Source organism: Protomyctophum bolini (genome assembly GCF_963924005.1).
Source record: "Protomyctophum bolini genome assembly, chromosome: 10".
Classification (NCBI taxonomy): domain Eukaryota; kingdom Metazoa; phylum Chordata; class Actinopteri; order Myctophiformes; family Myctophidae; genus Protomyctophum; species Protomyctophum bolini.
The window spans coordinates 32,924,015-32,996,103 of record NC_137871.1 but is presented as its reverse complement, the minus strand read 5'-3'; the positions used below and the strand labels follow the sequence as shown (position 1 = coordinate 32,996,103).

Genomic DNA, 72,089 nt, shown 5'->3' with positions numbered 1-72,089 from the left:
CTTGCCAATTATTTGGGGGCCTACTTGCAATATCTTCACTGGCCATCAGTGGGCTCCAGCCTACAGGTTCACAAACACTGCTCTACACCAAATCTCTCTTCCGAAAATAGCTACATTTCACTGAACTTTGTTCCCAGACTAGTGCCGCCAGGGTTCAAGTAGTTAAATGTCACTGAGGAGGAGTGGATTAGTTAAATTTGCCATGTCACCAGCACCAGAGGAGATGTGTTGGCAGCAAGATGCTGCGCCGCCCAAACAAACGAGGGAATAAGAATGAATGAATTCTTCTGATCTTGCCTATTCATTGGTCGAACATCATGTGGCGTCTTGAACAATGCCACCATTTTGAGACTGAAACACGCCTGGGAAGAATCAAGAATGACTTTGTTTTGTTTTTCTTTTCTTCACAAAGTAAATTCATTGAAAGGTCCAGTCGAAGGAATACCTTCGGTCTGTGACACATTTTGTTTTTATCACTATACTATATGTTGACTGGAGCAGGGGTTCTCAACCTGGGGGTCAGCGCAACTGAATGACTGGGAAATTTAGAGTTTACATAGTGCATGCATTAACTTTCCTTAATGATTATATCTGGTTTCAGTATTTACTTTTGATGTATTGTATTAACCTTGTAGCGGTCAATTTGTATTGGTGGTGGGGAGGGTGCGGAGGTCGAGACATGGCCAAAGTACTTTTGGCGGTCCCCAGCCAAAAACGTTGAGAACCCCTGGACTACCGCAGAGCTTTATATTCACATAAAAAATACTAGTGACTAGTATTTCCCTCTACACATCTCTTCGCCGAAGATAGCCAATCTACAAACTCACAACATGCTGCGTCAGAATGAATTGTGAACTTGCATGTCTGCTATTTTCGGCCCTAAGAATACACTAGGATTCAAGTGCTTTTAGGATCATTATTAGAGGTATAAGGGAATTTAGCTTGGTTTACATTTGTTTCTTGTACTATAATACTTTTGTGTCAACAGTCCTCAACAGGCTCCCTACATTTTCTGTTACTACCTAAAGTTAAAATAATAAACAAAAAAGAAAAAGCAGTAATATTTCAGCAAGTAATAACTGTCATAACCCTTTGCCCACAATATAATGACTAAACTGGTCTAATACAATTAAGTGGGTTCGTTCCAGGAATCAAGTATTACTGTAAGACATATTGAAACAAACGCCCCTTTTGCTGTACTTCAGCTCCGACTGCAATTAGATTATGTAAACCCACATTTTTCAATTCCAAATAAGAAGTTCTCTCTCCTATCCAGCATATTATTTTGTATAGGACCCTGTTGTTCACTTTTCTACCTACAACCGACTCATGCTGCATGTTCCACGGGCAAGTAAACGCTTGTGTCAATAGAACAAATGGAATAACAAAATGGAATCATCAATTTTGACTACACTACATTTATACTTAGTAGCTCATATACCTAGACAAGTGCAGAGGGTGCGGTATGCAAGAGTACTGTAGTATACGTAAATCTCCTGTTGTCGGACTTCATTCTAATCCCTGTACTTTACTACGTGCTTACTCTTTTGTATCATTTGTTACTCATAGCTGTATGTCTTTATCTATCCTGTGATTCATATCTGTGGTGCTGCCATGACAACTGAACTCGCCTTCTGTGGGACGAATAAAAGGTCTATATAATAAAGAATGAATGTATGAATTACAAAGATAACGATGGATGGATAAACAACTTTACAAACCGCATAAATAAGCATATTCAAAACGAGCTAATATACAGTACATCATGCTCCCATGGACGTGACCAGTTGATTAGTTTCATGTGTAAAGGAAGTGCCAATCTCAGCAAGCGGAACACCTCTCTCCTTTTTCTGCGGGGCTCTTGGGCTTGGTCACAGTGAACTTAGACTTGAGAGAATGGTCCGCAAACAGCTGATTGATCTCGTTCTGCTTGTAGGAGGACAACCTCTGCGTTATCCACGCCACTTTTGACTCTTCATCGGAGGGGTGGAGGCAGCGTATGCAGGCCCTGCCTATAAGGTACGCCACCTCGGCCAGGTTGAGCAGCACGCACAGTCCAGAGGCTGCCAGCATGAACACCGTGAATATGGTCTTTTCTGTGGGTCTGGAGACAAAACAGTCCACCGTGTTGGGACACGGGTACGACTCGCACTTCACCAGACGCACCATCTTGAAGGTGGGGTAGATCAAGTAGAAGATGTAGAGGAAAACCACCTCGAAGACGATCCGGAAGACGATGCTGATCATGTAGGTCCACCACAGGGCTCCGGTGACCTGGTACTTCTGGTTCTTGATGCGCTCGATGTCCTTGGGGCTGCCGCGGCCCGACCTCTTCAGGATCTTCTTCTCGATGTGGCGCCGGTGGGCCACGTGCATGGCCACCAGCAGAGCGGGGGTGGACACCAGGATGAGCTGCAGTGCCCACAGGCGGATGTGGGAGATGGGGAAGAACTGGTCGTAGCAGACGCTGTTGCAGCCCGGCTGCTGGGTGTTGCAGGTGAACTGGGACTTCTCATCTCCCCACACGCTCTCAGCGGCCACCACCAGCACCAGGATGCGGAAGATGAAGATGACGGAGAGCCAGACGCGTCCGATACCAGTGGAATGCCTGTTTACGCCGCTGACCAAGGCATAAAAGGACCCCCAGTTCATTTTCGATTCCAGCTCTGGAAGAGTAAACGTTAAATGCTGTGAGGGTGGAAGCCAAACCTACATATGCCATCCTGAGAGAGATGGCTATTATTGTGGCATGGGTTAACAACAAATGTATTTAGTGCTAACACAAACAAACCTAATATATAGCCTTTCTTAAAAGCACACATCACTGATATGAAGTTGTAATGCGCTGAATAGTTTTAATGTTATTGCCATTGCTGAACTCCAACATACTACCACTATAATGAAGATAATTATTCAAAGTCTACCTTTACAACATCATTTTGGAAGCGGTTTGCCGAGGTCAGCCGGCGGCATAAGCGGCATAAGTGGCGCCAGGTCCAAAGTTGACCATCTTCAGATATCGCCCGGACATGAAGCTGGCTTGGCCACGTAGCAAAATCTACCGAGAATTGCCAGGTCACTCGTTGGCGGTATAAAAACCTGGGCGATGGCCTGCCGCCGTGCACCGTCATAGCACGTAACAGATCGAAGCCAATTGCAAAACATTTGACGCACACGTGATCCACCAGCCCCTTATTAATACAATACTCCCAATCTGACCTAGGGTTCAGTCACAGACAGACCGACAGACTGTCAAATTCTCCAAGGCGCTGCCAAGAACTCCATCTCATTGGGGGACATTTTTCCCCCGAACAAGTCTGAGACTGTATTGTTTATGAGAACGATTACAAACGTGCTCTTATTTGCTTATGACAAATAAATACAAATTATTACTCATGCCAAGAGATATTTCTAAAATGTCTAATATGAAATGATTTGGTTTCTGGTAAATGCTTTGCCAAGTGTACATCATCATTTAACACAGCAGCCTAGAAACTATCCTTGTATGGCTGGGGTAGATCACTCACATCAAATCTTGTGCACTGAATGTTAGTCCAAAACAACACACATTTGATGAAGGTAATATAATGAGAGCATTTATTTTACCTTCGGCTGTGGTGGTACACAAAAATGTGTACAAAAGGGGTGAAAATGAATAAAAATATTGTGCTTTTTAGCCAACGAAAAGGCTGGATTGAGAATACCATGCGTTTGGAAAATGCTAATCATACCTCCGCCACTAGCCAGTGCCCTGCACCGTTAGCGGTCACATGCTCTTATATAAACTATTTGCATACAATGGCACCCTTTATGGGGCTGCAACAAGACCCTTTAGAATTCAGATCAAACGCCTCGATATCCGCCCACCCCGGGCCAAAGAAAGAATCTGTGTGGACACAAAAGGACCCAGCCTTGCCACATTATTTATTGTGCTTAGCGGGGCAGCTCGGGGAGTGGAGGGTGTTTTTGACCTGGTCCACTATCACACAGACAGTGGCGGAAGTAGTCGTCGGATGATGTTGTTTTCCTAGAAGAAAATACTCGCATTGGCGTCAAAATATTAAATACCAAAAGTAATCATTATGAATAGCCTCCCCCCACCCCCACAGTGGTGGAAGTAGTCGTCGGATGATGTCGTTTTCCTTTACTTATCATAGAAGAAAATACTCGCATTGGCATCAAAATATTAAATACCAAAATTAATCATTATGAATAGCCTCTCCCCAACCCCCAAAAAATATCAAATCTACAAGCTTCGTAGATTGACTATTTTTGTCAAAGTATAAAATAGGGCGTTAATGTATGTTGTGTGTCGTTTGGAGACACTTGTCCTGGACATACAGGCCTCCTCAGACTTTGCTCAGATCTGTATGAATCATGTATGTTTTTGTAATATTTAAAGTAACTTAAAATAATTGTAGTGGAGTAAGGAAGTACAATATTTGCCTCAGAGAGGTGTAGAAGTATAAAGTATCGGAAAATGGAAACAATTAAAATAAAAGTACCTGAAATTTGTACTTAGTTACTTTCCACACCTGTCACAGATGACAGCCAGTCAGAGGTTTTGCAGAACTGCTGGGTTATTTGAAGCACTTCTGGAAGGAAATTAAAAGCAGAAGAGGTTTTTTGAACAATGACTAATTTTGTAATTTTACATAGATTTCATGCCACAGGGCAGGCAAATAATTGCACTAAAATAAATGTAATGGTTTTTAATACAGGCAACTTTTCTCATTCACTACTTTGAATAGCTTTTTGTTCTTGAGCAGATTATATCAAAGGAAAGATATTCAGCAGCATTTGGAGAGCTCAACAAACTCTCATAGTAAATCCAAAGGCCTTTTGGCTGACAAGGCTTGCGTTTTATCACATAACGCCATAAGCTCAGCTCTTCAAATATCTGGACATTCACTGGAGAAAGAGGACAGGTTTACGGAGCATAGCTTTGCATGGTTAAATTAACCACCACCATATAATAGTGTGGAAAATGGACATGTGCCCCTGCTGGGGAGGCATACTTTGCTGGCTCTGAAACCACCTGCCTGAGGTTACTCACTAAAACCAGTGGTGTAAAAAGTACTCGCCATTAAATATCAATACTACAATGTAGATTGTAGAAACTGTAAAAGTCCAGAAGTAAAAAAGTACAAAAGTATTGGCATCAAAATGTACTTATCTTAAAATAAATGCACCACGTCTCTGTGTGTGTATGTCTGTAATCCACGTAACGTGAGAACCGTTGGCCCCACCGACTTAAAATTTGACACACGTGTTCATCATCACACGGAGTGCAGTGCCAGGCCTTGAGTCGGTTGGATACACTGTTGTCCAGAACCGCCACAAAAAGCTCTGGTCAGGCTCTGCCAGTGGACCACCTCAGCCAATTGATTGCCATGGTGACACCTGCCATTCTATTATTTAACCAGTCCACATTTCAGTCAGTTTGCACTCTTCAGACACAGGCGGACGGACAGATAGAGATCTCCATTGTGAGCACAAAAGGGACACATGACAACGGGTATTGCATAGTAGGTCCCATCATTCCCAATTATACCGGTGGCTGAAAGTAAAATGTACTCATTATGCAGAATGTCCCGTTTCAAGTTTTCAAATGTATGAAAATAGCAGATTTACAAGATCACATCGGCTATTTTCAAATGGCCAAAATATGCATGCGGTTGAAGTGGTTAATGTATGTTTTGTAATAATAAAAATCTACAAAGTAACTAAAGTTTTCATATAGGCCTAATATATTTTGCCTAAAAGTATTTGAAATACTTTAACTCATAATTGTACTTAATAAGCACAGTACTTAAGTACAGTAAATGCAATTGGTTACTTTTCACCATCATTTAAAAGTATCTCTAAAAGGATTTCAAATGTTCAATGCAAACCTCTACTTGTAACAAAGGCCTTTCCATAATAGCATTTTATTCCCTCATGTTTTATTGTATTTTTCCATCCTCAATTGCAACTTTCTGTTGTGCCGTATAAATAAACCCCTCTCGTATAAAATACATCCTTCGTCGGCAAACACTAGATTGCTTGCTAATGAGCAAAGCAAAGTGTGTGGTCACGTGGAGATTGTGAGAATGATGGATGAAAGCACACACACTTGCCCCCCCAGACCTCAGTGTACACAGCCGTACTCCTACTGCTGTCAGTTATCTCACTCTGTTCTAAGCTCTCTATACAAAAAAAAGAAAAAAAATGACAGTAGGAAGAGAATAAATGTAGGGAAAGAAGGTACAGCCGGCGTTTGTTGCATGACCTACTGTAGTTTGGCGTGCCATGGCCATTCGACCTTCGACAAGGCAGTGGGAGGACTTGGGTGGCCTGGCAATTCTCTGAATGAAATAAACCTAATTTTGCATTCTTCCTTCAGCATGCACTATTCATTCAGCAATCGACTGAGACTTGACTTTCAATAACATGCACTTTATTTTTAAGTATATCCTGGCAAAACAAATTAGTATACAAATATATATATACACACACACACTTTAACAAAACGGTATGGGTTAGAACTTTACCAAAACTAAAATAAAGCAAACCAAATCAAAGGTATGGGTTAGAACTTTACCAAAACTAAAATAAAGCAAACCAAATCAACAGTAATCAAAATTACTCAATACAAAAGTGAACAGCACATCATCCTAAAACAGAAAAGAAAAAGTAAAGCAGTCTTAACTAAATTAATATCCATTCGCACAGCAGACAATTTTACATTCAGATACTCTGATAATTATCATTGTCAAGGTATACTAAACAGTAAACATCAATATAAACTTCTCACAAAATGTTCGGAAACATAATTATGGTCAACTATTTCCCCTCTTCAATAATACCAATTGGTTTTGTATTTTACATCATTTTTTAACATTGATTAGTCACCGTTACGAGGTATAACCTTTAAGGATTGTGCAATCGTGGAATGACTAGCACCCCCCTCCCAAAACAATTGCCAAAATCTCCCAATGGGCTTCTGTTGGTATTGGGGAAAAATAATCGATCATGGTTAAATTGTGAGGAGTTTATACAGTATATATTAATGCTGGGTGGAAACTTGTTGAGAAGACTGTACTGCTCATCTCTGACCAAGTTCAACTCTCAGAATAAAAAAAAGAACCAGGAGATAAAGCCTTTGCCTATTCCAGAGTGAACTTACACACAAAGAATGTTCCAGAGGAAAGTGCCAATGCCACTGATGCCTTTGCGTGTGTGTATCAATCACAGCAAATGTGTCAAAATGGCAGTTTTGATACATTTTACTGTGACATCATCATTGCATCATTCCTCTAAGGATGATTCCGTGATGACAATGTATTAGGAGTTTAAAATATGGTGTAAGCGATTGGATCATCCTCATTGAATACAAAACGCTATGTGCTGGGTCCACAATTACCGTTACAAATTTTAATACACAAAACACACACATGCAAAGTAGATGCCGTTCGCTACTCAACTTTGTGCTGCTTCAATCAATTGCCTTCAACTTGAGATCTAAACCAGCCTGAACATTATTGATTTCTCAGAGCGCTGCAAAAAAGCCAAGTACAACAGCAGCTCGTCCACATCTGACCTTTAATTAAAATCCCATCGTGCTTTTGCTTGTAAACTGATGTCATATGAATGAATCTGGTCACGATCAAAGTCAGATGATCAATACCAGGCTTTTTAAAATATGAATGAGTCATAAACGTTCTCTGTGGTTAAATCCGATATGTCAGGACTGCCATACGGGGGTTTTGGATTAGACTTAGGCGCGGACTCTTGTTTCAGACAATTGAGACAAAACAGGCTTACATTGATCCAACGAGGAGGTTTCTACAGTAACAATTTACAAAAGAACAGGCCACTTCAGTTAGACCGGCTTCCTACTTCTTCTGAGCACAGAATGAGATGAGGTATTCCTGCCAGGCAGAATCTTGTTTTTTCATTTTAAACGTACCTAAACAAAGAAAAGCAAGATTCTGGATGAGATGGCAAGTTCTGCATCAGGCATAGGAAAGACTATACTGCCACCTAGACACTTGAATATGAAACGTGCAGCTGTGAAAGCTACCTACCTCTTTTCTTCATGCCGTTGAATTGTTTCAGTTTGTCATGTTTTGCGTGTCCATTCTGGGTCAGCCTCACAGACAGCGACGCACCTCTCCTGAAGTGAACAGAAAACAGTGGAATTAGTGATGATGTTGTGGTTACACAGGACATTTGCATTTAAGGAATCAAATCAGCATGTTCCTGAGAATGCATGTGCCAGACCAGTAACCACAAAGTAATTAATTCAGAATAAATTGTGTCATCATATTTAATTAGACTCTTATCAGTGCAGAGCATTTTTATCGGACAAGCAGTAAAATAAATTATTAAAAAGGTTTAGAGCCCGACAACATTGCGATGTATATGCTGAAACTATATTGTTCAGGGGGCTGCCCGCTTGGTTGGTTCGACCTCCTGATATTCCGGCCACTGTCAAAACAGCTTTTTCAGAGCGCATTAAAGCAGCCGTCTTGTGCGGAGATATCAGAACCGCTCAAAGCTGCTTTTTCAGAGCGCATTCGGACCAATGCCATGTTACCATTGTTCAAGCCCAACACGTATAATAAATGTCATTTGCATAACGACAGCAGGCATAATAATAATAAAATGGAATGCATATCTCCAGTGATGAGACATGTCTCCCGAACACACGGCCAAAATCTGCGGGTGATATTATCAAGTTCCATTTGCACGTCATTAATCATTCCTTTTCATCTGGAGCTAACAACTGCATGCCGGGGAATGCATTTAATGTGTTTCAGACTAAAAAAAACAAGTACCTCGTGGTTCCGATCTTTCCCCTATCCAAGAACAACTCTGCCATCACTCTGGTCCCCTGCGGGTACAGCCTGGCATAGAGGGTCTTGTTGTCCACTATGGCTCTAAACCAGTCCACTGCTTCCTCCGACCAGTACCTCCCATCCACCGGAGTCACCTGGGGGTGAGGATACAGACGTAAAGTACCTTGTCATCCTGTGCTAATTTGTTTCCTTTATCACCTGACTAAAGATAAGGCTATGACTAATTGTATTTCTGAAGGCCAATTATCCTGGCTAAACAAACTCTCAGAGCGGGAAACATATTAACCCCTTACCTTCCACGAATACTGCCGTTTTAGAACAGAAGGGAAAATAAGTGTTATTACATCTTGGAAGACGTGTTTTCTTCATTATTATTTCTTTAAGGAATTTCTTAGATTTGTTTTAACATTTATTTTACCTTTTTTTTTATGTACAAAATACATTTTTTTAAATTTAGGACGAAGAGTCGTGAACTCGAGTCGTGAACCATACAAAGCGTTTGGGAAACCGTGCTCTCGTCTAAAACAGCTCACTCCTTTTGTATATTTCCTTTACATAGAAAGTTATTTTAAACTGCCTCCCCCTGGCCAGTCGGGGCGCCTGATGGAGGGGAAAGGAACTGGTTGGAATAACGTGTTCCTTCCACACGCTACGTCCAACCAGGGAAACTCCCCCCTGTCAGGTGTAAAGGAGCAACTTGGACACTCAGGCATGAAGGGAGCATGAGTTAAGTCCGTTGCTCTCCCCAGGTTGGCGGAGGGTGTGTAGAGCCCAGGATCACAGTAGATGATTGGCACAGGGGTGAAAATGGGTTACAAAATCGTGGGATAAAAAAAAATATATATAAAAAAATATATATATATTTTTTTAGTTTTCCACCTCTTATGCAACCACTTACGTTTGCCAACGAGACCTGCACAGCCTGGAGGGGAAGGAGCAGCAGTTCAGGGGTCAGTTCTCTGATGTTCCTCAGAGAAACGCAGCAAGTGTCTCCATAGTCCAGCCTCTTCACCTCTACCTCAATGTCTGGAGTGGCATCCATGACATCGCTGTCGGTGGTTCTCCCTTAAATACATGAGTTAGAGAGAAAGAGAGAACACTATCAGTTGGGCAGATAACACAAGGAGTGTGTTAATGGTACCAGAGATTAGCTGGTCACACACACACACGTGTGTGTGTGTGTGTGTGTGTGTGTGTGTGTGTGTGTGTGTGTGTGTGTGTGTGTGTGTGTGCCCCTTCTGCCTGGTGAAGACAATAACTTAAATCCATCGGTTTTCAATTGCAAAATGAAAACCTAGCTGTGTACACATGTGATCTTAAGTAGCTGCAGGCACTACGAGTGACATTACTACCATCTAGGGGTAAGCATTTGCTAAATCAATATCACACAATGAGAAATGGCCTCACCTCCTCTCATGCCACATATCTTTGTGACACGGGCCCTGCACCATTGTTCCTGCTTTGGGAGCCAACCCAGTACCAGAGTTCCAATATCTGGAATGCAGTTTCGCTCCACAAATGAACTAGTGGTTTTCCAGTCACTGCAAAATGAAAGTAATAGGACCTTAGTGTCATGTGGAATAGATTAATAAATAATGTACAGTCAATTGGAACAATTAAGCAGAGTTATACAAAATGTAGTCCAAAAAAGCAGCGTAGGGCTATAAAAGTGAGAGAATTCTGTATGACGACGCACACAAAAATAATTCAGGCATGGTAAAAGTCACATAAATTGCGGCAACAAAGTATAAAACATACACAAAATGAGAATGTCTTTCTAATGACTCACTCCGAGATATGGGCCTTCAGACACGTGACGGCATCTGCATGCTGGACATGGAACTTTCCTGGGCTGGCGATATGAGACACCACAACCTCCATCTCGTCCAACTTCTTGATCGAGAAGGCTGGAATGCTGACGTGGTTGACGACGCTTGCGACAACAGAACTCTTCTCGTTCGGAGGTTCTTCTGCTGGCTTGAGGCCAACGGTATAACCTTCACTTTGGTTGTCATCAGTCGTATCGCTTTCGGACGTGCTGGCTTCGGACGAGTCTGTAGTGATGTCTCCGACATCCCACAGCTCTGTCTTTGTGGCGTTCACGTAGGTGTAGGTCATTGCACCGCTGGAATCGACTCGCTTCAGTTGGAAAACCGGTGCTTGGTTTTCCACGTCTCCAATCATCTTCCTCTTTAGGGCCAGATCGTAGCTGTACCGTCGATTCTGTACTTTCATGACAGGTGAAGCTGGCCGGCTCAGGACTGAGGGGTGCTCACCAGCGTTGCTCCTCCACTCTATAAAAGTGACCTCCAACGTACCCTTGTTCCTGGCACTCAGGAAGTGCTTCAGCTGAGATGGGGTCTGTTTCTGGTGTTGCACATGGACAGCCCTGTCAAGTAACATTTCCCTGGGGTTTGGGTTACTGATCTTTGGATTTAAAGGTTGAACAGTTGGTACAGACACCTCCCGACAGTGAGCCTTGGTTGGCGACTCAACCGATGAATCCTTTTCAAAACCATATATCTCTTTGCCTTTTAAGTGACAGGGAGAAGTGACAGTCTCAACAACAGTGTCATGGCTAGATGAAATGCTGCAGATCACATCATTATCACCCTGGGCGGCTTTACTTGGGGGGATTTGCGGCTGTTTGACTTGTTGCGACAGCACCTTCTCTGTTTTGGTTATGGGGCTGGCCAATAGGGAATTCTCAATCTTCAGCACATCTGATGTCATCGACCCTGCTCCAACTCCATCTTCAGAGCGTTGAATAGTACGAGACTGTGCTGCTAAAAATAAAGGGTATGGTAGAGAGGCAGAGAGAGAGAGTACTTAATACTGAATCCATACCATAATAGACAATATCATGGCTACACAATTATTATGCAACGCAAGTGTGTTATATTATCTAATCATCTGAGGTTTCAGTGAATTCAGGTTTTCTGTGCTACCCAAAACTACACCAGGTAATCTTAATAATAACTAGTTATATCCATCATGATTTGCCCGTCGCACGGTCCTGCCTCCCTTGATTACCTGTTGCTAGCCTGTCAAACCATCACCTTCACCAATGTTGTCAACCATTTCGGTGAGTGAGGGAAAACAATGTTGGAGAGTGGGTGCACATGTGTGCGTTGCTGCTGGGGTCTTTTTGTGTTACAGTACAGAGCTACGTGAAATTCGCCCTCTACATTTATTTAGTTCTCATCGTAAACATTAGGAGCTGTGCATGCATGCTTTAAAGCTTGTCCCTCCACAGACATGGTTTTCTATGCCATTCTTCTGACAGGAGTGATGTAAGTGCCTGGAGAGCATATTTTTATCTTATCGTATGCACAGTCACAGTGCAGGGCTTGTGGGACTGCACTGATCTTTTGTGTGATCTGGTTATTGGTTGTTCTCATCTTCTCTGGTGCAGAGAAAGATCGAGAGAGGGCGGGGATTGTTGTTGATCTTCATGGATTAAAGTGTTAGTGAGGTCTTCCACTCTGTTTAATCCATATCCCACATATCTCTTGTGTTTTTGGCTTCAGAAAATCCCCCTCTAAACTTTGAGAGCATCTGCTGTTGACTTGAACATTACGTATCAGTTTTCAGGCAGAAACCTTGTATCTCCATGGCAGGCCCGGACAGTTGGCTCAACCGTCTGGGCACCTAGGCTGCTGAGCCCTCCCTGTGGCGTTTCCAATACCCTCCTGCTGTGCATCTGTGTGACTGACTCCCACAAATGGGCTGTGCCCCAAAACTGGCTGACTCCTCACTGCCCAGGTTGTGTTCAGGCATTAGGGAATATCATAGCACCTTCATACAACAAATAAACCACAATTCAAATCGGCTACAACAATCATTATCACACGATTCACAAAACACGTATTACAGTCACATTTATAGCATTACTCATGACCTTTTTGAGTGGTGCAACCACTCCAAAGAACAGCTTTGTCTGTGTTCATGTATGTGACGTTCACCTATGCATGTGTGAGCATCATATAATGATTACCAGTAGGGGCGCTGTTGCCTGCTAATGAGAGAGAGAGAGAGAGAGGAGGGGGGGGGGGGGGGGGGGTTGCACCACTCGGTTCACACGGGTGTGATTTTTTAACTTACGTTGTATTAGGTCTTTAAAGAAGCCCAACAGCTTGTCCAGGGCTCGGCATTTGGTGTCCAGTGACACGACAAGGTCATCATGGTTGAGGTCTTTGGAGAGCGGACATGATTCTAGGAAACCTTGGACGTAGTTGCTGGCCTGAAATGTTTTACACAGGGCCATTGTTATCGTTATTAATGTTACAAAAGAAAATGTGAGGGCTAAATAAGTAAATATGCCTCATGCCTCCTACAAATTCTAGTACTTGTTATAGACATTAATAGTATTCAGTAAAACTTATTTAAGCTTGAGAGGTACTGAGGTTACCCCCCTTCCCCCAAAGCAAACAAACATTAAACTCTGTCCATGTCAATGGCGTTTTTAATGTTAAAGGAAAAACAAACATTAAACCTGTATATAGAAGGGGCTAGCGCCCTCAAAAAAGTATGAAAACAGCAGCACACAATGAGAAAAATCACACTCGTGCTCTTAATATCATACATCACATTATATCAGCTAATCAAACACACAAGTATTCCGGCCAATAACTTTTGGCATCTTCACTTTTCTGCCCTCATTTTTAAGGGGCGCTAGCCCCTCCTATATACAGGTTTAATGTTTATTTTTAGTTCAATGTTTGTTTTAAAAACACCATTGACAATGAAGGGAAAATGTACGTCATCTTGTCCCTAACACACACAACATTAAATCCCATTAATAATAAATAAACAATAGTTTGTTTTGACAGTTTGTTTTACATCATCATTACATCACCTAATCATAGCAACATGAGTACAATGCCTACAACTACAATGCCTCCATGCAGCTAGACAGATAAAGGATAGGTGGGCACTATAATAATAATGCATTTTATTTATAAAGCACTTTACATTCTTTCGAATCTCAGATTGCTACAGGGTTTAAAAGCATTGCATTAAAAACAGCATAGGCAAACAATTTCATGGGACCCAGGCACCTAGGCTAGGCTCAACTATTAAAGGGTCAAGTTAAAACTAGGCAAAATAAAGAGGCCAGGTGTAGCTAATCAATTGTGATTCGTGAGGCGTCAATAAACTGCGCTTCAGGTACACCTCAACTGTGGCTGCACCCAGGGCATCTGGACAGCTCCACGTAAAATTGGCTATTAATTAGTTAGCTAAACGGTAAAAACCTGGTTCTAGTTTTAATTTGAACCCACCTGGCTGGTGAAGTCTCTCAGCTCTTGCTCCAGTGCGCTGCGGGCGTTATCCAACATGACGACTTTGTAAACCACCAGACATTTCGCCGCCATGTTGGACATCATGTTTGGGCCGTTGTTGTTGTAGTAGGGTTGCTGTGGTCTGGTCGCCATCATCATCATCATGGTGCTGTGGTACAGGACTCTGGTGGAGCCGTGGAAAACGTCGCCACGCGGGTTCTTCCTCACCTCAGTTTAGAAGGGTTTTAGCAGTCACGCCCGTTGATGAAGCTGCTTCGCACAGGTGCTTCTGTCTCTATTAATGCACGTGTGACTGAACCACGGCACACGCACAAGAGACTGACACGTGGTGGTATCCTCAAACTGGACACCCGGAAGAATTCTGGTTCTATCTCTCTGCAAAGATATGAGTCTTTGAAACGCAATGCAATGACTGATCACACAATTTCTTTACTGGGACCCTGAAGAAGACGAGCACGTGTTTCTCTTCTATATTGGGTGGAATAGTGCACTTGAAAGAATTCTGGTTGTGTTCTGGTCCTTCAGCCCGGAGAACTGTCCACTTGAAAGAATTCTGGTTGTGTTCTGGTCCTTCAGCCCGGAGAAGTTCTCGACCTGCCTGCTGCAGCACAAGTTGCACAACACGTTCTGTTTCAGTCGGAACTGAACTCGACTCACCTTGGCGTTTTCTCTTCAAACACGGTGTGTGGAAGAACTGAGGTAAAATTAACCTGATAATTTTTTTCTTCTTGGGGTTTTATGGCGGTTGGCGACCGTGTGCTGTCGTCGCTGAGTGATTCTTCTTGTTTTACGGTGGCCTGGCATCCAGCCTTATGTCTTTATGTGATAATCTGTAAATGCTGGTGCGTTCACATGGGCGGATGAAATGATGCAAAGACGCGTTGTGTTATGAGTTGATTTGGAGCAGCTATGCATCATTGCGTCTTTGCAACGTCATTGTCGCTGGCTTCCGTTGAAAATGAATGGTACCCTGCATCGTTTCATCTGCCAACGTCCCAACTCCTTGGCACGTACGTGTTTCCTATTATAGTAAATATGATCAGGGCTACAACTTTTTAATTGGGGCCGCCACGCCACACCTATTAATGCAGTTGTGTCCGAGGCCTTGTAAATGTATTCATGTTTCTGTTTCAAGCCACATGGATTAGGGACTTGGAGGTGCGTACAAATACATGTCATGTGAACAAAATGTGTTCACATGCTGTGATTTGTTCAACAAATCACAGTGAACAGTGAACAAAAAGTAATTTATCCGAAGCCAATAGAATACATACAAAACAATAAGAATAAACAAATCAAACACAATGTTGTGGACAAATTGCTGCTGCAATAAATCAGAAAAAATACTTTTTTCTCTGGCCAAGATGGCACACTGGCTTCCTCACATGTTGGTTGAAATGATTTAATCATTTGTCCCATACTCTTCATTGGTGCTTAATGAAGCATAAGTATCATGGTTCTAGTTGATGGAAAGGGGCTGGGGCAGGGGGGCCACACACATACAAAGACCCTATGTGGATCCCCCCCCCCCACCACCACCACCTGTTTTAATGCTTGAAGTGTGTATTTTCTGATTCTGCCAGGTACCAGCCTGGAAAAATTTCCCAGGGGGTTAAATGGGTATCATTAAGATTCAAGCACATCTTGACTCTATTTCAGGACAAAAACTGCAAAAAATGAGCAGAAAATCTACAGTAGGCCTATATATAATGGGGTCCATGTATGTGTTTTCTTTTTTTAACAGGATCCCTGGTAACTGGCTGGAAAAAAGTCCTAAGGGGTTCATTTTAACCCTTTACACCTATCCCAAACATCCGCACCCTAAAATAAAAAGGGGATTAAATCGACTAGTTCGATTAACTGTTGGACCACTACTCTTTCAATGTCTGCAGGACAGGTGTCTCAGGCACTGATACAGCAGCCCAGCTAGCCCCTTTCGGGACACTCTGTTACCTTTTCTGAAGTTTGGACGCCATAGGGTCCCTGATCGCTTATTCCACTCTCCATCAGACAATGGAAACGTGTGCGAAACGGCCAACAGCCAGCCATCCAGAATGCTGTGTGGATCAACAGGGAGTCCAGCCAGTTGGGTTTGACTTCACAAACGACACCCACCCAGTGGTCAGTACCGGCACTGACGATAGCTGCTTTCCAGGATGAAAACATTGTAGCAGAGGACGAGTACGTCTATTAAGTTACCGCAGAGCTTAAACACCTGCCGACCAGAAGGGTCTTACCCGGTGTGCACGCCACATGAAAACAGTGCCAGAAATGGGTCTACAGGCCGGGCAACCCCTGTCATCATTCTCATCACCTTCATCCACACTTCGCCTTTGCCACCTTCCTGGAAGAGATAAAGATGTGGATGAAACGGCTCCAAAAACTGTCTGAAGCCATTCTAGTCGGCACCACACACCAGGTTCAATCATCTCCCATAACAAGCAGCACCTTTTTTTGGCCGGGCCATTCCCCTCTCATCAGTCATAACCACTCTGGGCGTAATAATGGAGCCTCACCTGAACTTTAAGAACGTTAAACGTCTGTGTAAAACCTCCTCCTTCCTCAGAGATATTGTCCCACACTCACTGGAGTCCCATCCACGCCTTTGTCTCCTCCAGGCTGGGTAACTGCAATGCACTTCTCATCGGTATCCCACTAACAAGAACCTTCAAAGGCTTCAGTACATCCAGAACACAAACTCACAGAGCTTGTAGATCGGCTATTTTTGGTGAAGACGTGGTGTAGATGGGACAAAAAAAAGTACAGAGCTAATCCAGGTTCAGTTTAAAAAGTCTAGACTCCAGAAGGTTTAGGATGGCGGTTAACCCATCCTAGCTACTGTGTATTTTCAGAGCAGTGGGGTTAGGGGTTAAGCGTCTTGCTCGGGAACACTTCGACACACAGACTGGGGCCAGGCCAGTGCACGAACCGGCAGGGACCATCTGTTTCCCAGGCGGTCGGTTTCTCTCCCATTCAACTGTGGCTGCCCTAGAAAGAAGGGAACCAGATGGAGACTCTCCTCACCACACTGGGCGACTCTTAACAATTGGGCATCGGAGCCTCCTGGCCTCGGGGAAGCGAAGGAGGTGCAGTCTCAGCATCCCAGGACTTTGTGTTTGTTGAGTGAGTTAATGCAGTGGTTCTCACACTGTTTGATGTCATGGACACACTGTCATGGGGCAACCTGTGCCCTGTAGACATTAATGAGGAACTTTTCATACACACACTGTACAACTGCCTCCCAATGCAGGCTGGGAACGAGGTTTATTATGACTGAAAGGGTTTTTAAATGTTTATTGTTGGGAAGTGGAATTATTTGTGGGGTCACCTGTTTCTCCTCTGCAGTGCTGGCAATCATGTTGATTGTAAACTGTAGCAGAGGAGAGGTGTTTGCTTAATCTCTTGTTTGTATCATGTTTTGGCTTTCTGTGAATGAATTGGCGCCTTATGTATGATAAGTACTACCCCGTGGACAGCACAGTGTCAACATGCATTCTTCCTAAGCAGTCTCCCTGAGCAGTGAGCACACACCAGAAGATAATTTAGAATAGCCTATTTTCTACATATCTTTCCTCCATAATTTAGTCATTAATGGGTTCAAAGTAAAAATCCTCCTCCTCTCTACTTTCAAGCGATGCTGAATTACAGGAAGTAATCGTGTTCTCCTTCTCCAATAATTATGATATATTCTCGGATTGTGTCACTGAGAGTTTGATATTCTTTATAGCACGGTGGACTTAGCCCGGCTTTTCTTAATTTGTTTTTGAAGTCTATAAACACCAGTCATCATTATCCCTGTCGACAGAGCCCAACATATCTTCAGTAATGTGGTGACACTGAGGGGTCTTTACTGTAGGGAAGCCTATTGTCCCCCTGTGACCTACAGGCCCTGAAACACAAACTTGTCACCCAAGGGGAGAGCTACCAGGGCCTTTGTAGAAGATTTTCCCTGATGTGATTAATACTGATTATAGTTTCTTGGTTTGTTTGATTTCTTTAGCTATCAAGTGTTTATGCAGTTCTGTTATTTATATAATATTATTTATATAATATAACTATTTATTTTTGCCCAGGACTGCCATGCACTGTCTGTGAAAATGAACTGGCACTTTGTAGAGGTAAATACAAAAACCTGCAGAAACCTGTCAGGCAATATAATAATTATTATAATACTTTATTTATATAGCACCTTTTTTGACAAAGTCATAAAGTTTTGAACAACATAAAAACAAGAGTGAATCATAATATATAACAGTTACAACAACTAAGGCTGTCGTTTAGAGCTTTAACAGTTAACAGTAAAATCTTAAAATCAATTCTAAAAGTTACTGGCAGCCAGTGCAGTGTGGCACTGTTTGCCTCAGGGATGCGCTTACATTGTTGTTTTTTTATTGTTGCATAACTGTTGTTAATTTGCTACAGAAGATGTGTTGGACTCATTCATGTGTTATAGTTTGTTACATCATGTATTTTATGTGTACAATTTGGTATAGGAATCATGGCTAACATTGATAGTTGATAGTTGTGTAATGCGCACCCTCCTTTTGTATAAGAGTCAGTTGGTTGGAGACATTGTTAAGTGTGTAATACAAATAAAAATTCCATCAAAAGTCGTTCTCATGACAGCTCCTAAACAAAACAACAAAGTTTATTATTTGGCAAACCTTATTTATGCATTATAATTCCATCAACGGCTAAATGAAACCTTTGGGCTGACAACCTAGTTTATGTGCATGTTTGAGTTGCATGGCTCAGCATCGTTGACTTTGACCATTGATCATCAAGTTGCACCAGATCCAATATTAAATGAACCGCTTGCACCCTAGTGTTCCTGTTCTGGGGCAGACATTAGAAAAAAATATATAATCTACAAGCCCAAAATGTGAGTTTGTAGACCGTTTATTTTCAGTGAAGATATTTGTATTGGAGGGAATACAGTAGTGGTCCGACTAGTATAGAGCTCTGGGCCAGGGGGTCCCCCTGTCAAGTACACCTTGTGTTGTGATTTGATGATGACGCAGGTTATATCGAGTCATTTTGGACGGAGTGACAGACAGCCTCAATTCAGATGGCTCTATTAAAAGCTGACTAATAGATAGCCTAGTACCTTTATCCAAGGCACCCATTCACACACCTATGGCAGTGGAAACCATGCAAGGCATCAACCAGCACATCAGGAGCAATTCGGGGTTCAGTGTCTTGCTCAAGGACACTTCGACACTAAGGGCCGATTCATACTTTTATTTTACCGCTGTAGTGCCGAAATGATTTCGGCATGTCAGAAACTTTCAGTAGCACCGAAGAGCCGACTTTAGGACGGTACCCGTCCCCTCGAACCTCAAATGACGTCACATTGTAGGCTCTACAGACCCGAACCGACTTTTATTCGGCTCTAAAATAAGAGTATGAATCGCACCTAATTCTGGGGAAGCCCGGATTCAAACTGGCAACCTTGCGGTTGCCATCCGGCCACTCTACCCCTGAGCCACCGCCACCCCTGTGTATTAAACCTAAATTTAGACCTAAAAGTCTGTTATCAATCAGCCGTGCACTGCTTCTAACTTCACTAACAACTAGATGGCAGCACAGTTTGTTGTTTCAACATTGTTTAGGATTGTTTATGACATAACGGGATGAGTTGCTTGTTTTTGTTCTATTGCTTATGCTTTCTGTCCCACATTCCTTGCAGCTGAGCAAGTGAATGGATGGGTTTTTACCTATATCATCATGCATTGTGTAAAGAGACAAAGACACTAACATCATTAAACCTGGGCATGCTCAAAATGTGAACAAAATAAATTCAAATAATGTAAACAACCCCCCCCCATGCTTACACATGATACTGTATGAGATTTCTATTAATATGTTGGATTCATGTTGATGTGTATTTCAGACATTTAACCACTTACCGTAAATCCTAAATACTTGACGTTTGGCCTTGTCCATGTTCTGCTCTTTTCCCCCCCTCTACATAAAAATAAAATAGCAGATCTTCAAGCTCACAATGTGTCGCCTTGCAACATTATTTTTTAAAGCTTGTAGATTGACGCCCTAGAGGTCCCGGACCCCATGTTGAAGACCCATGATATAGGGCTTAAGTCGTTAGGGGGAAGTTATCTGTAATGTTATGTCATGCCTGTGCCATTGAAACTGCCTTATAGGCTTGCAAGTTGCCATAGGCTTGGTTAAAAGGAATTAATGTCCATCCAACTCATTCCAATTACAGGGTCTCCAAAGAGTCCTTGGATTGCTATTTTTTGGCACTGCCTCACCGTGCCAGGAGTGGATGATTTGCACGCCTGCTGCCTGCCTTCCTTGATGTGGACTTCAACCCTGATTCTGTTACCCATTATCACCATGGTAAGCAGTATACCATTCATAAAAAGTTGATAGGACAGACAAACCTAAAATAAAAACAGTCAAAGCGATACTGTCACAGTCACATGTATCGTTTGCCTTGTTGAACTGTTTTGCATTTTCTTTATTATTGAACATTTTGATTTGGTGACAGCTATGTAAGGTTGGGCTTTGCAAGAGCCCAGAACTTCCCAGGCACAGAGAGTTCTGGGTAGGCCTATGTTCTGTTCGAGGTAGTTGTAGACTGTTATAGTATTCCAATACTTTTGTACTTTTACTCAAGTAAATTTTTAATTCCAGACTTTTACTTGTAACGGACTATTTCTACATTGCACTATTGATAATTTTACTTGAGCAGTAAAACATTTGAGTACTTTTCCCACCACTGACAAAATGTGATACTGTAGTGCCAGTGGGTGGGAGCTTTTATCACTGGCATGCTGACAGGGCTCAGTGCCTGCGCAACAGCCTGACAGACACGGATAATGTGCAAACCTTTGTATGTCAATGGCTTTACTTACATGGAAAAGTGAAAAAGAAAATCAACCTAATTCTTCTTTCGGCCTCTGAAAATGTGTGTGCCACATGAACAATAACAAAGATGGAATTGCTGAGCCTGCGCAGCTGATTATCACATACTATAGGCCAATTTCTTTATTCTTTGGAGGAATGCATGGTGGGGTGGGTACTTTGATTTATCTTCTGCTTCTCTGGTGCCTGTTGCAATATGGCATCACGATTAGAGTGGAGGGGGGAAAAAAGTTAAAGCATGTGGGACAAGTTTTTCACATTTGGCAAGTTTGGCACATTAACCGTGATCAAAGTCAGCCAAACGCCAGGGAATGATTCAGCGAGGGCTGCAGGTGTCTGAAGCTAGATTTACATGTATCCACTGGGGACACGGAGAGAGAGAGAGGAAAATGAGATGGTTTCGTGGTAATCGGGATGGGAAGTTGGCAGTGAGGATTAATCTGAAACCATGCATGTCCTCTACTGAAATGCTACTTGTTGTGCGCAATATGGCCATGTTCCAGTCTTACAAGGGAACTGATTTGACTTTAGAGATGTGGTTTAAAGACGTGCAAGGAGAGCAGTGTGCTTTTGTAATGGAAACTTTAACCACTTGAACTTTAGGGCTTGTAGGCCCCCCCTCCAGTTTCCCTCTACACCTGCACATCTTATGCTACTGTGTTGCGAGTTGCGAGCTTCGTCCCCCAGAATAGCGATTGCTATATGGTTCATGTGGTGGTTTATTCTTCTTTGTGGTGTCTGTCCCAAGTGGAACTATAGGAGGCAAGAAAACATGAAACAGAGAGAGAAGTGCTGAAGCAGCGAAGAGTCGACGGAAGTCGTGTGATTTTTGCTGACAAGAGAGCAGCTCAAACAGTAAGCGGCTTCATCTGGATTAAACAAGGCATCTTGGCGAATAGATTGCAATGGTAACAAGCTGCTGTGGAAGATTAGAGGAAGAGAGACAGGAGGGGACATCTTAGTATATTAAAAGATGCAACGGCATAGGAGAATTGTCCTTGCGTGTATTGTACATGGACGCTTGGGCATGTCCAAGAAACGCGTTAAGAAACACGTTATTATTTAAAACCATTACAATTTAAGTTGGTTTGTAATATCGCCTGTCTATTTGCACTATTTACTTCTAAAGGAACCGGCAGCTAGTAACGCAAGCATGCCAAATGACATAAAACACCATGAAGAATGAATGAATGATGCATTCCTATGGTGTTACTGCTAATACTATCCGTGTTCTTTTCTTTGAGTGCTCTTTGCTCCAACATGTCAAGCTGCTACTTGATCTAGTAAATCTTGTGGGTCGGGCGAGGAGGAAACTTCCTTGAGTATAACTTGCATGAAATCGATTGTGTGTGTGTGTGTGTGTGTGTGTGTGGGGGTGGGTGTGTGACCTCTGACATTTAGGCTTAATGCTGAAGACAACACCTGAACCCTGGATGGCATAATATTAAGTATTAGAGTTGGAGTAATAGTTTCATAGCAGTCTTTTGCATCATTTTAACCACTTGTCTTAAGCCCTATTCGACAATGTTCAAGAATAGCCAATCAACAAGCTCACAACTTGTAGAGAAGTTTATTTTGTATGTTTTTGAACATGTATTATTTGAACTTGTTTTGTTTTCTCTAAAGCGTCTTTGATTACTTAGAAAAGCGCTATATAAGTCTTGTGCATTTTTTTTTTAAATATGCCCAAACTAGGTTGGCCAGCCCAAGCACATGGCAAATTGAGGCAGTTCTGTGTGCATAATGTACTAATCAGTGGTTCTCAAAATTCCAAGTCGAGGACCTCCAAATTAATTTGGATGCAGACCCCCCATCAGAAAACATTTGGTGCCAGGGACTCTCATACATTTGTATTGCTAAAATGTTTCAACATTTTCAAAAATGTTCAATATTAGTTTTTTGCAAATAGCAGATCTACGAAGCTCATCGTAATGCAGTGTGACATGTTGTACGGTATAATGTAGTTTTACAGTGGTTGAACGGCTGTTGATGCTATATTAAATAATTCCTGGGGATCCAGACCCCACTTTGAGAACCTCTGCCCCGCTAGCCTGGGCACCATTTCATTTGGGGTATATGATCCGGTCGCGGTCGGGAGCGGATGATATCGTTACGTCATGTTGTAGTATTGTTTTGTAGTCGACAGGCAGGAACAATCAAACGGAACTTCCTTTTCCCTCAAACCGATATTTCTCAATAAAAGCTGCAGGTTACGAGAGCTTTTATTGTTATTCTTCCGGTTTGAGGGAAAAGGAAGTTCCGTTTGATTGTTGTTGTTTGAGGTGGAAAGTCTGGTGAGGCGAGGTTACTGACCCACAGAGGCAGCTCTGTGTAAATGTACCATTCAACACAGTGTTTCTGTTCCCTACAATACCTCTAGTGGCAGGAAGCTGTACTGCTTACCCACATACTAATAAAAGGTTACCGTTTCATTGGGGTATTCGGTTTCATAGTGTAAAGTAGCTAAGTACATTTACTCAAGTACTGTACTATAACTGTACTGCCATTTGAAAATAGCCGATCTACAAGCTCACAGTGTGAAACAGCACATCTGCCCAATGAGTAGCCTACTTTCTACTTTTGGTACTTCAAGTAGATTTTGATACCAATATTTTTGTACTTTTACCCAAGTAAAAACAGAGTATTTCTACATTGCAGAATTGATACTTTTACTTAAAACATTTGAGTACTTTTTCCACCACTGGTCATCATGTTGCCATAATTTGCAGCAGGCTTTCCCATTCACACCGATATCTGTTGCTTCTCAGTATGTTACGGTTGTTACCCAAGATAACTTATGGCTGGAAAGTCTGCCCCGGGGTCTCCTCCCAGTGGGACGTGCCTCGAGGACCTCCCTAGGGAGACAACTGAGAGGCATCCTAACCAGATGCCCGAACCACCTAAGGCTTTCTAGGCAAAGAAGCAGCGACTCTACTCCGAGTCTTGTAAGAGATTATAGTGTCTTCTTTGGCACGAGATTAATTTAGTAACCCATTCTCATCTGTCACCAGAACAAACTGCATTAATTTGTCCTTGCACCCATTTATCATATGCTCCCTTTTGTTATTCATTTGGTAGAAATTCATGAAGTAGAATTTTAATAATAAAGTATAATCATGAGCTATAAATATAATCTAGTAAATACATATCCAAAATGTAATCTTAAAAATGCCCAGACAGGCCAGGGACAGTGGAGAGGGTTGTGGGTGCATTAATAAATGCGTGTCTGTCGTATTTGAAAAAGGTACAAAAAAACAAAAAGAAAACGTTACAGAAACATTGAACAAAAAAAGAAATATTGGGGAGAAAAACAAAAGAAACTTAACAACTTTACAATTCCCCAATTAGAAAATAGTGGCAAATCCATCTTGCTTGATAATTATGTTGACTGGTTAAATTAAATTAAACTTAAAGGAGAATTCCATACTAAAAGGCTTTCTTACCTTTCTTTGTAGTTGTTACGTCCCCATCAAAGAGGTCCAGGTGTTATTTTGTGCAAAAGCTCCTTATTGGCTATTTCCCCTACCATAAGCCCTAAATGAATTGCATTGAATTGAATGGGATGTATGGGGTGTTGTGCTAATTCGCTTATTTCCATCGAAATAAGTAGTAAAGTGTGCCGCTTGGGTTATTATTTACATTATGAAGAGAGGATATATACAAAGAAATTATAATTTTGAGCGATGGAAATAAGAAAATTAGCACAACACCCCATACATCCCATTCAATTCAATGCAATTCATTTAGGGCTTATGGTAGGGGAAATAGCCAATAAGGAGCTTTTGCACAAAATAACACCTGGACCTCTTTGATGGGGACGTAACAACTACAAAGAAAGGTAAGAAAGCCTTTTAGTATGGAATTCTCCTTTAAACTTGGTCTTTTAACTGCACCAATATTGTATACCGTACTCTACTTCTTAAAAATGTGTACCATGGCTTCAGGAAATGATTCACACTCGTTTCAAGAGCTGAAGGATGCCATTTTCACTACATTTCTTTAAAGATGGAGTGCTGTGATTTCAGACAGTACTTCATTAGACCCCTTGTTATTATGTGCAATGATGTCTTCCCTTTGTATTTAGGGTTCCTTCTTAGAGGCTGAAACCTTGACAGTCAAACGTGCCAATGAAAAATATAGTGATCACAATATCGTTTTTTGTTTTCCATATCTATGGAGAGAATAATACACTTATATTAAATATTGGACATATCACACGATAAAGGATTTTTGGTGGCACAACCCTTCTCTGATAAATATGATTAGCATTGTAAATACTACACTTACAAATATGACAATTATAGTTGCTTGCCCGATGCTGATTTCTTGGGACTTTGTATGAAACAGGCAGTATATGGCAGGCTCTTTCAAATAGTCCGTCAGAAGAACGTTTTTGATGCTTGCAATGCATTCAGCTCCACCAATGTCAGGCACTTTAGTCTCCAACTCGTTCAGGATCATCAACCATTGTGAATCACAGCAGTTGAAATAATTCCCGCTAATATACATGACGTCAAGGTGTGCAGATATGTCTCTAGTCAATGAATGATTTAAAGACCTAAAGGCATTATTCCTTATGTCCAGTTCTCGTAGAGGAGAACAGCTTAAGCTGCCGGGCACGGCGTCCAGGCAGTTGTTGGAGATGTTTAGATGAGTTAGCACTGGCAGGCAGGGCAACGATAGGCTATTCGTGTTGGTTTCACTAATACTGAGGGATTCTAGAGTCCTCTGCAAGCCCTCTAGTGCACCCACTTGCATGAACATGTCTGGATTTCCTGCAAGGTTAAGGGAAACCAAAGGATTCTTCTCAAAAGTATCTGGGTAGAGAGTCTTTATGCCATTTTCTTTAAGGTTGAGATGTTTAAGAGTCTTCATTTGTCCAAATGCAACGCAAGACACGTTTGACGATGTCATGATTTGTTGTGCTGAATCGGATGGTCCTAAATGGTCCGTGGGGGCGCACGGTTTCACAAAATTCTCCTGCAGATTGAACGTTTCTAGGTTTGTAAGGGCCTCGAGAAAGAGGGGAGAAATGTGTACAAGTCCATTGTTTTGCAGGGTGAACTTCCTGAGGGAAGAGAAGGAAGGCTGCTGATGGCATTCCAACAGCCTAGTCTTTGTAATATTATAGCTGATGGTTTGCAGACAGTTATGACTGAAATTCAGGGTTTCCAATGATGTGAGAAGACTGAGAGTTTCCATCGGGAAATATCTGAAGTTGTTGTTGCTTAGGTCAATGTAGACCAATGGCATGAGCCTCCAGTTGGAGTATATGTTCTCGTTTTCGACCGCGTTGTCCTCGTCACGTGTTATCTCTTTATACAGAGAGCTGGCGTCAGAGACAAGTGTTGCCTCCTCTGAATGAGAGGCGCCAACCATATTATTCTGTAAATAAAGATACCTCAAACGATTTATCTTTGGAACAATTGGGAAATAAAGGAGTTTGTTATGACTCAGGTCTAGGGTTTCAAGCCTGTACTGCTTGTGGTCCTCCTGTGTGACAAAAAACTCAATTGAGTTTTGACTGAGATTCAAGTATTTGACCCGATATAATTTAAAATCGCAGATATGGGCAAGATTGTTTCTGGCCAAGTTTAACGACTCTAATTTCCATAGTGGTTCAAATGTCCCTTGTTCTATGTGGGTTATAAGATTATTATCGATGCTAATGGTTCTCAAACATTTGCTGTCTTGGAACAAGTTGCGTGTTAGCCTTGTTAAACCATTGCCCGCAAGTTTGAGCTGAACAAGTGAGGATTTGTTTTGAAGGTAAAGTTCCGCTGCGTCGTCGTCCAAACCGTTCATAGATATATCCAACGTCTTCAGCCTGCTGATGGATTGGAGGGCTTTGCTGTTACTGCCAAGGTTGTTGTTTAGAGCATTTCTGGCCAGATTTAACTCTTCAAGCCGAGCCAGGTTTACGAAAGCCCCTTCGGAGATGAAATCCAGCTGGTTGTAGCTTACGTCCAGGCGCTGCAGGTGTGGCAAACCAAGTGTGTGCAACTGTGTGATGAAGTTATTGGACATATCCAGTCTCCTAAGCCTCGCGTCCAGATTATCAGGAACAGAATAGAGGTCCTGTTTCTTCCAAGATTGTTCCTACAATAAGAGAAATTAGTGAAAGTTATAAGTCTCCCACAAGTCTAAAGAACCCACAAGCAGCGAGTCTGCTATGAGTCTCTCTCTCAAAGCGGGGTCCCCACTGAGTGGGGTCCCCAACAAAAATAATGAACAGCACAGTAATACATATATATAGATGTCGATCCCAATTTCAGAGAGTTCACCAATATCTGATGTTTTGACTGTTATTTTGTAAAATAAAAAAAATAAAGTTAAATTATGTATGTTAATTTTCAATATATGAAAATAACTTGACTTGAAACGACCAAGCAAACCAGTAAATATAACATTGTGTGTGTGTGTGTGTGTGTGTGTGTGTGTGTGTGTGTGTGTGTGTGTGTGTGTGTGTGTGTGTGTGTGTGTGTGTGTGTGTGTGTGTGTGTGTGTGTGTGTGTGTGTGTGTGTGTGTGTGTGTGTGTGTGTGTGGGGCGCCTACCTGTGGATTGTAGTACAGTGTTCCAGAGACACGCATCGCATGGCCAAATGTCCAGAGGAGTAGTAGGATATGATGGCAGGCCATTGTCTTTCTGCTGCTGTTGCTACTGTACACCGTTCTACTGTAGTCTGGTGTGACTGTCAGAGCTCACATGGACACACATAAACATACACACCCATTTATAGTTGCGCTAAAAAACAAAAAAAACAGCTGTGGACATCAGATAGGCTTTGTGAACACTGTGTTATTAACACAATAAACAAAACATAAGCACAACAGACAACACTATGGAGCATTATTTATAAAGTAGTTTCTGGGTAATAAATAGGCCTACTGTCTTTAAATCAATCAAGCAGTGTTCATTTGGACAGCAAATCGTTCTGAATAACACTCTATTTAGTTTTAGTCCTATTTTAGTCATCTGAAATTGATTAGTCTTAGTCGGCTATCAAAATCTTAGAAAAAAGATTAACAATAAAAACTACGATTTTGATAGTCAATCAAATGAACGCAAGTCACTTTAACATAATGAATTAGAATTACCCTGTTTTCTATCTTCTTTAATTTGAGCACATCCTAACATTTGGAATTGACTAAGGGGCTGTCATATCCAGTGGAAAACACCACCTCCAAGCGATTATTATAATGTTTGTTCCTGCTATAGTCTTGGGAAAACGGAAACCCTTTTTTCTAAAATAGACGAGGAACAAATAAACAGAGTAGTGTGGAGGTGGACGGAAGCCCCCCCGGCAAGGTATAAAGGGATGTGATGAATGAGGTGACAGAGCACACAAACACACACTAGGCCTACTGGCCTTGTGTGACACAAACAGACGTACAGGTGGTCTGGTGCAGTGGTTCCCAAACGTTTACCCCTCAATTTGTTTTGAAAATCTTTTGAAATAATAATGTAAACTACATTTCCTACTAGGAAACAAAAGTGTATTTACGCGTGACCCATACAAACTAGTCCGTGCCCCACAAATGGGTGTTTGGGAACTAGTGGTATGTCTGTACACGTGGCAAATTTTGTATTTTCTGTTTTACACACCATGTTCCTATTTTGATCATTAGACCTAATTACTGAAAGTCAATCTCCAGGTTTTGGAACATGTATGACACTACTAGTGGTTCTCAAACATTTTATTTGCAAGGACCTTACTCTGAGAGTGTACAGATGGAACCAAATGGACCCGTAATGGTCCATTTGGCTCCATTTGTACACTCCACAGTTACAGACCCGTTATGGTCATTCAGGACTAGCTCATTATGTGTTTCTGGTAATATATATTTTTAAATAAACTTTATTCAAAGAGTATGAGCATGACATCATTGTTTTTATATTTTCTCCCACAACTCCCTTCCCAATCCTCCCCATCCACCCACCACCTTCCCCACGAGGCCAGACATACAAACAACGTATATGAGTACATAACTAAGATACAAAGAAAGTTTCACAATGTTATGTTCACAGAAATAAATAATAAACAACTTAAAAGGGGGGTAAAATAAGAGGAGAAAAATAAACGGTAAAACAAACAAAAAAAGAAAATAATTAAAAAATATACATACATAAAATCACACCCGTGTGAAGTGAGGCACGCTAATATATTAAAGTCTAACTTATGGTGATTAGGTGACAATGGTGATTTATGTAAAACAAACTGTGCCAACACAAACATTAAACGCCAACAACAAAGAGACAATATGAAGTAAACGACACATTATGACGTACATTTTCCCTTTATTGTCAATGTGTTTACTAAACAAAAAACTTTTAACTAAAGACAAACATCAGTCAAGGATAAAAGTTCTCGGTCCCCAATATCATAATTCCTTTCAGCCGTGGAAAGCCGACGTGAATAGTAGGAGCAGGGGTGAAGTTGCCCATCAGATGGGGAATGTTGGGAGAGCACGGCCCTGACACCGGAGTCCGACGCATCGACCTCCACGGTAAATTGAAGGTCAGGGTTGGGATGGATTAGGACAGGAGCGGAGGTAAAGCGGGACTTGAGGTCGGTAAAGGCGTTAGCCGCTTTGGTAGACCAGGCAAAGGGGATGGAAGTAGAAGTTAGCGAGGTCAGTGGATGAGCGATGATGCTGTAGTCCTTGATGAAACGACGGTAGAAATTGGCGAAGCCCAAGAATCGTTGGAGGTCCTTCCTGGTGGCGAGAACCGGCCAGTCAGTCACTGCGGAAACCTTAGCGGAATCCATCTGCAGCTCGTGGCCGTTCACGGTGAACCCAAGAAAGGACATGGTGTCCTTATGAAACTCACATTTCTCGGCCTTGGCGAAAAACTTGTTATCCAACAGGCGTTGTAGAACTTTCTGGACGTGGGTGATATGCTCAGCCCGGGAGGAGGGCTGAATGTCGTCTAGGTAGACAAAGACAAAGCATGTCGCGAAGCACGTCATTGAGCAAGGCCTGGAAGACGGCTGGAGCATTTGTCAGGCCGAAGGGCATGACGAGATACTCAAAATGGCCCATGGGGGTGTTGAAAGATGTCTTCCACTCGTCACCCTCCTTAATGCGAACCAGATGATAAGCGTTTCTGAGATCGAGTTTAGAAAATATGGTGGCAGAGTGCAGGGGGGTGAATGCTGAATCGATAAGAGGCAATGGGTACTTGTTCTTGATGGTAATTGTTATTAAGTCCCCTGTAGTCAATGCAGGGCCTTAAGCTGCCGTCCTTTTCACCTCGTCGGAAAATACTGTTAAGGTTTTGCCTTTTAGATCGAAGGTTGGAGTTTGACAGGTTATTCTGGTCTGTCTTGACTAATTAAGGATTTGAACCAAGTCGTGGAGTTAAGGAGGTAGATTTAGAATTGAGGTACTTTTGTTTATTATAGTTTTACTATAGTTTATTTTCCGACACATATATATATATATATATATATATATATATATTATGGCCTTTACACAATCTAAATATCGGAATAGAAGAGTAGGGAAGAGCAGGGCGACAAAATACAAGTACAACCACCCCTATTGTATGTTATATTGTATCACCACTCTACAGATTGGACAAAAAATGCATTTCACTCATTAACAAAAAGTGACATACTGTAGTGTTGCTCTAATGTGGAGTGACATGTTAACATGTTAACACACAGCTCTTACAATGACGTTTAATAGCACCGTGGCTGTCTTTACAGAATGGATGGATTGTCACAGGAATTCAGCAAGGATCAGCCTCTTTCTTTCTTCGGCTAGATGACAGGCTTTCACTTTTGTCTTCCCTATCAGCGTCCTAACAGCCAGCACGTTGTTGGGTTCTCACATCCTGCAGCATGCAAGCTGCGTCCTTATCGCACGCGTTCATATTTCCTCAGCCAGTCAGTTGAGCAGCATGACACCGAAGAAGGTCGTGTCTGCGTCCGTGCAGATCAGCGTATATCGCTGGCCCAGTTAGGAACCAGCAGTTCAAGCCCATCCTGTTGTTGTTGTTTCACTGTCCCTGTGACCCGGGATAGGTGTCATTTAGACTCGGGGCATATAAGCTTAGGCATAGCTGTCACGACATACAGTACAGTACAGTACAGTACAGTACAGAGACACCATTTAATGGAGCTTTGACAGGGCTGTGCTGGTAGTGGACCACATAACTCATTGTTGATATAAAAATATTCCATTTTGTTTTGTTGTTTACACATACTGTTAGTCCTGCATTGAAGCTTTTGAACCTTATGTGACAATTTACCCAGCCATTTGTTGTCTGGTGATAGCTACATTTTGACAGAACGTACATGATCTGTTAAACTCACTTTGAGCCAATATAGATGTATTGCATCTCAGAATCTAAATATTTAATGGCTAATGGGCCTGATTGATTTAATTATTTAACAGTTTGCAAGGACAGCCCAGCTGTGCCTGTACAGTACAGTACAGTACAGTACAATAAGTACAGTACAATACAATGCCTGCTAAAAGGATGAAACCAAGAAAAGTCAGTTCTGACAGGAGACCTGCATTGCATGTCCTTTGCTGTCTCTCTCTACTATCCTATAAAGAGGGTATGTGCATGCTTGAAGTGAATGGCACATTGAGTGGCAAAGAAACATGCAAAGTGAGTTTAACATTGTTTAATGTTGTTTAATGCAATCAGATAGGACTTTTCTGTGTGGATGTATGGGCTGCAGAGGCCAGAAAGTAGTTTTTTGCCACTAGTAGGCGTTCCTGCATAACTTCCTGGTTTGATGATGATGTCACGCGCATATAGAGTTACTATAGAGTCTATAGTAAGTAAACCAACAGCTTGATATACAGTATAGTGCTGTTACACTACTGCAGTGTAACAGCCATTGGCACCATTATTTTGTCTGGGGCATCTCTTGTAGGCAGTGCAGGAGCTCTCATCCCCGCTGACTCACTGGAACTCCACAAACTACATGGCCCATAATGTTGCCGGGGCTTTGGAACACGACCTGTGAATTAAGTGGAACATTGGCAGCCTAGTCAGAACATATTTGCTCTAATATCAATTAAGTTATGCTCAAGAGTCAGGCAGTGGGGGCGACACAGTACTTGTCCAAACACATGTAATATCCATCTTCTTGGACAACAATTTTGTTTTCCTTCAGTGGAATGGCCTGTCCATTCTGGACTGCAATGGGCCAAGGGATCACTGTTACATTTCCTATGGGAAAGGGTAAAATTTCACTTAGTCAAATTAATGACAGACATTTCCACACCAAAGCCAAAAGTCTTCAATTTAACTTTACCTCTTACATATGGTTGTTTGTTAGTATTGGCCGACAGCTGCAGAAAGGACAGCGGAGCTGGTAACGGGTGAAAATAAACATACAATTATAGTAATGACATATTTGGCCTCACCTCCAGATTAGATTTAAGCCGATGTACACGTTCTCATGATCTGACTCTCGACTGACAAAACCAACCTCTAGAACCACCCGGTTCCCGTTTAGCCATCCCGAGGGAGGATTTAAGAGAGCCCTTTTGAATGTGCTGGAAAGCACTTGGCCTTACGTCCTGAGAGAACACAACGTTTGGGAGAAAATGTATTATTGCACGGCTATCCGAGTAGGACTTGATAACAGCACAAATCTCAGTAGTGCAGTGTCCAACATGACTCCATCCCAGCTTAACTTGCGACATACCTCCCTCCTCGCCTTAGACATCTTGGCCGCTCTCCCATCACTCATGAGTCCCTCAGAGCACGGCTGATTAAGTTGGTGAATTATGTCCCGTCTGAGTGCTCCAAAATCACTCTGTAAAACACTTACTCTATACACCAGGGAAAAGCTGAGACAAAACACCAAGGCACTTACTGATAAGAAAATGTAGTAAAGCATTTTGACACTTGAAGAGTGGGTGTCCTCGAGTTACTGAAAAGGGTGAAGTCAGAGTCATCAGTTCTCCCCCGGAAACTCAAAATGTTGAGTTTCAAAATGGGATTCTTAATGAGAAACTATCTCCTCGAGAGTCCTCTCTCTGTATCGCAACATGGAACTCATTTAGATTGTATGAAGATTACAGCCAAATTTGCAGCGCATTGTGAAACTCTCAGTCCAACTTAAAAGCCACATTTTAATATAGACAAAGGCTTTATTCAAAAGAACATCATTTGTTCTTGTCAGTACTCGTGCCAACAGAGTCCAATATGAAAGCACAGTTGTAACCTTTTAAAATCAATACCACCAGCTGTGAAAACGCCAGAAACAGACACATGCCGTCAGACAGAAAATGAAACACTTTAATTCATCAATCAAATCCATTTACAAAAGTATATCCCATTTTATATACAATATATACAGTTGACATATAAACATAACTATCATTTTTCAACATGGATTCATTCATACGGTAACTAAACAATAGCATTGTAACAAAACATATCACTCTGATATTCTGCAGGGATGCTGTAGTGCAAATGTGCGCAAAAACATAGTGCTGTTGTCATGTGAAAACCTTATAACTCCAATGTTGACGGATTTGTTGACGTAATCTTGTTCCATATGTCGTGAGTCATTTTTCCAGGAAGCCTTGAAACCCCATTCATTCTCGTTGCTAATTTTTCTACTAGGCAAGTTCTACAATCTGACGGTACAAATGTTTATTATTATCTGAATATATGTTTCTTTAGTTTTTATTTTGGAGATACAAGGTTAACATTCGACAGCACTTAAGGTACGTTAATATAAAAGTATCTGTCAGCGCAGTGTCCTTCCTTGATATAAAGGGAGATGTCTATGTGTTGAAACACAATCGTAGCTATAAATAAGAACTCTTATTTTTTCAATGATGAGAGCTTGTTAAAAGCTTGTCGTTATTTCTCACGGAACCATCATCATGGGAAGAGCTTCTATTGTCCTTGTTCCAAATGTTCTCTTTTCTCCCAAAAAGACGGAACCGAGAGAGGGCGAACCCCAACCCCCCCCCCCACAGACCCAACAGGGTCTCAAAGGGCATCGTAACGTTGTGAGCAATAGTTTTCGCTAGAATGTCGCTTTTCTAAACAAAATCTAACCGTTATTAATCCTTGCAACAGCTACAAGGAGGGAGGGGGGGAAACTTCATTTGGACTGAATCTGCCCTCGCGAGCAACGTCTATGGGAGCAGTCTGTTCGTGCACTGCTTCACAACGTCTATGGGAGCAGTCTGTTCGTGCACTGCTTCGAGCACTTTTTAATTTCAGTTTATCGTACAAAATGTAACCAAACAGACCCTTACGGGTCCATTTGGTTACATTGTGTACGTTCTCGAAGTGGCAGACATATAAAGGGTCCATTTAGCTGAGGACCACCCCCAGGAAACTCCGCAAGGACGGGGACGTGCAGAGAGTGTTACAGAGGCAGGGGCTGAAATTCCGTAACGGGCACTTTTGGACAAACCTAGTGAAAATAGCGGATCTGCAAGCTCACAACGTGTCGTGTTGCCACACGTTGAGAGCTTCTGGATCAGCTATTTTTGGGGCACGACCCCACACTCTTTATCTACTGGAGAGGCAGCGTACGACATGTATTTCTAAAGAAATGATTTCAGCGCAAAACGGTGCGTTCCAGTTCAGGAGAGGTCGGGGGAAAAAAACCAATTCTCCTGAACGCTGCCTTCGGGTATGGCATAGAAAGGAGCGGCATTTGCATTTCTTTCTTCCACCATAGTAAATGCTGCATTCATGGTCTGGAGAGGGCAGTTTTTTTACAGACGGGTAGAAAGGGCAGGGGCTCAAGCCCCCTTTGGTGTCTTATGTGTGCACGTGCCTGCTCAAGGACACTGTAGTAGGGGCTAGACACCCCCGCCCCTCCACGTTGAGAACCAGCGCTGTAGTGTGGTGGGTCTTCTTTTTTTCTTTTTTTTTGGCAAAAGACGCGTAGTTATCAGTGGTGTCCAGCAGAGGGTGCCTCTCCAAGCCGGACGCTCCCCAGGAAGGTGGTGTGGTTGGTCATGCTGATGAGGGTGTCGTCGTACACCATGCGTATGGAGATGCGCTGGCCGGCGCGCAGCAGGCTCACCCCAGCCGTGTAGCAGGTGTTGAACTTGCGCTGGCCCGTCTCGATGCTGCAGGTGCAGCGCAGGAACGGCGTCGAGTCCACCATCACCTCGTAGCTGGCGATGTCAGTGAAGTTGAGGTAGTATACCTGGGGAACGAGAGGGCAGGAAGACATAAAATACAATAAGACCCGTGAACGGGTAATAGGACAAGTTCATATTGATGGTTTTACCGCTCGGTTTGAAATTTATAGGGATCGTGCGGTGGAATGTGGCCCAGTGGTTTGAGTTATGAATGTTAAAGTTTCGGCCAAGAGAGGGGCTGGGAAACAGAGATTTATTAAGTTATTTATTAATTCATGATTTAAATACCTCATGTTAAACATCATAACGGTTCATGGTCAGACATTAAAAAAAAGCAAAGAAAGAAAAAGAGAAGCTTTGTGTGACCGAACGGCTGAACTTAACAGCCAGAATGGCTGACTGAGGGCTGTAAAACGCTGGTGTCTCAACACTCAGCTCTGAACACCTCTGAGGGTCCCAAAGGGATGCGTATGCGTATGGGGTCCCAGAGATAACAAATTCTGTTAGTCTGTGGCCTAACTCATATCAAACTGGGTGGAGGGGGGGTCCTAGGAATTCTAAAGGTAGGGAGTCACAGCTGTAATATATAAGAGTTAGGTCCAGGACCGTACTCACTTCTACCTGACTATATATGAAGTAGACCCCGTCAAGAAGCACCTCCAGCTCTCCGGAGCGAGAGTGCATCTTAAAGACGCGGTGGTGGATGGACACCGTCTTCCAGTTCCTCAGCACGCCCTCCGAGAGGTCTAGGAGACAGGACAGGAAACGAGAGGCTGCTGTTAAAAGAAAGAACACTTTGATAGTTCTATGTTCTGATAGTGATCATCATTGCTGTAGGGTGTTGGTTAAAATTGGAACTGATGACACAACATTGGAACTGGAACACTATTACGATTGGAGCTGATTAATGGGTACTCTCTCCCGACGAAATTTAATTGGCAACCCCCCTGAAAATGTATTTTCTGTTGACTAAATAGCTGGAGGGATGGGAGACCCCTTTGAATGAATAAACACATAATGATTATATTTTTTATTTTAACACCCCCCCCCCCCCTGTTTTAACTATTACTTATATCACTAACGCTACCTTTAATGCTGCAATTAGCCATTGAACTGATGAATCTATTAATCTACCGGTTATTATTAATTCATTATTAATTTAGATTGAAGAGTTGAGTTTAACACAGTCATCGTGGAATTGCTTAATATGTTTATGTTACATTCTAAAATAATATTTAATAGTAGTAAGATTAACATATCTGTGCTGTGGGGAAGAAACCACCTAACTCCAAAATGTTCATTTTTCAGGAAATGAAGAAAACCATATATTGAAAACAAAGCAATACTGCCTCATCAAACTAAGTTGGGGTTGTGACTTTATATATTTACTTCCATGAGACTGGGAGAGGTGGTGGACTTAGTTGCTTTAGCAGACAGTTTGAGGGTCCAATGGAGTTAAGAGGTTTTGTCCGAAGCACCTGTTACTACTTTCCATTGGTTCAATAGTTTTGAACGATGTAAATGGTGTTCAATAGCACTGATGATATGATTGATATGAAAAAAGTATAACTTCCGTCTTATATGGAACAAAGACAAGCATTCACATTTGTGTTAAGTTAGCTTAGTTAGTTAGCTTTTACACAATACTAGCCCTAAACAGTTCAACTACAGTATGCACATTTTCACTCCTACTTTAAAGGAGCACAATTTCCAACCTTCATATAATTGGTCCAAACTAATGTTTATTATCCCAGGATGTTTGTAACTCATTATTTTTCACCCAGTGTCAATTGTCTAGTAGTGTAATTAATCCTGGGTACTCCCTCTGCCAGCCTGGGGAGAGCAATGGACTAACCTTATGCTTAAGATGGCACAATTTCCATCTAGTCAATCTCTGTCTCATTGGTGGGCTCTGGACTGAATTGGCTGAAATCTGCCTACCTTTGACATCATCAATGGTAATAGAAACTCAAGTGTTTCTCTTCCTGAAAAGTTAGCGTGCTGAATAGCCATTGAAAAGCCAAACCTAACCTGCCTACCAACGATGTCACTGGTAGGCAGGTTTCTGAACTGTCCACAGCCCTCCTCTGAGACACAGAACGAGTAGACAGAAATGGTGCCATCTTATAATGAGCATTAGTAGTGCAGACCAAGTATACAAAGATAGGCTGAAAATGGGTGAAGTGGTCTTTTAATAAAGAGCCGGGCATATATGCTAACAGTAGCCGAACATATAAAAAGATAAACAGAGATTACATTAATGAATTTAACATATATTCTGTCCTTACCTTCCCTTACTTGGATGGTGGTTTCCTGTCCTTGTAAATGAACCACTGCGGGCTGTGAAAAAACAATAAATAAGATCAAACACAATCGGTGATGAAACAATGATGAGTAATAAATGATCACAATTCCATTCAATTAGGGACATTCCACATGGGATACAGTTTGTGTTTAAAGATATGACGTACTATACCTGGAATTCCTTTGTTTTGACAACCCCTAAGAAGAGAGGGAGAGAGAGAGAGAGATCGTCATATCGTAGCCAACAACAGAAAAAGGAAGAGATGACAGTTGAAACAAAACAGCCAGTGACATAGTATAAAGCCCTGATCACTGCATTCCCACACAATGTTTGACATCTTGCACCGAAATCACTTAATGCGATGACAATGAGTTCATTGATTCTGGCAGCTTGACCCCTCTTGTAGTGTGGGAAGGGGAAGACTTTTTCTTGTGCAAGATTGCGTGCTGAAATCTCTGACTGTTTCTAAAACCAAGTCCAAACCGCTCTCAGTCAGTGGATTATTCACCGAGTACTGTGACTTGTTATGGTGACTGCCTCCAGCAAGTGAGGAGCGTCATCTGATTATTAAACTGGGCGAATGTAGTAGCGTGAATTTCAAAACTAGCAACACGTAAGCCCTGTTTTTTACTTATATAATTGCGAAGTTACAAACTAGCGACAGCGTGTCACATGCACTGTGAGCTTATAAGTTTCTATTTTTTTGGCGGTTCAAATTATCTTTGAACAATTGAACTACGGTATGGCACACACCACACAAATGACACAAGAGAAAACGTATATACCTGGAACACCTTGGAGGCCTTGGGGCCCTTGAGGCCCAGGGGGTCCGGGAGGTCCTGCTGGCCCCACGGCGTTGCTGCCTGGAATGCCAGGGATCCCCGGGATGCCCGGTGGCCCCTGGGGCCCCGGGGGGCCTGGCGGGCCTGGGGGACCCTGCGCACCCGGCCTTTTCCGGCCACCTGGGAAGGTTGAGAAAGAAAATAACAAAAGAGTCAGTCAGTCAAAGAATTGTACAAATCTTCAAAAAAGGCCAAGAGGGGAGGTTATAAGGGCTCAGTTTGGTTCGCTTGGGGTTTCCCGGAGGATAGAAGAAACACAGGAAACTGGATGCTTATCATTCACTGTGAGCCAAGACGGTTATTGGATTGCGATATTGGATGACATTGGCCGTGTGTTGCCGCTGAGCAGGCAGGCAGCAGCGGGAGACCTAATCAATGGCAACGGTGTAGAAGAAATTCAGGCTGGACTTCATATTACCTTTATTCTTGCCTTTCCTTCTCTCCTTTCCCGTTGATTCTGAAAGAAAACGAACAAAAACAAAGTGATTAAGGTTTGAAATGGTCTCCTGAACAATTATCATCTCAGATAACGTCTAGTGTATCCAGCTCGTTGCGTGTAGGTACACTAAACAGGCTACAATAACAGATTCAGATGTGCTTGCAATGAGCAATTGAGTGGAGGTATGTCAGTCTGTGGTATCTTCTAGTGTAGTAATTTGTAAGTGTGGTTTCACCTCCTCTGTATGAACAAGTGCCTTAAGCATTCACAGGCAGTGGAACTGGAGAAGATCATTAGAGAGATACTTCATCCTGCCAAAATCCTTTTCTTTGAATTAGGCCCAGATGGGGAATGCAGATGAAAGTGTGTGTACACGGCGGTGTGTGCGCATGTCTGCTTGAGTGTGTGTTACTTTTACAGCTGCGCGAGCGCGTGCATGCGTGTGTGCATGCGCGCGCGAGTGAGTGACTGCATGTGTTTCGGTGAGGGCATCTCTGTCAGTTCCTTGAAAAGACAGAATGCACTTGTGTGTGCATCTGTGCGTGTGCAGGGCTGTGTGCGCAGCTGAAGGAATCCTTTTCAAAAAGCCGTCTCGCTGTTCTTGTGTTTACCATGTCATTACAACTACAAAGGCCATTTAACCTTAAAACCTCACAGTTTGAGACCCTCAAACATATGGCCGGCGTTTCTCCTCTGGGTAAATGAGTGGATGCATCCGCATGGATTTCTCTTAACGAGCAGCCCTATCTGGAATCTGGTGCCCGTTAGGAGTGCCGAGAATGCACGCACGTGTGTACACTTGTGCACGCACGTGTGTACACTTGTGCACGCACGCACGTGTGCATACATACGCGCGTGTGACACACACACACACACACACACACACACACACACACACACACACACACACACACACACACACACACACACACACACACCACACACACACAGATCTAAGGCTGAGATTACAAAAGCCTTTGTCTGTATGCTGTGAGCAGAGAGGAGAGACCTGGTAATGATTAGTGTTTAGAGGGCTCGGGACTTTACTGATTTATGTAGAAAGTCTCAAAGGTGAGTTTTTTCTTCTAATTTAAACACAATCACTAAACTTCCCCCCAAGTATTCAGTGTCACGCCACAGACGCTGGAATGCCTTGTGATCATGCTGCACTTGTTGCACTCAGACATGGGACTTCAAAAGCCTTGCTGTTTTATTTGCATAGCTCACATTCTAAACAAAAGCTACAAGAAAGTTTGAGCATATTGGCCATATGGTTTTCTGTTTTGGGCTATTGATTGTGATAAATCAAATCAATGAAAATTAATGAAAGCCATCAAAGCCTCTCTGCCTCCGAGTTGATAGCCCGTCAGCGTTTTTCTTTTTTAAATGGCCACCTGGTTCCCCCTGAAACGACTGCGTGTTCCACTAAAAGAAATTATGAATTTGTGTCTTTATCTTCCGACGGTCGCGGGCCAGAGTGACAACGCTGCCGGTTCCAAGTTCCGAGTCTATACCGGGCTAACTTCGATTCAAAAGATATTTCAGGGAATTGATATTATTTTGAGAGTGGGAAATCAACACGGGCCTCGCTGTCTGTTTCAAATTGGTGAAAAGTCTCCCAAACTCTGTTTGCCTTGTTAGCTATCCAAGTAATAATCAATGCCATTCCATTAAATCCTTTGCTCTATAAACCGAGCAACATTATGCGGTGGAGCTGCTTTGTTAAGTAAGCACCGAGTAGTAAAAAATCAATTCCACAAAAAAGTGAGAAACCATTAACAATCTGTTTGCACAAAAAATTTAAGAGCCTTAAATCCACCATAAGACAGCTTTTTGGATTAGAGCAAATCGCCCCAAACAAACAATGGTAAGAGAAGTCACGAATCAAGTGTTATTGCTGGATGGATCCACTGTTAATTGGCTCTAAATAAACATAAATTACAGTACATGTGTGTGTCCACATGTGTCCAGCAGAGACGTTTGTTATTCTCCAGAAATGTATGGTCGATGTATTTAACCACTAAACCCTGTACTTTGTTGACTGGAGTCCCCCAGGGCTCTGTATTAGGCCCCCGCCTGTTTTCCTCTAAACCAAATGTCTCTGGCAAAAAATAGCAGATCTACAAGCTCACAAGACATCACGTTGTGACTCCTCGTCGGCTTGTAGATCTGCTACGGAATAGGCACACTATGGTTCTTAAAATATAAGCTACATACATTATGTATGGTATAATATATGATGTATTGACGTCAATGCCAGGTCTGTGGTATTGAAGCTCCATATTGACTTTATTGGACACAGAAAAGAGCGATAAAAGTTAGAAGTCTGTCTCCTGCTTTGTCATTGGAGCTTCACAGAAGTGGACGGGAGGTTTACTGTGGGGACATGGGGGCCAAGGTAACCACGGTCTCACAACCAAAGGAAGAAGGATGAAAGTGATGAAAAAGTGGTTGAACCAAAACAAAGAAATGAAAAAACAAAATAAAGTCCATACCAGAGTCTGATTGTTTGCCTGGGCTCCGTTTTGATCGCTGAGTTATTCCTCGGCTGTCTTCTGTGGCGTGGAAGTCACTATGCCGGTGTAGTAACTTCTCCTGCTGAAAGAAGACAACAAAAATAAACACGAGTGAGGATGGAAACTTATTTCTTTTTTGCACAAAAGTCCAAGACTGAGAGAGATTTAGCGGTGCCGAAATGTCTAAATGTGAATAGTATTCTGGAGAAAGCTTAAGCGGATTAATGATTGTATGTAACAAAAAGAAAAACGTGATAGGACATTTTGAGGAGTGAGAGCCACATTACAAGTGTTCTCTCTATTCTTGGGGTATAATGTTTACACAGAGACAACTTGGGCCTTTTGAAAAGCTGCGAGACAGTGCCAACCAAACATACTCATTCGGGGCCAAGCCATTGTCTGTCCCAATGGTGCTGTAACCTATCCTGTAACCCAAGTCACTTTTGTCTGTGTCTCTGCCGCTTGAGACACAGACCTGGGCACGACTGCTCTAAAATTCACCTTTTTATACAAAAGGAGGACATGAATTGTGGTTAATCTGAGAGTAATACCCCATTCATGTGGCACCTGGTTCCAACCCTATTCAGAAGTGGCATGAATAAGCTAATAAATGGAGGTGAAGAAAGGATCTGATGGAGCTGGTCTGAGCTCATCTCTAAGAACAGGAAGGGCTATGCTACAGCAGGGGGGTGTGTTCCCATGGGGGTGTGAGTGGCAGGACAAACCGCATGCCTGTGTTCTTATGTGACTGGCTCTGGTCGACTTACATTCACATGAACTCCGCGGGACGCCCTGACCCCACTGTAACCGCCCGACACTTATGCAAACGCGACCAACTCCGACAGTTAAACGTTTTTGCCGCAAAACTCGACGTCCCCCCCCAAAAAAACCTATCCTATTGTTCAAAGTCACATGCTGTTAGAGAGCCAGTGTGTGATCACATCTTTGGGAGAGCTCCCAGAACGAGACTAAAAAGACAAAAGAAGCTCTACGCTGGTACACAACAAGACCACCCAGCCGCCTTTTCGTCGAGCCTCGCAATCTTAGGAGATCACTCTCGGTCGCACTTTGGAGTGTCAGGGTGAGTGATGGCAAGAAGTGTAGACATAAAGGCTGTCAATGGCTGAGGACAAATAGGCCCATAACTGTTATTGTACTGGACATCTGCTCAGAGTTTGTGTAACTGACATCTCCGGAGCATTGACACGTGCGGCACCGAAAGCCTGAATCAAATAATGATGAATAATGATGTATCATTTAATCCTATTGCTCGCCAATGAATCACGGAGCAGCAGGCTAGGCAGGCTTGCTGACGGACACTTTCACCTCTTTATTCCAATTTTGGTGCAAACCCAATTTGATCCCCCGAAACGACGAGGCCCTCGTCTCTCCATCTGTGACAGGCAAATAAACATAGTAGTTTAACCTCAATGGCAACAATGAACAGATCAGTCTACTGAATACGGGGTGACCCCTCGCTGTCTCTTTGTGTGGTTTTACGCTCCAGCCACTGAAAGACCCATAGGAAGACAGACAGGAAAAGTTATGTTTCGGGTCTTGTCTATACCTCAACTCAGATGTGGAACCCCCCCAGAGAGGGATGAGCTGTATCATGTCGAACACCCCCCCACACACACACACACGCCGCACACTCACGCACGCACGCTCGCACACACACACACACACACACACACACACACACACACACACACACACACAGACACCCAGCCTCACCCCCGCCAGGGCTGTGTCAGGCAAGCTGAAAGTAGTTAAAGTCCACATCCCTGACCAGCCGCCAACCATGTCTGACCTTATAAGCACGGGAATTCCATCCTGATGCAGAGCTATGTGTTGGAACGGTTTATCGGCACACACAGGCCTCCAGATGTTCCCTGCGAGCAGCGACGTTCGCTGTTCATTTGGTGTGCAGGTGTCTGTCTCCACATCTTCACTCCAGCTGTTGGCATATAGGGGGGCTTTTTACCCCTCAAAGGGTTCTGGGTGTATGTTCGAGCATATGGCATCACACTTTCGTCTGTTCTGACAGCCAAACACGATTTCCAACGGCCAATTTTCGGGGCCCCGAGATTAAGCTCCATCAAAAAAAAACACAAAACAAACAAACAATCTGCTAGGCTACTACCAAGCTAGTACGTTGTTTGGTGCCTTAATAAACATTACATGGAAGCTATAAACAGACGGGGGGGGAAAAAGTCAAAGTTCACAGGAGTTTCTTTTTTCTCCCGCCCTATTATAGAACTGCCTTTGGAACCGTGTGGTATTGTTTGCTTCATTTCATGCCATTATAGTATTTACAGCTCCTATACCCTTCAAAGACATGCAGAGTTACAGTAAATCAGGATGACAATGTGTTGGTATGTATGCCAAGTGCCAACTATTGAGTAAACCTTTCATTGTTCAGCACGGGAGAGGGAAAAAAAAACTATTAATTAGAGGCCCTTTAAATCTTCAAAGTGTGTGGGGGGTGCTGCTGCGCGCCGAGGACATGCTTCCCCGTTGCTCCGAGGATATGACTAAATTTCACTGACTCCGGGGATGTGCAATTTTGCGCTCGCACGGTTTGTCCAACTTATCAGCTTCAAATAAAAAAATAATATATATATATATATATTGCCAGGGTGTGCAACGTCTTTGACCCGGTTTTGCACTTGGTCCGCCAAGATGATTCAGTCTCTGTGGTGCTTTTAACTCATCTGCCTTTGGCTCCAATCACACCTTCAACATCATCGATCAACTCCTGATAGGAACGGGGCGCGCTCCGTGCGTGTGTGTTCATACGATACTGTTGTTATATCTGATCATGCCCTGGTCACAATTAACTCAGATGTTGATGGGGTTGACAGCACACCCTGGCGCCCCCCAGCGCATGTAGGCTGCCGAGGACGTTATGTCCCATCAAACTTGACTCTTTTTAATAGCTGTTAACTAGACTCCAGATGTTTCAGCATCTGTTCTTTGTGAGACTTTGAAGGCAAACATCAGAGGAGAGATTATTTCATATACTGGTTATGAGAAAACGCTTAAGCTTAAGTAATCGACAGTGTCTGAACTAAAGGCAGCTAATCATTCTTCTAAAACAAGTTTTTCTTTATTAAATTTTATTTACCCTGCGTTAAGAAAGACACTTGCTGGGGGTTTTTTCCAGCAGGGAAGGCTCGCGTTCACACCTGGAACCTGACCAGTGCAACGCAACCGCAGTCTTTTGGTGCTGGGAATCTCATAGCTCCATTGGACAGACAGCTGGGCTTTATTGCCTTGCTCAAGGGCACATTAACTGCGGCTGTTGAAGGGGAAAGTGTTGTTTGTTCTCTTCCACAGCCCAGATTTCCCCCAGAGGGCCTGTAGACTTAAACCCATGACCTACCACCATTCGCAGGCTTATTTCTAAGGCATTCTTCTCGGCATACGTATACAGACGGGCATCTCCTGCTTATTAGGGTTATCCTCCACTAAAGACATTCTGAGTTGACTAACAGTCATAGGGATTTGTCCACAAATTGATTTGATTGATTTAATCAACAAATGAAATAATGTTCACTGCATACAATCATGCAGAGCAGCCATTTCATGTTGGTGACGTTGAGAACTGAATTTCACAATTACAGTTGACTACTGGTTAGTTAAAGTTATAGACTGGCAGAATGAAAGGATCAGGCCTAGATGTGTTGTAGCGTTTACGAGAGACATGCATGTCTCTTGTAAACAGAAAAACCAACAACTACTAAATCAACTAATAAAGCCTTGGTCTGACGAAGGCCAAACCAATTGATTAGCGATTGACTATCGAGGAGACAGCCCTAATGCTTATGTATATATAATTATGCTGCATAATTATGCTGCATCCATCAAAATCTTTCAAAGCAGAGCACTGGATAGATCCTAAACGGTAACTTAAGACGTCATCTACAGTATGTGGTGGGTAAGGTCCTGCTAGCTGGCAGTTATATCAAATGACACACTTTGCTAAGCCATACAGATTTAAATACACTCAGCCATAACAACGGAGCCATAGCAAATTTACAGGCAATCCAAGGAAACGTATTTAATTATACATGTGAGCAGGCCACAGATATATATGCTGTAGACTGAGAAAGTACAGTATAGGTTTCTGTTTTAAATATTAGAAATGTGACCTTTCACTACTTGTGTTGATAAAAAAAATAAAAAATGGAAATACAGCATCTTAATTACGATTCTGTGTGAGTATGTTAACTTTGTTAAATTTGGGAGGCAAAACACTGTTTAAGTAGGGCATGACAACTGATTTTCTGATTTTCTGAGTTTCTACTAGTTTTATCCTGTTGACAAGCATATTATTGAAGAACTGTGATTACGTTGCCAACATCTTTAAATCATTAGTCTCAAAACAGATACAATGGATCAAAGACAGAGATGTGTCATCGACTTGATATTTTCACATCGTGTTAAGATGTGCGTGGATCAATATCCTACTAAAAGGGTTCAGTCTTTTTCAAGTCCGGGTTGACAATCTAATTAGACTAATCCTCCAATCCATTTCATTTGTACTTTACAAATCACTTGAAGGCGTGGTGTGGCAGAGTATCCCTGCCTGAATATCAAAGCCTAATGTCTCCCTTTGGCCAAGGGGGGGAATCCCCTTTGTTTGGTTTCCCACTAGGCAGGAAACCCGGGTTCAAATTCAGGTGGTCACATTGGGGACTCATCCATTCCGGATTGGGTTTCCCGGTAGGGTTGGGTGGAGGTCAAGGGGGAGGGGGGTGGGGGATATAGCAGAGTAGCCCTGCCTGTAGCCCAGGAGCCTAGCATCTCTCTTCCCCTGAGCAAGTAGAGGTTTGGTTTGAATCCAGGTGGTCACATGGGCATACTTTCAATTGCCTACGAAGGCGTGACTGGATTTGGAGGTCTGTGTGACCTACCATACACTTTCTTATGTAATGTCCATTCTCTGTTACACTAAAAGCAGATCTGGAAATGCTTCAAGTGCCAGTTTAGGCTCCAGAACACTTCCACCTTATCTTGGTTTGCCACAAATCCTGCCTTCTCCTGTTCCCTCTCTGGCAGTTGGAGGAGTGCTGAAATGCCAGTTTGAGCAGGAAAAACACTTTGCTACCTTTGCCTGTCTCGTCACAAATCATGCCTTAAGTTAACTCTGCATTCTCTGGCAAGATGAAGAGGTATTCATTTTGGCAACTATTTTTGTTTTTACTTAAACTCGACTCGGATCAGACAAAAATATGCCACCTTGAAATTCTACGGCTACTTGTATCTCTTCAGAAGTATGAGATTAACATTTGTTAACACGCAAACAGGTATTCAATTTACTGAAACTGTTTTACATAAGGATTTATGTTGCATTTAGTTGAAAAACACAAGCAAGTATTCGGTCCCTGCCATCCTTTCACAACTTCTGAGCTCTCTAACACTGTTAAAAGCACACCCTACCTGTATGCACACTCTACCTGTATGCACACCCTACCTGTATGCACCAAGGATTAAGAAATGATTTAGAAACTTGTAGTATTGGGGAAAATATAGATCCTGAGCTTGGAGTTTTATCAGCCATTAATTGCTTGAGATCAGGTTTATCTAGTCCTTCAACAACAAGCAAAATACTTACATTGTTCATAAGAAGGTATGATCTATAGCCAATTAAATAAGTTATTTCTACATTTTGTCGTCTAAAGCTAAGCAAAAACGGAAAGAAAAACATGAATCCTAACCGACAAATTAGGATTAGGGAATAAGAGTTTGACATTAAAAATACATTATTTACATGATGTAATCATGGACTGCTTTGCATCCTTTCGAACTATCAGAAACATTGTTCCTTATAGGTACATTTTGTTTTACTCAGTCAGGATTTAGCCATGTCTTGAGACATAATTCTTCAGGTATTACAGATTCATATTTTTCCATTGTGGAAGCTTACTCTCCTCATCTCTCCGAGGGCCCCACCTTTTTGGCTTCTTCATAAAACTTTTACCCACAAAGCAGCATGACCTCATTCATGAGCAAATGCACTCTTTGCGCCTCACATCTCTAACACTTGAAGCTGTTTAGGAGGTGCACTATGGGGCAGAGTTACTGTAGTAGTTGTCGAGGCTGATCCGTGCTGGACACCGACCAACCCAGTGAAAAGTAACGAAACTCCCATTTTCTAATCACTGGGCGAGAGTGTTGCCTGCCCTGCACCCAACCCACCCTCTGTGTTTTGGCCTCATCCATCCTTTCACAAGTGTTTGGGCTGTTCTTTCCTCATGAGTCTGGAGCTTGCAAAACAGATTGGAGTTCTACCCCGACTCTGCCCTCCCATCATATAAGGGACAGGGAGACAGCTGGTGTCCTTCTCCCTCTGAAGTAGCATATGAGAATCAATACAGTATGAAAAAGCAGTTCATGACATACATTTAGAAAGCTTTCTTTCCAATCTATTTGTACTTGAGATTTATTTTAGTTTAACCAGAACTTGTTTGTTTGAGATTACACTGATCAACCAGCTATACATTGTAACGTCTCATAATATATTTAGATTGTGGTATGTGTAGCATGTCGTGTGGATGCTTGTTTGTTTGTTGTTGCTTTATGTTTGTTTTTTTCCTTTTGGGATTAGTCTTTGTTTTTCTATGCAGACTTTTCGTATTCAATTATTCTTGATTGTATACCTGCATATCACATTGAATCTCATTGATGCTTCTGACGTGCCTTTGATGTCGACTTGTGTGAAAAATCCAATAAACAATGTTTAGGCCTATAAAAAAAAATCTTCAAAGTAAATGTCTCAAAAGCTAACAAGTGCGGCCTCTACGTCCAAATGCCACATGCTCCTGTTTCTCCAACTATGTAAACTGTGGGATGTGTAATCAGAGTTGTTTAATGCAGACATCTGGGTAGGACAGCATCACAGCGCTGTTAAATATTTACAGCTGGGCCACAGTCTTTCACCTCATGAAGCATCTCCATCTGGGCTGAATACCAAACCCATCTCAATCGGGTTCAACCGGGAAAACCACCACTATCTAAAATAAGCTTAGCAAAGGACATTGTGGGGCCTAAATGAAAAGGCCTAAATGAATAGGGCCCTCGGGTTGCCTGCCTCTTTATGACAGGAAAATGATGCAGAACTTGGATCTGGGATTTGATCGTCAGCATCTTTGGTTGCTTTGCCAAAGATGCTACAGTGTCTGAGTTATCTAAAGACGACTTGACTGTAGCCTGAATTATTTTAACCCCTCAAAAGATGCTTGCCATTCAATGGAAGCACTAAAATTATGAATTCAGTTACGCGCTCCGAATAGATATATTGGCCTAATCAATGGTTTCGCCAAAGATTACATACGAGCTAAAAAGGAGCAGGTAATGCAAAGGATTGCTTTTTTAAGTAATTCAATTGGAGGGGTTAACAGTTAACCTGAGGCGCAGACGAGTAAAGCAGAATAAACATGTCCAGTCCAGGGCCAGAAAAGAAAACACATGTATGTTAGATGAATCTGGCCGTGGCCCAAGTAATGTTACCAAGTGCCCGGCATCCAGCCCTGATGAATTTACATTAGCCCCCGGGCGCTGCACCTGCTGGTAATTAAGTACATTCCCCCCCCCTTCCCTCCCTCCCTCCTCCACCTGCTCCATCACATACACCGACTGACCCCATCTGTGTGAATAAGATACTGTATGAGGATCATAATCCATGTTCTATGTGGATCACACAGTGATCTGTGTGGTTTGGAGCAACTAGGACAAGACTGCTTTGCTTTTATCCTTTTTTTGGGATACAATTGGTCTTATTAACTAACTTTTCATTAGTAGGCCTTAACCCATTTTTTCAGACCATAGACTACACACCGTTTTCTGGCAAGAATTTTAAGAGTTGAACATTTTAAACTCTTCAACTTTTAAGAGTTGACCCCTTGGCTCAGTTGGCTGGTACTACACACCACTGGTTGTCATCGTCAGGCCCGGGGACCACCAGGGGTCCAATTGGACCTTTACGGGTCTGTAACTCGAGTGTACAAATGGAACCAAATGGACTCTTAAGGGGTCCATTTGTACACTCTCAGTTCAATGAACGCAGGTGATTTTAGTTGGCGTAAATTACATTGTAATTATAGTCCATATAATTAGTCCATTTGTACACTCAGTTAAATTAACGCAAATGTCTGTGTGTAAATTACAGGCAAATACAGTGTAAATTGGGGTTCCAGATTAAAATATGGTTTGTTGCCTGTTCAAACTTTGAAATTCAAAAGTTTGAGAATCACACTGTCCTACACAGTATAGTATCAGAGGCAGACACACAGGCCGACACAGCTTTGGCCAGGTGACAGCAGCATGCAGCACCACAGCCAGGGTTTATTCTATCCAACCCTCCTCCTTGCTGTAATAAGTCTGAATCACACGCAACGCGCGGAGAGCATTACTTATTCGCAAAATATGTTTGAGGCAATCTTGACATGGAAACTGATCCGCAAGCAGCAGCACCTGAACTGTGCGGTGTGCGGAAGGAAGGAGGGGGGGGGGGGGGAAGGGAATCATTATTTGGACAAGCTACTGTAAGACACTCTGCCCAGAAAAACATGCCATAACAGAACACACTACACAACCTGACACCCGCATTATGGAACAGGAGAAGTGAGCAGAGGTGAATCAACACGAAACATGTCTCGTCTCCGCATTGATCGGAATGGAAACAATGTCGAAATGCCTACTGGGGGGCTTCTTAAATCTCAGGTTGTGGGATGGGGAAGATGTTTACCTCTCCTCCGTGTCCCTCTCCTCTTCCTCCTCCTCCTCCTCCTCCGCTGTTGCTGCTGCTGCTGCTGCTGCTGCTGCCGCCGCCGCTGGACGTTGAGTCGCTCAACGCCGGCTCGGCCACCAGCTCCGCTCCGGCCAGTGTCAACATCGCCGAGTCCCTTTTCTGGTGGAATATTTCCCTTTTCACCTCGGACCGCAGATCCAAATAGCAGACTAGCGTGACGGCGTGCAACGAGAGCGACAGCATGAATAATCCCAAGAAGATCAGACTCGTGGTGGTGCTGGTGGTGATACTGCTGCTGCTGCTGCTGGTGGTGGTGGTGCCGGCTGTTGAACTCCTGCTCTTCATGCACTTACTGTTGCTGCATGTGCACGGAGGGGGTCTGGGCATCACTTCGTCCGGGAAGTCCTGCCTGGGAGAACCATCGCATGCCATTATCGGGTGTAGAGAGCAAAAGTACAAGTACTTTTATTGATTTATTATTATCTCGGCATAATCGGGTCGTTTGTGTTGTCTTCGTGCGAGCGGGTCTTCATGAAAAGCTTATGAAAGATCCGGACGGCGCCTACATAGGAGCTCATAGATAGGTGCAGCCCTGCAGTCAGGTCGGTGGTGGTGGTGCAAACTCGTTCGTGTATCTGTAGTAACAATGGAGACCCGCCTACGAACACTGTGATTGGTTCGGGTCAATTACGACCCAGACAATCCAGGGCATAGGTTCTCCATAGATAAATGTCTATGCGGGGTTTGCCTCTATGTTAGTCAGTGTTTTAGCGACACCTACTGGACAAATTCGTTTTTGCAAAAAAAGCTTCTGGTAGACAGACAGACCATTCACAGGTTTTCTAGTATTTCCCCACATCATTCTGGCTTCTTTATTTATGTGCCCGTTATTACATGTATTGTCTGAATCACTGACGTTCTTTTGGCCTGCATGTATAGCATACGTGCTTATATTTTTCCCCACACGACACACGTGTGTCTTTTCATTGTTTAATAATAGTTTGTGCATGCGTGCGCGTGCGTGGGACCCCCAACAATTGACATATATTAGGCCGGAGACCTTGACATTTTGTGCCAAGGACTTCCGTAAGCGGAGATGTTTGTTGTTAGATCAGATTTAACACAGATGTCAACTGACAGCTGTCTATAGGCTATACTGTAGGTGGGGATATAACAGTGGCGAGAGTGAAACCTACAGTATGATATGAATATTCATTCTTATTCTCTCACGGGGCTAACTTCTACTGTAGCTGCAGGTTAAATAATCGTGAAATTAAACCGTTTCCTGGTGTTGCTGGGGGACCCCATGTCCCCCAGAGCCCACTTTGAGAGCATAATTGTTGATACATTTTGTTTACCTATGTGTTTTATGTTGGTTGGGGTGCCAAGTAGGCTATTTTTCATTGTCATATTTGTTTGCCACTTTCTTTGTGTTGTGTGGGTGGTGTGGGGAGGTGGGATGCAGGGAGGGCGTGGATGCTGTTTGTGTTTCCTCTTGGCCTGCCACCGAGATGAAGAATGAAGTATAAATCTCAATACGGTAAATATTTCACAATATTGTGGTGGAAGAAAAACAAAAAGGATCATTTCATCATGATATCGCTAAACAACGGCATGAAGCTCTTCCAACGTTCCCATATAGAATACATGTACTGTATAGAAGAGACCCACCATACATACCCATGTACACAATTACATCTAATTACATGCGGACCCTGTTAGGCTCAACGTTATGATAACAGGAAGAGGGGGGGTGGGGGAGCAATGATCACTCGGAGTACAGCACGGCCTTGTGTACAACAACATCAAATTCTCTAAACATGCGTCAGTCACCCCGACTCAAGAAACCGTTTGACATTTTCGGTACCAAGGGGGGCCAGCTGAGGACATGGTTTTCACCAGATTGACTGTGACACCGTGTTTTCTCAAGTTTGAGGATTCAAAGCTGGACTTTCGTTTTGTTCTCCTCAGACGCAGACACTTTGATCTCTGAAGCAGGGAACCAGAGGTAGGCCGTGTGGATTATACTCTGTCCTTGAGCCACGGATGATGAAACTTGTACACTAAGCAGAGCTGGAACTCGGGATTTGATGGATTGCCCACTCAGTTTATTTTTTCAGACAGCTGCCACAAAACATCTGTCTTTATTTCTTTTGGCCAACTTCTGACATTTTGCGTGCACTTGTCCTGGCCTACACAGAGGTACACTCATCATGTGCTCTTACACAGACAGACAGTCATTATTGAATAATGCAAACATTATATATATATATATATATATATATATATATAGATCACTGCAAAATGATCAGTTCCTCTGGTTTGCCATTTTTGAGCGGCACTAGGCTCTCCAATGCCTGGCTTTGTGCGTGCACCCTATACAACTAATACTTTCCTAATAACAATGACTCAACCAGACAATTCGGTGCACTTCCCCCTCTTGAGATTAAATTTTGTGTTGCATTTCTTGACCTCCAACTTGTCAGTAAATGACTACATGGATGGTCATCATTATAGGTCACCAGGTCATTCAGTTCACGGTTTCTCAACTAGTGGAAAGAACATGTAAAGAAAAATCAACAAATCCTACATTACATGTGCATGGTCATTGGTCAGGGACCACATGCAATACCTCCACGGACCACCTGTTGAAAACCCTGGCTGACCAGAGTCCCTCAGGGCTCTAAACTAGTGTCTTCTTCCGTTTTATGTTATTTGTGAGGAAGGCTTTCACAGAAAATAGCCGATCGACAACCTCACAACGTGCCTTCCCCACAATAAGGAGGCCGGGGTTTAAGTTATTAAGTGATTTATCTGTACGTCATTTATTGAGCAGAATCAAGGGTACGCTACTTACTGTCTTGGAATTCAATAGACACTGGGATGCAAAAATGGCTGCCGTGTAAAGATGCAGACTTTTGAGTCTTGCTGTAGTAGGTTGAACAGATATTTTAACCACTTGAGCCCTATATGCTTTGTCGACCATAGCCGATCCAGAAGCTCACAACACGCCACGATGCAACACGTTTTTGAAAATACATACATTCTTTGAAGATGTGTCAGAAATGGGGATACACCAGGGTTAATGTGGTTAATGTAGTGTTAGTTCCACCCACTGACTAGTAACGTGGACCATGTAGTGTTAGTTCCACCCACTGACTAGTAACGTGACCCGTGGGTGTCTATTTAAGTGGGTGGATCACTGACATCTTGAGTTTGACCAGATGAAGAGCCTTGGCTCGAAACGTCGTCAATAAAAGTTATCTTTTGGAGCATAGGAGTGTGCGGGTTCCCTTCTCTTTTCAAATGTGGTTAAGTTGCCATTGCTATCTGCTACTGACACCACATCATTACAATACTGCATTGGCTTCCCACTGACTGAACAGCAATGAAAGTCATTCTAGTCATCTGCCACTGAAGGGCAGCATTGCCAAGCCATAAATCAATATCACTGAAATACAGCTGTCTTCTTGTCCCACATGGAACGACTGAGCAGTACATGTACACTGCAGTCTATTTACTGCCAGGTAGGGGGCATCCATGACTCACAGGGTTCAAGAAGGTTCCCGGTTTTGCGTTGGAAGTGTTCTTGAGCAAGACACTGAATCCCAACTGCTCTCTGGGTGCTGTTCAATAGTTGTCCTCTCACTGCTCATATTAGTTAGGAAACGCAGAAGACAAATTTTGGGGGACCCCTATGTGAAAATGTAGGCTACATGGCTAATATACCACAATAACTAATAGGTTTTTTGGTTCCATTTGTATTGTCCACTCTTTGCAATTATATGAACAGTAAGGAATTCGCTGTGCCAGTTCCACACAGTTTTTGCCGATCTACAAGCTCACAATGTGTCGCATTTTGCTGTATTGTGGACATGCAGATCTGCTAAATGTATACCGTAAGTACTGTAGAAAGAATGAACGTATAATGGCAGGTCGCCATGCTGAACATGATTAACCCTTCCCAACTATTAGGAGCGTCGGCCAGCCATTCTACATCGCAACGTGACCAGCTCCAGCTCTACGGACCTCCGGTCAAGGATACTGGCATCAGTGTGTTTCTAACATGCATGCATGTCTGTCTTCTGGTTTTCAGGAAACGGGAGATCCCAGAGGAACTCCTCTGTGTGGGGAGGAGGGGTTGTCACACTGCACACAGAGAGGCCCCAGTCAGCCCCCCAGTGACCTGACCTGAACCACGACCCACCCTTCTTGCTGCGTGGGAAAAAGTGCTACCCACTCATCATCCACTGTACCTCATGAAGGTAGATAGATCCAATTCATTAAGCTTCAGTTCTTTGTCTATTCAGATCACAGTAACACTCAGTCACCCACTGGCGCAGGAGGCTATAGAGCTGCCATGTTGGAATCGAAAGGTTCCTGGTTCGATCAAATGGCTCCTCCTGCATTGGCCGTGTGTTGACGGGTCCTTGAGCAAGACACTGAATCCTGGTGAGCAGGTTGGTGGCGCCTCGCGTGGTTTTAGCCTCCAACATCGGCGCGTGAACGTAATGCACACTAGCACTTCGGAGAAAGGTGCTATATATACAGTAAATGCACCAAGAAGAAGGAATCAAAGAATTCCAGTAATGTCTGTTGTCGATTTATGTCCATGAGACATAGACATAATCTATGATGTACTGACATCATAGACATAGATGACTAATGTCATAGCCTCCAAAGTACTCCCGTAACGGATACTGCACTAATTCTGTATCTGACGATTCTTCTTCTTCTTATTATACCAAGTGTCATGGTGACTTACTATTAAATACAAACTAAGCATTCTGTCACAACATTTCTAAAACTCCACAAGGGCCCTCATAGGCAAATGGGACTAGATGTTCTCACATTTTGTTTTGTGTGCTTCTCTTTGGAAGCGGCGAGATAGTGCAACAGAAAGGGGAACCCTCACAGGGCTGGTGACTGAGGGCTCACCCTAAGCATGTTTGCCACGGTCTTCATTCAAGCAGAAAACACAATGAGTTTGAGACGCAGGCCGATTATTGTGCAGGCCTGGAACAGTCCGCCACATTCATTTTCTCTAATTCGATCCATTTTGTTTTCGTTTGGATTTCGAGTCTGCGTATAGTAGCCTGCGCAGCAACGTGAAAGGGTCGCTCTTGGCTGTTTACCTTATCAAATGTAATTGTTATCGTTAAATGATTTGTTGCTGTTGGTTTGTGCTATAGCGCGGAGGAGGTCATAATGGCCTTGAGGAAAAGGTTACAATGATAAACAAAGCCGGACCCTCAGTAGTGGAATGTAACTAACTACATTTGCTCAAGTACTGTACAATTATGTAGTACTTTTACTTGAGTATTTTCTGTTTTCAAAGTAAAATATTGTAGGCCTACACTCCTGCTACTCGACTACAATTATTTGACAGCTTTAGTTACAAATTACTTTGCAGCTTTAGATTATTACAAAACATACAGTTAAGACCTATTTTATACTCCGACTATTCAAAAATAGCTTGTAGATCTGCTATTGTTTCAAATTAAACGGTTGTCTGTTTGACACAAACTTTAGTTATTTTACTTGTACTGTATATTTTGGCAGTATATTTTGCTGGCAATAATTCTGAACTGAACTTTAATACAGGCCTTTTCTTGATAGAGTATTGTCATATTGTGGCATTGTTTATTATACTTAAGTAAAAAATAACACTAATAATCAGAGTACTGCCGGGCCTGCATGAGTCACCTCGCTATTCCCTCTGCCCTGTCGGGGAGCGGCCCACGAGCTTCGCGTCGGCTTTAAAATGAGTCTCATTCGAGAACTGTTATTGTTGTGATTATTTTTGGCATTGAAAAGCCTCACGAATAATTCTTCTAATGTCCCCATGGCTCTAATGCACCGTTCATAAACGCTGTGCCACTCTATCCTCTCTGAGCTTATAACAAGATTTAGAGGTTTTTCGCTGCCAGATGACAGAGTTTGCAGAACCAATATGGGCGCTCACTGTTTACCATGGGAGGAAGGGTTGGCTGCCGCATGTTAAAATCACCAGGGTTCCTTTAACCACTTAAACCCCATATGGTTGAATGGAGTCGCTCAGGGCTCTATGCCAGTGTATTTTCTGTTTTTGCTCTACATTAAATATCGCCTGAGATTTCTTTATTCGGAATTACCCCTTGAGATGAACCATCTCGTTTTCAAGGCAATGACAAAATACACAGACAACATATATTTGACAGACAATTCAAACGAAACAGAAAAAAAACCCCAAAACATACAATGATAACACAACAACTACAACATAACATCATTGCGTCATAGATCTGTTAATGATGATTAGTCAAAACATGAACAGGTAATCTCAAGGTGAGAGGACAGCGCAGTTTTATTTATTTTTAACCTGGGGAGAGCAACGGACTTGAACTCATGAGTCATGCTTCCTTCATGCATGAGTGTCCAAGTTGCTCCAGCGCAGTTTTAAACAATGAAAATATGTTATTGAATGAATATGGACGGATAGATTGTTCCTGTCAGAAGGAGCTTTAAACATAAATTATTATTTTTTTGCCAACTGATTTAGGTACAATTGGAACTTCAAAGTAAACCTGTGAACAATGTCTGAAGTCTAAAAGTGAATTATGGGTTCCATGAGCTGTTTCAGATACTGTGGCTAATTGAAATGAATACATTTAAAGATGAACTGCAGCAAGTACTGCTGTCTTCTTGAGGTGGGAGATGGCACGTTGACATGTTCATACATGGTACATGGTAAATGTCTTCGCTGAAAATTGCCCATCGACAAGCTTGGTTGCAACACGCCATGAGCTTGTCGATCTGCTGTTTTCTGCAAACGTTTTCCCCCTCAAGAATATGGCTCCTGGGGTTTAAGTGTGTATACAAATTAAACCAAATGGACCCGTAAAAGCGTCAGTTTGGTTTATTTTGTTCACTTAAAGGAGTTCAACGTACACTGAGGAGGACTTCTACTGCCTAAGGTTGTACCGTTCTATGACTGTTGCGTCTTCACCAAACTATTGTAAATATGCTGAACATTATCTGCTGCCGGTGTCTCTCGCTTCAGATGTGTGCTTGTTGTATCCACTTTCCTCGCATACCTCTCTGCACCCGTCATTCTTAATTCTTGACGCATCTTCCGCCTATTGACAACACTGGCCCGAAGTGCCAGTGTTTTCTATTCTAATTTACATGATCCCAGTGGTGCAAACCTCACCCCACGCTCCAATAAACCAACCTTATAATTTCCGCTGTGTGTGCATTGAAACGCAACCCACCATTGCCCCCAAGTCGATAATTAATTAACTTGTATTGTTTTGGATTTGTGTTAAGAGTTGTGATGAAGACTGGGCTATGTATGCCTCGTCTCTCTACTGTGCTGCCATTGAGACCACCATCCATCTCAGCTACACCCCCACCCCTATTCCCTGCTGGCCATTGTGGTGAATGCTTTTGGTATTCCCTTTAATGGTTTTGTTTTTGTTTGGTTTTTGCGCCACACAGATCTATTTACTAGTCATTTTTATTTAGCCGTTTGCAACTTTAGTGTGTGTGTGTGTGTGTGTGTGTGTGTGTGTGTGTGTGTGTCCTCATTAAAAGTGTAATGACTAGATGAATTATTTAATCCTTTTTCTTCTTCTTCTTCTCCCATCTTGAAAAACAAAAATTGAGCTTGCACGAAAACGAATTTCATCCAATTATCTGTTTGGAATCTGTAAACCCGTGATGTGACAAGATCATTCTTCATTTGTGATTAAAACGATCCATAGCTAATAAGTATGTGTTCTAAATTTAAAATTTAAAAACACCTTCAATATTTTACAGTATTTATTTCTAAATTAGTCAAGGGGTACAATGCCCATCACAATTTGAGTCCCCTGGACTCCATGTGTAGTCCAGGGGAGACATGGCCTGGAATGTTATTAGCATGTCAAAACAACAACCTAATAAAGTTTAATATGAACATCAAAACAATACCACACATGGACAAAATTACATCATCAATGGGTGTTGTCCCCTTCAGTAAAAGATTTCTAAAATACATTTTCTTTTTAATTTAACATAATTATTTGTTATAGAGGTCAATAATGATGTATTAAGATATATTTGTCTTATTAGCCACGGATCCTTATTTAAATATTAGCGATCACTACGGTATCTCAAATATATCTTTGTAGAGTTGCCAATTCCCACGGACACAATCCAAATGTGCTCCTATGGATGCCCGACCAAGCCGGAGGAAATGCGGGGAGTTCAAACCGATAGTCTCTGTGGACAGGAACTTTACTCCTGCGCTACACGAGCGAGCACCCGTCTCTGCTACTCAGTAGCAGTTTTGAACAGGTTTCCACCCGACAGACAATCTAATATTTCTTATTGGTTATATATTTTATAAAACCCCACAGACACACTTTCACTGGTTGTAATCGCAAAAATGGCAGATCTCTAAAAACCTTGCAATGCGTTGCATCGTTCGCGATTATGAGCTTCTAGATCGGCTATTTTGTCTACTTTTGTGTTTTGTGAGAGACAGGTTATAAACACTGTGTACACACACACACACACACACACACACACACACACACACACACGTAGAAAACATCAACATATTGAGAATCGGAGATACAAGGTTTCCGGGCGACAGCGACTGCATGACACAAATACGACGAGATACAAGTACATATACTGTAGGTACACATCTCATCTCACATCCATCCTGATCCGAGTTACTGTGCAACATGAGCTGAGACTCCTCCAGCACACACGCATTCCTCGTATGCTGGAGTTGGCAGTCGACCATGAAAATATGACTTGGACAACTAGCTCAATGTATTTTGATTCCAATTTTTTTTTATTCTTCTATTTTTTATTTTTTTTGCTAAATTCTTTCCACAGATATCCTCCTCCGAGACGTTTCGTGACTTGGAACGCGAGGGGGGAAAAGCGGCTTGTGTAACATCGGATGTAATATTTTAATGGTTGCGAGATTGTTATCAGCTCGCCTGTCACGTGGTTGATCTCACCGGGCAGCGCCGCGGTGCTCTGGTATTCTGCGGGGATGAGGTCAGCCTCTGTGGCGGGCGTCAATCAGGACCCCCGTGTTGTTCATTAATAAACACAGTTACGGAGGCGTGACTGCACCAGTGGCGCCGCATGCCTCCGCCGTTGTACTAGACAGGGAGAAGTCACAGAGGAGATGCTGCTCAGAGCCGGAGGCCAGAAATAGATCTCTCACAGCAAAAAACAACTCTGTTTAATAAATTACCTTTAAATCGGCAAGAACTTGGCAGAGAGGGGGGAAGCCGGCTTTCAAGGACAAGGCGGCTGTTTGTAGATAGAGGAGTGAGAGTGGGAAAACTTTGAGAACATATTCACCCCCGGCCTGTGCTGGTGGACTGTATCTATTTAGACTGGTGGTCCTCAGCCAAATGTGGGCTGCAACGCATTGTGAGCTTGTAGATTGGCTATTTTCAAAACTTCTGAAACGTGACATTATGTAATATGAGTTAAAGTCCTACTATTTGTCACATAGATTGCTGTATGCAAGATTTGTTCCCCCGCATTTGACCCATCTCTTGGAGCTGTGAGCCGCAGCCGTGCCACGCTCGGGAATCATTTGTAGTTGATCTAACCCCCCCCCCCCCCCCCCCCCAATCGCTTTGGAGTGCCAAGGCTGAGTGCCAAGCAGGGAGGCATTGGGTCGATCCATTTTTACAATCTTTGGTATGACCCGGCCGGGGAATTCTCTGCATGGTTGTGTGTGTGCGTGCCAGCAGCAGTGTGCTCTGCATGGTTGTGTGTGTGCGTGCCAGTAGCAGTGTGGTGCTTTACAGCCTCTCTATGTTCTCCTGGATGCCTTCCACCATGTTGCTGATGCTCAGGTGAGACACATGTTCTCAGAGAGAGCAGCCTCTGCCAGCCTCCATAAAGTACACAGAGGACTAGTCAACACCCCCTTATCAAAGTCTGATATGCCAGACATGACCTACTCCCGTGTAAAGTTGTCCAATGAAACTACTGGATGAAAGCTAGGCTCTAAAAATATATATTTTGACTGAGACTGTTAATACTCTTCCAGACCAGAGTTAACCGGGACACTGTTTGAGCCTAATTCTCAACTGACCTTCTCAAGCAGACCTGATAGCCTTTGTAACATTATTGGCAAGACGCCTACTGTACTGTGGCAACTTCGCCTTCCCATATGGCTCGAGAAAATTACGGACCTATTGATGACCCAACTTACGCACACGGCCACACGCACACACAATGTGTGTCTTGTAGCGGAACCTCCCACATATTACCAACCTCCACTCAACATCCACTCTATCCTACACTAATTCAACACTAATATGATGTCATATTCTTATTGCTCCAACCTTTCATATACCGTATGACACCACCCCTCTCTCTCTCTCTCTCTCTCTCTCTCTCTCTCTCTCTCTCTCTCATCTCTCATCTCTCTGTTCAAGGTTCGAGTTTCAAGAAAATGCAAAAAAGATCATGTAGTAGCAAAGTTGGTGAACTTTCCCAATTTTCACATACCGGTATAATGACTTGCCCAAAATAGAGACGCTAGGTTGAAAGTGATGCACTTTTCTGTGAAGTGGAAAGAAAACTTTCCTGGTTTAATTTGTTCCTGCCGAGAACGGATGGTGGTAGAATGTCATGAAACGTAGTGGGAAAGAATAGAGTATAGACCTTTTGTTATGTTTTGGTTTGAAAGGGTCAAAGGGCAATGCCACAGTTGAGGTGTAGAACAAGAGGGCAGAATTCTGACCCCTACGTACATTTATTACATGTTCCTCGTGCATTAAATTCACCTGTAGTCTTCCAAGATGTCTGTCAGACTGCAAGGTAAAGTAAGGCAATTCAGGCATAGAAAGGAAAGGGGAGTTGGATTGTATAGAGCAGTGTCATTGACCCCCAAATTGACACCCATTTGAAAAGGTAAGCCAGGGATTCTCAACCCGTTTAATTTCAAGGACGTCCAGTTTGACCTGCATTAGTCTACGGACCCCCATTTATTGGAATTTCTATCTCTGGGACCCCCAATTTATATTGTAAAATCAATAAAATTTTTACTCTGAGAGTGTACAAATGGAACCATTTTGTTCCATTTGTACACTCTGAGTTACAGACCCATAAGGGTCCATTTGGTTCCAAACTATAATTTAGATGGGGACGCCCTGGAACTCTCTCAAGGACCCCTAGGGGTCCCCGGACCCCACTTGGGGACCCACTGGTATATACTGTAGCACATTTGAACAGGGCAATTCAAAAGGCTTTACACAGAACATTGAGCGTGAATTCTGAGAACATTAAAATAAATATAATCAAATCTGAAGATCTGAGCCAAGTCTCCCCTTGCAGAAGGCACGTCTGAAGCCTTTCCGGGAACGGTCCAGACATTATGATTATAAAATCTGAATTACAATAAAAAGAAAGATAAGAGAACAGCCGGAGAAATAAAACTCAGTAAAAAAAGACCCACCGCAGTTTTCTGTGAGTTCCAGATAATGCGTCTGTATAAAAATGTAACGCTGCGTGTTTTCAGAAGGCAGACCTGTCCCAGACAAGACCTGAGATGTCTGGATGGTTCACCATGTGGTACTGTGCGTACGGGATCAGACCCTCAACCATTCAATGCATTATAAACCAAACCAACATCAATGCTGTGACTGACAGACAGGAAGCCAGTGTAAAGATCTAAGAACTGAAGTCCACTATGATCCACTTCCTTATATTATTATTACTAGTCCTTACCCGTTGTGAGTTATTGCCTTCCCATAAATATTATTGCCGTTCATTTTAACTTGTATTATATGTTTTTTTTGGTTGCTGTTTGCAGTAATTGTAAGCCATAGCGCTGCGTGAGTGGGGAGACACACACGCGCGCACACACACACACACACACACACACACACACACACACACACACACGTTGTGAAAGTAGCTGGAATTCTGTGTGTGTGTGTGTGTGTGTGTGTGTGTCTCTACTGTGTGCCGTGGTTGTATCGGGCCACTGTACACATACACGTGCGTTGCGAAAGTAGCTGTAATTTTGACCTGGGCTGTAGATGGCTGCGCAAAATTGTATAGGCCACTGTTTGTTGTGTTGCGGCGGTAGCTAGAGGAAGCATACCAGTGGGGTAACAGTGATAATGGTGGCCTGTGATGCAGGTGTCGCTAGGGGGCGGAGGTAGATGGCGGCGCAAAATTGGGGATATTTTAATTCACTAATAAAGTCATTATTAATTTTGAATGTGGTAAATGGGGAAAAGGGCTTCGTTAATATTATTATATTATTATGGTCAATGCCTGTGATTGGTGATTGGTGCAGGCAGTGAGCGATTTGTGCAGGCAGTGAGGAGCTATGACAGTGTTTCAGACAGACATTGAGTTAATTATAGTATGATGATTATTATTATTATATTATATAGTATTAAAGAGGACAAGAACAGCATTGTTGTGGATCAACAGCAGCTATCTGATCTGCATGGAGATTCCAGGCACATTTCAAGAATAGTCTATATACCTCCCAAATGACCGAAGAGACACTTTTCTTTTCTTTTTGTTTACCAAGTTTATGCATCATAAGTTAACACCACAGAGCCTGCTTTAGGGCAAACAAACTTTTTGCTCTTTCAGCTTATTTTTTAGTTTAAACCCTGCAGGCGGTGAGGCTCTAAGGGTAGCAGTGTACTGACTTTAGAGTTGCTTGTTTAATAAGGATAAGGCTGTACAAGAAAGAAAGACTCTTGCACACATAACGGTGACAGGTGCGTAGGAGAAGACCAAGCCAGGGCCCGACATACTGACTCCGACACACTGACTTCAATTGCAGGTGACAAACTGTGAATGGGAAAACACAAATTCAGTCCGTTTATCTTTACAGACATAGCCTGATAAAACGGACCGGGATGTTGTGATTTCCCATGAAAACTTTTCAACTGCATTTGAAGACAGTGTGCGGGAGTTGGTTGCTTTAAATACTGATTTGGATGATCTCTCGTGGCCTTTCCACTAGCGCCACCCTTTGGCTACACTCTGCTATACTTGCACAAGAGATATCTCAAAATCCAATGTGTGGATGGCGTGTACATGCTGTGCACAGTGGATGGAGTGTACATGCTGTGCACAGTCCTTGACTGAACTTTTGCGCCACCCTCAGGCCAAAATGTCAACCTTACACAATATATCTCATAATATAGACAAGTGGTTCTCAAGGGGGGGGCAGCGGACTGACCTCATGCTTCCTTATACGCATGAGGAGTCCAAGCGGGTTCTTTTCACCTGACAGGGGAGGAATTTACCCGGGCCGGACGTAGCGCGTGGAAGGAGCATGTTATTCCGACCAGTTCCTCTCCCCTCCATCAGGCACCCCAACTGGCCAGGGCGGAGGTTGTTTAGAGACCAGGATTACTGCATGTTTTGCCTACCCTATAGGGGACACAGGGAGAACATGCAAACTCACAAAAGAAAAAATCACACTTTTGATTATCTGATGAATCCAAAAAGAATAATCACTAAGAAGATAATGGATAGTTTTAGCCCTAAACAGATACCGTGTCTGTTGTTCTTTCTGCTTTGGCAATGTAAACGTATGTTTTCTCATGCCAATAAAGCCCTTTGAATTGAATTGAATTGTCTGTTGGGTGGACCCCTCATTAAGTCCAAACAGTCCAAAACTGTTACTCAGAAAATACCTAAAGTAGCTGATCTATTAAAAATAGAGAAATGGAAGCGCTGCAGGGATCAATTAGTGGCTCTTATAGATAGATGGGTGCTCTTTGGTAATACAGGTAGGACCATATAATAGACAAACATGGTATTTTTCTATCAGATAGACCCTGACGGAGACCTTTATCGGTCGAAACTCGTAGGTCTTGTTTTTATTTGCCTTGCTCATCATCAATAAATGATAGGCCTACATGTTTTTTCTCCAAAGACGGAGTGCCTTGGATTCCCTTTTTTTTTTCTTTACAAGTCTGCAATTTACACCTTTGGGAATTAAGCAGTACTGTACAACAACAACTTGAAGGAAAAATACCTTTGCGCCTTTTGCTTGCGTGTGTGTGTGCGTACGTGCACCCACCCCGGAGGGCCACAAACACGTCACCCCGCCAGCCTCCCTCTCCCAGCTGTCACGTCATTGCTCTCAGGGACGTCCCCCCCCCCGTCCCCACCGTCCCCCCTCGCTTGATGAAGAGTCCTCCTTCATGTCCTGTTTGTCCTTCCGTCCCTCCTCCGTCTCATTATCTCCACAAATATCATCACTTATTCAAGAGGGCCCTTAAAAAAGGCAGACGATACCCTGACGCAGCAACCTGCTGCCCGGAATCTGCCTCTATTCCGCCTCATTAAAACACCTCATCAGTGCACGCACGCACACGCACGCACGCACACACGCGCAGATATCTATGCTGTCGGGCGGAAACCTCTTATCTCCATATAAACTTTTGGTGTTTTTTCGTGAATTAACTTGATCATACTATAGCATCATACAAAAGTTGCAGATTTGCAAGGGAAGGGACGAGTTTTGAGCTTTTGGATCATGCATGCTACTTTTGCTATACTTTTGAATTTTAATCCTGAAAAGCAGGACATATGAGGTGTCCACCCGACAGAGACAATATATATCATGCATATTCATGAATATGGGCAGTTGGGCACGCATTCAGACTGTGTGTGTGTGTGTGTGTGTGTGTGTGTGTGTGTGTGTGTGTGTGCGTCATGCATATTCATGTGTATGCGGGCACGCATTCAAACTTAATATCAATGCAGGCACACACGTGCGCACACAACACATACACACACATTCATGCATATTCATGCACATTTGTGCTTGCATTCAGACTTAATACCAATGCAGGTGTGTTTGCACACATGCATGTACATTCAGGCTTGACGTTATGCACGCACGCACACGCACACTCACACACACTCTGCACGTGTGGCAAGTTAATTCAGTTTTGTGGTGTGTGTGTTGTGCCCTATGGTGATAACAAGACTCCCTCGGCCCCCTGCATGCAGTATAGTGGGATAGTTTGTTCTGAATTCCTGAAGGCCTTTCCTCATCACAGCGTACTCTCATTAATTACCACAACAGACGTTCGACTTCGTTCCCACGTGCAACACCTTCCTAAACTGACTGATTTTAGATTGATGCGTGTATATATATAATCTTTATTTCAGACAATAGTCCATATACATGAGATCAACGTACAAAAAACCAAAAAGACAAACAACATGAAAAAAGGGGTAAAAGCGAGCAGTTAATACAATTCAAAGTGCAGCAGTCACAGTGGAACATATTCAAGCACTGACCTATCTGATCAGCAGCAGGCTGCTGAGCCAGTGTTTGCGCAGCCTGGACGTGACCCGGTAGCAGCTCTTCACAGGGTTTGTTAGTGCCTCTATGATGCTGTTACTGGACACCTCCAGGCGTTGCATAAATTTGTACATGAGTTTTCTTAGTAACGCATCACATGTGGGCAAACCAACAGAGGTGAACAACTGACTGGCACTGTGCCACCTGGGAACACGTAGGAGTAACCTCAAGGCATCATTATAAGCCACTCTGAGCCGTTGCATGCTCTTTACTCTGTATGAGGACCATAGATGGGCTGTATACAGAGGGGTGACATACGATCTGAACAGTGCACATTTAACATCTGCTGAGCACATAGAAAATTTCCTTAATAGCATGTTGGCCTGAGCATATATTTTGCGACACTGTCGCTGGATGTCACTGTCATCCCTGAGATCCTCAGAGAGGATGTGTCCAAGGTATTTTAATTCCTTGGACACATCTAGAGTGGCATTTGCGAGACAAAAAACTGGAAAGGTGGATTTCCTGTCCTCTCTAGAGCGAACGATCATGATACAACTTTTTTTGGCATTGAAAGTTATATCATGCTCTTTGCCATACTGTGAGCATATTTTCAGCAGTTGTTGTAGCCCTGCAGTATATGGGCTAAGTATGACCAAATCATCTGCGTACATAAGATGATTGATGATACCTTCCCCAACAATACAACCTGTTTTACAGTCATTTAGCTTTAGTATAGAGTACCGTGGTGGAAAGTAACTAAGAACATTTACTTACTAGGTACAATTTTAAGGTATCTGTACTTCACTGGAGTATTTACATTCTTGGCAGCAAATTTTGATTTTAGTTTTAGTCGTAGTCTCTTCAATAGTTCTCATTTGGTTGATTTAGTTGATTTAGTCGACAAAAAAATATTTTTCCGTCGTAATGACTGTTTCTACACTTGCTGAAAATAGCAGATCCCCCATCGAAGCCCTGTACGACCATCGTTGTGTCGGCAAGGCTTGTGGAATTATTATGAAAGACCCAAGCCAACCGCAGACTGTTTGAGATGCTGCCACATGGAAAACGTTTTCGAAGTCTCAAAGCCACTGGAAACAGACTGCAAAGAAAGCTTCTTCCCCCGAACGATCAGATACACGAACGAACTGATAAGAACCAGAGCGAAACCGGGAAAACGTCTCCCCCCCCCCCCCCCATCTTGCACTATCAGGCTTTAATTGCACCTTTTAAAACTAAAATTGCTGTATATATACGGAACATAACCTCAAATTACACCTTCTTAAACTAAATTGTGTTGTATATATGGAACATGACCTACTGTGAAGCTGTTCACATAAAGTTTACCTAACTTTTGCTACTACAGGGAAAACATGCACATATGTTACTATTTTATTTTTATTTTACTTTTACTCTTTGAATGCTCTTTCTTGCACTCAGTCATTATTCTATCCCTCTGTGTTTTGTTGTTTGAATGTTACGCTATCTATATGTAATGCTGCCTGTCTGTAAGGAAGCCAAACAAAAATATGTTTTACTCTTATGTACAACCTTGAGCCTTGAGCTATGTCTCAGAGTGAAATATAATACTTTTAATCTACTACAATTATTTGAAAACTTTAGTTACTACCGGTTTTGATAATTGTTACAAAACAAACATTACCCACTTCGGCCCTATACATTTCGGCCATTTGAAAATAGCCGATCTACTCTGCTATTTTCAAATGGGACATTCTGCATAATGAGTACTACTTTCTACTTTTGGTACTTTAATATTTTTTTTGTTGCTTTTTCTGCCTTTATTGATAGGTTACTTGAAAGTACGACATGGCGTAGGACAATCGAGAAGGAGCTCCAGCTACAACATCAGAGCTGGGGGACCATAGAGAAGATGGCCAAAGACAGATGTAAATGGAGGAACTTTGTTGCTGCCCTATGCGCCAGCCGGCGTAATGGGGATAAGTAAGTAAGTAACTTGAAAGTAGACTGACAGGAAATGGGGAGAGAGATGGGGGGGATGACCCGCGGCACGCCGTCAGGCTGGCTTGGTGGCCTAGGTGCCCAGACGGTTGAGCTAACCATCCGGGCCCCTTTTGGTGTTTTAAGCATTATGTTATGCTTTAGCTACTGTATATAATAGCAGATCTACAAGCTCATCTACGAGCTTGTAGATCTGCTATCTTTGAAAAATCGTGAAAATGATGTGCAAATCTTTGAATATATATTTTCCTTCTTGAGGGGTCCCTGGAACAACATCTTTTCAGATGGGGGTCCACAGCCAAATACAGATAATTCTGGGGGTCCTTGACATGAAAATGGTTGAGCACCACTGATAGAAACATAGGTTTTTCAGAAAACTGTTAGGATTTAAAAGCCATTTAAAACAAAAATTGGCCTCTTAGCCCATTTTGGGCGGGAACCCCTTTTGGTGTTAGCATTATGTTATGCTTTAGCTATTGAGAAATAGCAGATCTACAAGCTCATAGCGCGCCACCATAGCGCTACGAGCTTGTAGGTCTGCTATTTTTGAAAAATCGAAGAACGACTGACATGGTAACATAGCTTTTTCAGGATGTAGAAGTACTTTTTCCACAACTGGCATGTACAGTATATTACTGATGGGTGGAAACCTTAATTGACGTACAGTATGTCGAAAACACGTACTTTTCTGGAAATAGGTGAAAAACAGAAAGAACCATGTGTTCCAGTGGATTCCACCGTTCCACGTATTCATTATGTAGTCGCACAATCTCTTGTTAATAATACTTTCCATTCGTTCAGTAATACCGAACCATGAATTATGTCTGTCGGTGGGTTGTATGAATACTAAAGTGTTCATAAAACCCACAGACAAGACATAATTAACCACTTATATATATTTTTTCCAAGAATGTTATTATGCGCTGTGAGCTCGGAGACCTGGTACTGGTATTTTATATAGTTTTGTGTGACGCCGTGGTATGATGAACTGATACATTTCCGTGGAAAAATGTGGAGATACAATGTTTCTGCCCGACAGCACCAATATTTAACGTATGTTTTTCCAAGTAGTCTCAGTCGTGTTGACGGGTTTCACGCCACATATAGGCGCGTCAACGGCTCGCACTGTTGGACGCCAGTGCTGCTGACTGCTCAAAATGTTTGCATTATGTTGTCAACTGTCACCAAGGACTGATAGTCCCCCCCCCCCCCCCCCCCCCCTTAGCCCCCTGATAGTTCCCCCCGTTGGCATGCAATGTTTAAATTATCCACACCTGGTCGCCATGCCGCTTGCATGTTTTTGATTAAACAAAATGCTCTCGCCATGTAAGAACGCCTCCCAATCGTCCTTCAACGGAATAGCTTAAGGCCTTATTAGGGACCCCAAGCTTGTCTAACAAACACACTCACGCTTGTTGTGTTTAAAGCCCCATATGCAGCTGTGTGCTAATGCTGCAGGCCGCAGGCGTCTTCGAGGTGTGTGTGTGCGTGTGCGCGTGCGTGTGCGTGTGCGTGTGCGTGTGTGTGTGTGTGTGTGTCTTTTACCTGGGCGTGAATCATGAGCCTGCATGGCTCGCTCATTGTTGCTCTGAAGGTTAAGCAAACCAATTAGAGTTCCCCGCACACTGCTGCGGTTCTTCTCTCTGCAACAAACCGCATCTCCACTTGCATTTGAAACACTCCACGCAGGCGGGGGGAGCGGGTGAGGGGCGGATGGGAGGAAGTGGGCGAATGAAACAGATTTTCGGAGAGAAATGGCGCCTGAGGATGGGATGAGGTGGGGTGGTGTTGTGTGGGTTGGAATACACGAGAACCCAGACAGCAAATATAAGAGAGCTTGTAGACAGAATGAGAAGAGACAAAGTGGGAGAGCTATAGAGAGATAAGGAGAGAGTGAAAAAGCAGAGAAAGTGAGCGATAAAGAGACAGAGAGAGAACAGTTAGACAGAGTGTTAAAGAGAGACGGAGAGATACAGAGAGAGAGAGAGAGAGTGTCCCTATTAAAAGAAATGACACCGTCATGGCTCACTGGGCCCCTGCACTGGGCCGTAGGAGGCCCTGTGCTTAATGCTCTCTGGCTGTCAGCGCTACAGTCAGCCGCACTGGCTGCCTGCTCCCAGAGGGAGGCTATGTTGGTCTGACTGCGCTCTCCATTAATTCTGGCTCCCTATTAGAATGGATACAGGCTATAAGTACTAAGGACTAGCCAATGAGCAGGTCCAGTGGAGAGCAGGCCCATGGCGCACTATGACGTTAATCCAAAGTGTCACTTCCTAGAGTTCCTTCGGAAGTCGGTTCTGAAGTTTACACCCCAACAGTAGCGGCACCGACCAGCTCGACCGTCCTTTGATTATGCCGGCGTTTGAACGAGGCCGTCTTACACATTGGAGTTGACTGGCGTAATGGGCTCATCAATGACGAGAGGGCCTTTTAGTTATAACCGTGGCCACTTTCGTTCTTCTTCTCCTCGGATGAAGAAACATTTAGATTTGTCTGCCAGGGAGAGGTAGAAGCCGGTGTGCATCTTAATGGGGCGGAACGCGAACAGTTCTGCACCTGTGCTAATCGCAGGGGACACTGTCCTTCGCCAACTTTTGACATCGTAGAAAGCTGCAGCTGAGATAATATAACTTTTCTCTATTCTGAAAGTCAAGTGGATAAGTGCACTAGCAATCAGTTCTTAACTTCTTTGCCACATTGGAGGAGTCGGGAGCCACGTTGTGCTGTAATAGAATGGGGCTTATTTTGTCCTTGTTGTCTCAGAGGATCTAAACTATATGCTGGACTGTTGACCTTCTGCTTACTTTGCAGGAATTTTAAATGAGCAACTCAACTCTGGCTTCATCTTTGCTCATGCTGTGCACATCCAGAGAGAGTGGAGAGGGGTAAAGGAAGAGAGAAATAAATGGAGAGAGATGGAGAGATTAAGAGAGTGAGAGATGGACAGAGACCAGGCAGGTGTACACAGTATCAAAGGGGACTTGAGCCCCTGCCTGTTTACCCGTCTGAAAAGAAAAAGTGCCCACTCCAGACCACGAATTACTATGGTGAAAAGAAATGCAAAATGCCCTCCTTTCCTTTGCGATACCTGAATGCAGCATTCGGGAGAATTGCTCTTTTTTCCCTGAACTCTCCGGAAGTTGAATGTGCTGAAAGAATTTGTCCTCTGTGTAGAAATCCATGTCGTACGCCGCCGGGCGTCCCGAAAATAGCAGATCTACAAATCCGGTATTTTCCGTATTTCTGGCCAAAAGAATTCACCCCTTGTCTCTCTAACATTCTCTGCACGTCCCTGACAGAGAGAGAGAGAGAGAGAGAGAGAGATCTGGTCCAGGAGAGATATGGAGATGTGAGAATGGCAGCGTATAGGAATGGGCTGACGTCGGCTCTCTTAGTCGCCACATTAGCATTTCAGAGGGAAAACATTCGAGGAAATCAGCTTGGAAACAAAAAGGTTTGATCAGTATTGACTGACAGAACCAAGGACTTAAAGGTTCACCGCGCCCCACCCGCCCGCTTCCTCCTCCTCCCTCCCTGCTTGCTTCATCTTTTCCTCCGTCTCCTCTCCACTCAGCTCCACTCCTCTCCACTCAGCCAGAACACCAACCATCCTTGAAATCGCCGCCGTCGGGCAGAAACCTCTTATCTCCATTTTTCTTTTCTCTTTTTCTTCTTAAATGAATGCCCTTTACTTGATCATACTACAGCGTCACACGAAAGCAACGCGTTTTAGTTTGAGCTTGTCGATTTGCTTTAATTAACAGTTTTGGACATACAGTATGAGGTTTCCACCCGACAGAGACAAAATGTCTGTCTCTCTGTGTCTGTCTGTCTGTGTCTGTCTGGTCGCTGTTCAGGAACACCGAGTTTCTGCCGCTCCTCCTCAGGCGTGCTCTGTATAATCCAGAGATGTTTCAAGTAGGAGAGGAAAAGCCAAGTGTGTTTTCTTAATCTTTGACAGTGGCGTGAACAGACTCTATGAGGGGCACCACACCGTGCAGACCGTGTTATGTTTAGAAGAACGCCCAGAGGGGAGACTACGTTGTGCTGCCTAACGTATACTGTTACTGTATCGTGTATTATTGTGTTCTTTGAGCAAGCCATCTGTGTATCGCATCTATCTGTGCACGTGATGTGCACGCTTGTGCCTGGCCGTACGTATACACGGTATACACATGCACATTGCATAAAGACTTCCCATCTGTGTGCACCGGTGGCTACTGTGTCTACTTTTGCACACATCGCGATGCCTGTATATGCTGTACTATTTCCTCGTATTGTAATGTGCATGCATGCATGCGTGTGCCTGTGTGTGCAATGTCTGGTCCGGGGACCACCAAGGTCTGTAGTACTCTGAGAGTGTATACAAATGTAGCTCTGAGCGCGTATACTGTAAGTTCACACTTTCATCTTCATCTCTGGTTCTCCTTATGCATGTCAAACTGGCGGTCCTTGAAATGAAAAAATGTTGAGAATCAGTCACCGTGCGTGCGGTGCTGAGTGACAGGCGCGGGCGGCAGTTAGCCTGACCACCAGGTGCAGGCAGCTGGACTTGAAAGGGTCACTGGTGGGTGGGGGGGGGGTTCTGGCAGCTGCCCTGTCAGCTTGACCCGCTTTAAAACGCCGCCGTCATCAGAGGGAAAAAGGCCTGTTAGTGCTGAGCTCCTGACTTCCCATTCGAAGCGGCACGATGATAACAGCCCTGGGTGTCTGCTGGACAGCGTCCAAATCCGCTGGCCAAAAGTCTCCTCCGCTCAGGTATAATGGCCATCTACCCCCCCCCCCCCAACACTCCACCTCCCCTCAGGTATAATGGCTC

At 43.1% G+C, this 72,089-nt stretch overlaps 3 protein-coding genes across 5 annotated transcripts; all 3 read right to left on the bottom strand.

Moving 5' to 3' along the window:
* Positions 1-522: 522 nt before the first annotated feature.
* On the bottom strand, positions 523-3,731 carry LOC308322655 (gap junction beta-1 protein-like). Of its 3 annotated transcripts, XM_080774045.1 has the most exons (3): positions 3,607-3,657; positions 2,925-3,058; positions 523-2,666 (listed from the first exon to the last, which is right to left on the bottom strand). In XM_080774045.1, exon 3 carries the CDS (start codon positions 2,650-2,652, stop codon positions 1,822-1,824), a length of 831 nt encoding a protein of 276 aa, XP_080630171.1. In that variant the 5' UTR covers positions 2,653-2,666; positions 2,925-3,058; positions 3,607-3,657; the 3' UTR covers positions 523-1,821. The 3 variants fall into 3 exon arrangements, with proteins under 3 accessions (XP_080630171.1, XP_080630170.1, XP_080630172.1); XM_080774044.1 differs by lacking the exon at positions 2,925-3,058 and having other exon boundaries at positions 3,607-3,731; XM_080774046.1 differs by lacking the exon at positions 3,607-3,657 and having other exon boundaries at positions 2,925-3,080.
* Positions 3,732-25,140: 21,409 nt separating this feature from the next.
* On the bottom strand, positions 25,141-27,670 carry LOC308322606 (transforming growth factor beta activator LRRC33-like). The gene is made up of 2 exons (XM_080773975.1): positions 27,591-27,670; positions 25,141-27,133 (listed from the first exon to the last, which is right to left on the bottom strand). The coding sequence occupies exons 1-2, from the start codon at positions 27,624-27,626 to the stop codon at positions 25,247-25,249; spliced, it is 1,923 nt and encodes a 640-aa protein (XP_080630101.1). The 5' UTR covers positions 27,627-27,670; the 3' UTR covers positions 25,141-25,246.
* A 5,615-nt stretch (positions 27,671-33,285) lies between these two features.
* Positions 33,286-50,575, bottom strand: eda (ectodysplasin A). Its single transcript, XM_080774047.1, has 8 exons — positions 49,981-50,575; positions 41,208-41,310; positions 38,692-38,730; positions 38,217-38,393; positions 37,603-37,628; positions 37,415-37,466; positions 35,742-35,872; positions 33,286-35,191 (listed from the first exon to the last, which is right to left on the bottom strand). The coding sequence occupies exons 1-8, from the start codon at positions 50,413-50,415 to the stop codon at positions 34,931-34,933; spliced, it is 1,224 nt and encodes a 407-aa protein (XP_080630173.1). The 5' UTR covers positions 50,416-50,575; the 3' UTR covers positions 33,286-34,930.
* Positions 50,576-72,089: the final 21,514 nt, after the last annotated feature.

Bases quoted from the DNA above. Each gene is read 5' to 3' on its own strand.
- LOC308322655 (XM_080774044.1), bottom strand. From the start codon at position 2,652: ATGAACTGGGGGTCCTTTTATGCCTTGGTCAGCGGCGTAAACAGGCAT.
- LOC308322606 (XM_080773975.1), bottom strand. From the start codon at position 27,626: ATGCGTGTCTCTGGAACACTGTACTACAATCCACAG. The intron at 27,134-27,590 runs GTAGGCGCCCCA...CTCTTATTGTAG, and splicing joins CACTGTACTACAATCCACAG to GAACAATCTTGGAAGAAACA.
- eda (XM_080774047.1), bottom strand. From the start codon at position 50,415: ATGGCATGCGATGGTTCTCCCAGGCAGGACTTCCCGGACGAAGTGATG. The intron at 41,311-49,980 runs GTAAACATCTTC...GTCTTCTTTCAG, and splicing joins GAGAGGGACACGGAGGAGAG to CAGGAGAAGTTACTACACCG. The intron at 35,192-35,741 runs GTGAGTACGGTC...CTCGTTCCCCAG, and splicing joins TCATATATAGTCAGGTAGAA to GTATACTACCTCAACTTCAC.